We start from the raw sequence: 72,089 nt of genomic DNA on the forward strand, positions 1-72,089 counted from the left end.
GGTAATGTTTCCTTACATGCAGAGATGTGAACACATTGCTGAAATGTAAGATTCTGCTTATCAATGCGAGAAAAAGAGATGAGCAACCAGAATCATGTAATGTATGATTCTGCAGACGCATGCAATTCACTGAGATACAACTTTGCATTAAATTAAATTAGTAATTAGTTAATTTGTCCATTCGTAAGTTTTGCACTTTGTCGTGTATTTATCCAAACAATATAATACAATTTTATCACCATTATAATAATTCAAAGTTGGCAAAAAAAAAAAAAAAAAGCCTTCAAAAAATATTGTCTGTGTTTCAGATGGTGCCAGACTGTCACGATTCCCACCTCCTCTCACTCAGACCGATGGTGGGAGCCATTCTTGGAAATGCATCAAATAAAAAGAGATGGGTAATAATATACACATCTCAGTAGGAATTCAGATTGTGAGGTGTTTTTCCTCGATGCATTATTGAAGAGGCAGTGGCTACCTGGCGGGGCAGGATGAGATCTAAAGCAGTAGCTCCTGTGTCACACATCACACGTTCTAATGGAAAATTCTAATGAGATGCAGGTATTTAGAATACATCAACCCCAGAATGCAGTGCAATTACTCATTAGAGTGGGCATGGTAATGGAAAAAAAAATTATATTTTTTTATACAGCTAACATTGAATCATGGGAATCAGCCCGCAGACAGCTTTTTAAATGCACCCCCTTTTCTTCATGAATATCAATTATTCACAGCTATCTGCATAACTGAGATTGAATAATTCTTTTTCGTCAAAATCTGATGTGCTTCGAAGCACCTCAATTACACTTTTTAAAGCATTTTGTTTTCCTGCAGTGGTTTGTTATCCACTTTCACTTCGGTGTTTCTCAGTAAAATCTCTCGACCTTGCCTGTCTCTGTTGGAGTGTTTGGGCATTGAGTGCCTTTTTATTTTTTTATTTCACTTTTTTAAATAATAACCACAGGTAGACACCTAAAGTATTTGCAAAACAAAAGTATTTTCAGTACAACAACAACAATAGCAAAAACAAAAAAAAAGGGGAGGAAGAAGATAAGAGAGAGAGTGAGAAAAGAAGATTGTGGTTTATTTTGAGATGTCGTATTGAGGTTTGGAAATTGAGGGGTCGTAAAGAGGAATCACCTCCAGATGAACTGCAAAAAGAAAGACCAGGTTTTATTGAATGGAACCACATTGCTCTTAAAGCTTGATGTGAATTGCTTTTCTAGATTTGCATGCTCATGGTTCATTAACAGCTGAGGATCTGACAGCTTTTCCATGACCCCTGACCCCGACTAACATGGTGAGCAAAGGCCGGAAGTGGAGAAGTGGCTGCTGATTGCAGTGCGCAGGTGTTGGCGTCTATAGATAGATAGATATATACTTTATTCATCCCCAGGAAATTTGTTTGAAGCAGCAGCAACCAAGGTTACAGAGTAAACATACATATATTAATATTAAGTATGAAAAAAAGCACAATATATACAATACAATAAAATAGCAGAGCAGGACATATTACATTTATGAAAATTAAATAATAAAGAAAATGCAAAAATGTAAAGTATATAACAATAATAATAATAATAATACTTCGAATTGCACTTTTCTAGACACTCAAAGACGCTTTACAAAAGGCATAGACATACAGAACACAATTAAAGGAGGAAGGACAAGGAGCAAACAAAACAAACAAAGAACATTTCTGGTAAAAAGGAAAAAGAAAAACTGGAGAAGCTATGTGGAATGAGTCATGTAGTGGAGGTAGGGTGCAGGGGTGAGTCATGTAGTGGAGGTAGGGTGCAGGGGTGAGTCATTTAGTGGAGGTAGGGTGCAGGGGTGAGTCATTTAGTGGAGGTAGGGTGCAGGGGTGAGTCATTTAGTGGAGGTAGGGTGCAGGGGTGAGTCATGTAGTGGAGGGTAGGGTGCAGAGGTTAGAAGGTGAAGAAGTTTGAAGAGGTGTGTTTTGAGGGCTGGCTTAAATGATGATAGGGTGGAAGCCTGACAGATGTGGATGGGGAGGGCGTTCCGGAGGGGGGGTGCAGCAGCTGAGAAGGTCCCGTCACCCCAGGTCCGGCGCTTGGGCCTGTGGTCTTCAGAGTGTTTGCACCGGTGGGCCTGAGGCAACGGGTTGGGGCTTGGAGATGGAGGAGGTCTGAAAGGTAGGGAGGGGCCAGGTTGTTTAGAGCTTTGTAGGTGGTGAGTAATATGTTGTGGTGTCAGAGGACAGGGAGGGCTGGAGCAATGTTCCTGAGGTAAAAGAAGGCTGTTTTGGTGATGTGGTTGGCGTGGGGTAGGAAAGAGAGGGTGGGGTCGAGAATGATACCGAGATTGCGCACCTGGGTGGAGGGGGTGACGATGGAGCCATCAATGTTGAGAGAGAAGGTCTGGGCTGAGCGGGTGAAGGAGTTAGGGCCGATGATGAGTATTTCAGATTTATTGCAGTTGAGTTTGAGAAAGTTCTGTTGCATCCATGATTTTATCAGTGAGACAGGTAGTGAGAGTGGAGTGGGTGATGGTCTTGGAGGAGAAGTAGAGTTGGGTGTCGTCAGCGTCGCAGTGGAAGTCGAGACCATGACTATGAATGATTTGTCCAAGGGTAAGGATGTAAATGATGACGAGGAGGGGACCAAGCACAGAACCTTGGGGGTCACCGTGGGTGACTGGGGAGTTGGAGGATATAAAGTATATACAGTGGAATCGGTGCAAGGGTTATTGATATTGATTCAATTAGAGGAGGATCTGGCCAGAGGTGATTTATTATAAAGTCTATGAAGCCTACACTGGGCATTTTTTTGGAGTGGTGAGATTTTCTATGTAAAGGACCTTGTGTTGGCTTAGTTAAATTTTAGAGTTGCATAACATGGAGAAGTGATCATGCATATAGTTTGCCAATTGATGTTGGTTAGATCAAAATAAAGTCTAATGTCCGTTTGTGTATTGGTATTAAAACAGTATTGCAATTGTAATAAAAGAGTGTTTAAATCTCAGTGGTCCTTTTTGAGGTTTGAGGCCAAGTGAAGCCAATGAGGAAGTGTCTTAAAACTGGTATTCTCTGACCAGCAGGGGGAGACTCCTCTGGTCTAAAAAAAAAAAGTCTGGTTGTATAGAAGTCTATGAGAAAAGGACTCTACTTCTCTCTTGATTCATTCCCTCAGTAAACATTGTAAACATGAGTTTATGGTCTCAATACAGCATGTTCATTTTGTAAATGTTGTGTCAGACATCCTGAAGCTCCTGGGAAAGAAAGTTCAATTCAATTCAATTCAGTTTATTTTGTATAGCCCAATATCACAAATTACAAATTTGCCTCAGAGGGCTTTACAATCTGTACACATACGACATCCCTGTCCCAGGACCTCACATCGAATCAGGAAAAACTCCCCAAAAATAACCTTTGACAGGGAAAAAAGGGAAGAAACCTTCAGGAGAGCAACAGAGGAGGATCCCTCTCTAAAGTAGTGCTATAAATGTGGTGTATTGAGCAAGCCATATTGTTTTTTTGTTTTTTTTAAGTATAGTGATCCTTTGTCTTTCCAATAAAATGTGTGACTGTGGAATTTAGAGAGGAGAACCCAGGGGTGGGTTAACAGGGGTCATGGCAAACAGATTATAGAGGCGTAAAGACTTATTTTATGATGGTATGAATTGGTTTTAATGCCTGAAATGCTGTCACTCTGTCTAATGGCTGAAATGAGTGGTTCAATGAAAATCGCAAAAGGTAATGGTCTTAATGGGTTTCCTGGCCTCGTACCTCTGTTTAGATTTAGAAATGTGTCCTTTCGTGATTAAAGATGCTGAGGGAGTGTTATGATATCGGGCCCAACGCCAAATGTTGTTAGGCCATGAAAAGAAAAGGCCACCCTCTCCTGTCTAACGCCCTTTCTGCCTCATCTGTCAATGGTAACAAGCTCACAACTAATAATAGTAGGATGATATCTCTTTGTATCCAGTTTGGTTTTATTTAAGTTAATTGTGATGGATAGTCTTTGCATGACTTCCCTCCAGTCGGATGCAGATGCTCAAGGGATGATAGCAGATTCCAGTTTTATTGCAGATGCTTCGCTTATTGTTTTTACATCAATAAAGGTGACAATAAGGGCTCGAAATGTTGATCAAATTAAACTGGGCATTCATCTAATCCTGGGGACTTATTGTTGGGCATGAGTTGTTGTGCTTTCCTCAGTTCATCTGTGGTGAGTGGTTTATCCAGATGCTCTACTACTAATGTGGAGTTTTGGGAGAAAGTCATTCCTCAGGAAAGCGTTGGCCTCAGTAGATGTGGTATCATGGTCAGGGGCGTATGGTTTGGAGTTGTACTGTCTGAATGTTTCATTTATTGCAGTGTGGCCTTGAGCGGCGTTTCTGGGGATGTCTTCTATTCATGTCATGTTCGATCTTTCAGTTTGTTGTTCCAGTTTTACCCGTTTCGAGATTCTGAGAAGAGTGTATTCTATTTGTTTGTTCAGAAGACCATTAGGTTCATGTTTGGTTTTGAGTAATTCTTTGCTGGTCGTGTCTGTGGGTGTTTGAGAGACCAAGGTATCCGGTCATGATTCCTCCTGCTGTCTTTTGTCTTTTTAATATGCTATCATTTTACCTCTTGGAACTACTTTTTCTGTTTCCCAGATAGTGCTTCTGCTTGATACAGGCGTGCTGTTGGAAGGCTGCCTATTCGTTATCAAAATACTTAGTTAGGTATTAAATTGCCATTGAGAAGTGTGTGGTTGAATTCCTATTATTAATTCTATATTTAACATTCTGTGAATGTTGGATCTATGCAAAAAAGAGTTGTTGATGAGAAAATAATCAATGCGTGAGTAGGCTCTTCATCTCAAATATGCGTCGGTTCTCATTCTGACATAAATTGACTGTTGATGCGGAGCGGAGAGACTAATGGGAGGTTGAAATGAAGGAGCGATCCAGATCTTGGTTTAATCAAGAGTTAAAATCACCTCCTGGGATGATATGGGAATTTGGGAAGTTGGCTAATTCTGAAAGGAGGGAGTGCAAGAAAATGTGGAGTTAGTTAAAAGTCTGTTTTGGGGCCATAAATACGAGCTATTCTTTTTCTTTGTGCCTTTCCGAAATTGGTTACAGTTGATTTTTGAGATGGTGTGGATTTACTGAGCAGTATGGAAGCACTCCTTTAAAAAAGTTAAATGGTAGGTATTGCCAATCCATCTAGCCTCGAGTTTCCAAGACCCTTCTGTGAGATGTGCATCTGGTAATTGGCAAATATCTGATTTTAGTTTGTGTAGATGCAGGGGAGCTGATCCCTCTTGTAGTACAATCATATTCAGTGTCAATGTCATGTTGATGTCGATAATGGTAACACGGATGTGTCACAGTGTTGGTTGTTGAGGCAGTGAGCAAGAAAGACACAATGAAGTGGAGGGAAGTGAAGCGACAAAAAAGGTATTTAAAAACATGACAACAAGCAGCATAAAGGGAAAAAAAGATATAACAGTCACAGTTTGGACAACTGGGTGTACGTTAGTTAGGCGTTCTATTTTAATACTGAAGTGCCTTCTCTTGGCGATATTGTTTTCACTGAAAATGAATAAATAGAACAAGGAAAAAGAGACCCCACGAGTGGTGAAGAAATGTGAACGTTTGCCTTTTTAAGTATTTAAGTATTTTGTAGACCTACATATACATGTAGATACCCGTCTTTATACAGTTTGTCTCCCGTCAGTGCGACTCTACCCCGCTTCTCCTGGTAGTGTTTCATGATCGGAATTGAGTTTCTTTCTTCCATCCCTGAGTTTCTCCTGGGTACTGGTTGTTCATACGGTAACGGTTAACCAGCCGGATTCTGCCACGATCTCCCTCAGCCAATCAACATCGTCGCTGACAGAATTTACAAGTGTTGGTGCAGTCTCCATCATAAGCAGTGCCAAGTCCTGGTCCTCATCCCATCATCGGATCGTTCAGTAACTCTCTTCACCACCACCACCACAACCAGCTTCTCGACTCCCCGGGGGAATATTCGACAATGCCATGATGGAGTCTAAATCATCTTTACACGCACGCAATTGAAATGATCGTTTCCCTACAAATTAAGTCTCTACTGATTGAACTCCTTTTGTTTGGGCTCTGGTCTGCTGGTATTATTTTTTTGCGCCGATGTGGTGGAAGTTGTTTTAAGGTTTATTGTTTTAATTTCAGGGCTGGGAGCGTGAATTCTTTCATTGAGCTCACTTTGTTCCGACATTCCCATGACTATTAGAGTGGAGTGTATCGACTCTTAAGTGTGAGCTCCTTGCTTTCTATCTGCACTCAATGGTCGCCTTGAGGTCTTGTAAGTAATTCCAGAATTGACAGTTCTTTTGTTAACAGACTCCAGTATGGCGGCCTCAATAATGACGGTTCTGAAGTTTGCTTCAGTGGACCGGTCTCACCTCGGTGGTTGTTTGACACAGTCAAAACTTTTTGAAGTATTACTCAATCATTTGACATATCCAAATTGCAGCTTAACTGGATCTGCGCTTAAAAAACTGCTCTCAAAGTGGGTTTTTCATCATTTTCATTCAATGTATGACTAACCGAGGCTGTTGTTCAGAGCACATATCACACTGTGAGAAATAATTCAGCTTACTCTTCGCCGATCATAGCCCCCCCCCCCAACTCCATCAAAATTCCATCAAATATCCCGCTGACAGATGTTCTTGTCAATCTGAAGCCATAATCCATCACTGCACGGTCTAGGGTGTTATTTTTCCCCAAGAGAATTTGCTTCCTTCTTTCTGTTTGGGAAATCTCAGCACTGGCACTCAGAGAGGGAACAAAATAATTTGCATATGAGTTGTTAACTTTCATATTCTCTACAGTCTTTGTTTTTTTTTTGTTGAAAAATAAAGGCAACATTTTGCTTTATTTCTCTTGCGAGGGTTTCGGATGGCCCTGTTATCACACACACACACACACACACAAACACACACACACACACACACAAACACACACACACACACACACACACACTTTATTAAATCCCTTTATTAAATCTAGAGATGAGATAATAATTAAATATGTAGCTGACAACTGTAGCCTTCTTACACGCCTTGCTACTTAATCAAAGGATCTGCGAGATAAACAAAACAAAAATACATTGGAACCCATGAAAGAACATTTTTGTATCTTATAACTTCAGATAACTGAAGAGATGAATAAATGAGCATTCCAAATGAACATTATAGCACGCTGCAGGAACGAGGCTCCCTCGTCTCGAAGGCAGGGTCTTTGGCGAGAAGCCTGAATCGAGTCGCGCTGACTAGTCCACCTTCACGGCCTTGTTGTGCATTTCCATTTGTGGGGTGAATTTATGGAATTGCTCAGATGAAAGATTAAGCAAAGTACGAACATAAACACGTTCTCCTATACATTTTTTCCGAAATGGATTAGAGAGGAACAGTGGAAGAGGTACTGTGTGTCTGTGATCAGGACTATTATTTCGGTCTATAAGAGCTTCACCTCTCAGTTTTTGCTTCCCGGCCAGTTTGGGCTCTCCACCCTCCCCCGGATGTCTGTTTGTTTGCTACAGAGAAACTCAGTCTGTGTGTCTGTGTGTGTGTGTGTGTGTGTGTGTTTGTCAGGGAAACATTGAACGAGGCACAGAAAGGCACATAAATTGCATTTTCTAATTAAAGCTTAGTGTTGTTGACTTTGGGGGAGTCTCTGCTTTCACGGGTGATTACATGCCTAAATGCCTCCACCTGATTTATACATTCATTTGTAGAACAGAGATGTAGATTTGACTTTCCCCCATTTCCTTTACAGTTTGTAGATAAATACCAGCACTACTGTCAATGCTTAATGAGCTTACAAACGTGTATTACTGCCCCCCTCCTCCCCGATGGTGGGGAGTACACACACTTCACATGGTCTCTTCACTCACACAGAGAATATTCCTTTTATGTAAACTTGCTGAGTTAAGTCTAGGAGGGGAGCTCAGGAACAGCAGGGAAAAGGGCATGATGGCAAGAAAAATGCAATTAGAACCTTTTATAATTGTTTTAATGGGCCACTGTTGCCGTATTTCAGGAGGAAAATTGTGGGGGCTGGCAGAAAATCAAGATGTGCTTTGGCTTTTAGGTAGTTATTCATATTCTACACCAAAGAGAGATCTGTTAGTTTAAAAAAAAAACAAGATGTCAAATCCAGCATACTGTCTTCTCATTCTAATATTTAAATAGACCAAATAGTCACAATCAAATGAGCAGGACATTATATATTCTTGTGCAATCCCACCACATTCTTGCACTCGTAATGGCAGACCGTGTGATTATGCAAAAATAAAAATAAAAGAAACATGGCAGGTGTCCTGTATATATTTACAAGCCAATGAATTGGGGGTCTCAAGGAGACAGGCGCTAAAACAGACAGAGGGGTGAATACAGGTGTATTCATGGGAAAAGTAAAGTGTCTTTTGGACATTAAAGCACGTTAACATGTTCTAGTGGAAACCCAAAATACAGGTACGAACCTACAAATGAACGTGATATGTCAATTCAATTCAATTCAATTCAGTTTATTTTATATAGCCCAATATCACAAATTACAAATTTGCCTCAGAGGGCTTTACAATCTGTACACATACGACATCCCTGTCCCAGGACCTCACATCGGATCAGGAACAACTCCCCAAAAATAACCTTTGACAGGGAAAAAAGGGAAGAAACCTTCAGGAGAGCAACAGAGGAGGATCCCTCTCCCCGGATGGACAGAAGCAATAGATGTCATGTGTACAGAATGAACAGCATTTACAAAGTTACATAAACACATTACATGAATATGACAATGTATGAATGTAAGAATGTCTCCTTTTATTATACAAAATCCAGTGTCATAAATATTTCTGCGATCTGAAAGTCACTTAATTCTCCAAGTAGCAGGGCCCTCGGACCCCCCGCCAAGGCCAAGAATGAGTCCTTCCCTGGCCCATACCTCAAAGGCCAGTTTTCTTTTCCGTAATCTTGTTGACAGACAAACAAACACCAACAACATAACCTCTTTGACGAAAGTAATTAACATGAGCATATCCAACCAGAAAGTCGTACAGCTACCTGCTGTAATCCTGGTAAATGGAGATACAGTGGCAGTTAAAACAAGAGCTGTGCACTTCTTAGTGGCCGGCATTGACCCCTGTGGTTCTTCTTCTAAACTACTCTGCCATTTTCTCTGTGTATATTTGTTTTAGTTTAACCAGGATGTGCTTCGTGAGCTCCCAGTGCTCCCCGAGTCAACATTGGCGATTGTTGAGGGGTTTAAAAAACCCTCCAAGCAATTTGTTGCCTGGGATGAATTAATCTAATGACTGGAGTCAATTAGATCGAACGCTGGAATTCTATGTCTTTCTCATTTGGTGCGGCGCACTAAGTGCACACCTTGTCAGCCCGACACCATTAAATCCCCATCGTCGTGGGAGAAGTGGGGAATAAATAAAACATCGGGGCGCCACTTCACCTCTGCATGCCGGTTTGACGATGGCGCTGACACAAATACAAACCATTTAAGAAAAAATGGTTAGTTGATCCAAAACTAAAGGAAAAGACTCATCCAGGTTTCATGTAAATCTACGATCTCCGCTCATTGAATGGGTTGAGCGCCCCATGTGATTGTCTGCATTTTTTGTTGTGTGTGTGTGTGTGTGTGTGTGTGTGTGTGTGACATGACACATGCAGGGGGTTGGACAGGAGATCCAAGCGGAGGAGGATCTGTGCAACGTTTTTTGTTACAGCAGTGAACTGGAAAGATATTGGCACCGCAGGCTGTGGGCAGCTACAGACTGTGAGTGCCAGCCAGGTTCTCCATCCGTGGAGTGAGTTTGTGACATTGGTGAGGCCGCACTTGCGTCCCTATCAAGGAGAACCAATCTGTCAACCCAGGGGACCGCCAATCCCTCCCCATTTTGAAACGAGGGGTCAGTGTTGATTCATTTGTCAGGTGGTCTGCGTACCAATGCAATTTCCGTCGTTATTTTGACCAAAAACCACAATTTTTTTTTAAAAAGACCGTGTGCAGAAACTGCCTAGCCTTAATGGACTAGGCACACATTGTAATGAACCCAATGAACTGAAAAGAGTCAAACAATAATGAAGAGATAAGGGATTTATTATCAGGAATAATTGATGTAAAACACAACACTACATTAGAGAATCTGCTGGGAAAGTTTCTGTGGAAAGTTTTAAATTGTCTAAATAATTATTTAAGAGTAGAAGGTTTAAGTGATGTTTTTTTCTTACTTCCCCACACTCCACCCCTGTAGGTGGCGGCTGAGAGGCTTGGGGGGGATGTTACAAAAGAGTGGTGGTTTATGAGTGGTATGATGAATAGGCCGGACAACAAAGATCAGAATGAGAAGAAGGGTATTTACATATTACTGTGTGTGTGTGTGTGTGTGGGAGGTGTTTGTTACAGATGGAGGCAAAGAGTGACTCTGGACTGAGGCTTATCAGAGGAGCAGAAGCAGGCAGGCATAGTGAATTTTTCTACACTGGAAGAATCAACCTGAGCTCAGTCGTTTATATGCTAATGTCAATTTTCACGACAAATGTTTGTAATGGCCCTGAAACACTTGGACAGAAATGAATTGAGGGGTGGGTGTGTTATGGATTTCTTTTTCCAGGGTGGTCTAAAATTCTTGGGAGAGCATTGGAGGATCTTCTCATCCCACAGGTGTACAGTCAAGGGACAGGAAACAAAGGTCCCCGCTGAGAATGTAACCGTGTGATTATGTGGTATGCACCTTCACCTGAACAAACAGATTTTAGCGGGTTTAATGTTTAGCATTATTGTTATGTGGACAAGTACCGATTTTGACCTGCTGATGGCACTTGCTAAAAAGTTATGGGGTCACTGCAGTTATTACAATTTATTTGAAGGAGGATATGAATGTACCAGATTATATGCAATTTTTTCTGAAATTGTATGATAACTTTGACTAATAACTAAAACTGATAACTTTCTAATGGCTTTTCAATCAAAAGTCAGGACACCACCAACCGCATTAGGATTTGGGAACAAGGAATGTCTGAAGAACTTCATTGCAATCCATCCAACAGATGTTTAAATGTCTCCCTCTACCCCCAGGGTTGGTCCCATTGACTGTATATAAGAAGAGGACGTAGCATTTGTGACGTCACCATTGGTTTGTGGACTGCGGTTTTAAAGCTTTGAGTTTGGCAACCAGTGTACAAAAGTGACCATATTTGGACTGTGGAAAAGTGACGTAGAGTATACGGCTCTGGTCGCGGTAATATACCCTACCTTACAGCAAGCAGACCCTGCTTTATGGTCTATTTTACTCAAACTGTGACATTCATTTAATAAACGTAAATCATGCTGTATTGAAGAATACTTGAAACTAGAGATTGAGACCATAACCTCATGTTCACAATGTTTACTGGGGGAATAAATCAAGAGAGAAGTAGAGTTATTTTCTCATAGACTTCTATACAACCAGACTTCTTTTTGCATCCAGAGGAGTTGCCCGCTGATGGAAATAATTCAGGTTTAAGGCACTACTTTTCAGAACCAGAGGTTGCCTCCTGGTTGGTACTACTGCAAGCGAGCTAACGGTTGACAACTGTACATGGACATGGGCTACATGGAAAAGTCTAGTGGTAGAATGTAAGGAGAAAACTTTACACCCTGCTTAAAAATATTTAGTACAGTGTGGGGTTCAATAAAAAAAAATGTATGCAGGGTTTAGTTTGCTTTAAAAAACCCAATACAAATCCAATTACCCAATAACTTTAGTTCAGCCTCTAAAAACTTTACAATGTCTCCTCCATGCTATTGTTCCGTATGAAACATGGGTCGTTGACAAAAGCATCTAATTTTGCTGCGATACAAGAGCCAGAAAGAGTGGTGATAATGTCAAGCTTTATATTAGTTTTCTTTTTTTAAATACTCGACTGAAAACAAATAACTTGAATATAGCCTGCACTGTGAAGACGTAATGCAACATATCAATGTACTTGCAGAGAGAGAGGATGATTCTCTTGGGCCCGACTCCCTTAGGGCGTGTGTGTGTGTGTGTGTGTCTTCTCCCTGAAGTGAGTAATAATGATGGTGATTACCATAAAGGGGACTAAATCCAACTCTGACTGATATGGCAATACCAACACAGGAAGGCCAGCCGCCATGTTAGTCATTCACCAGAATGATAAAGTCTACAAATATGAATGTTTTTCTATATTATTTTCTTTCTATCACATTCAGCCTCAGCCACAGATTGCCTGCAGGCAAGTTTATATTTCGATAAGGCTGCTGGGAAACTCAATTGTGTGTGTCTGTGTGTGTGTGTGTGTACTAGTGCACGTGTGTGTCTATATAATGGAAGTAGAGAGCAGTTATTGTCAGTGCTGTATGGCATGCGATCAATATTCAGTATGGCGAGTTCAAGGGTCAAGTTACACAATTACACAACTTTGATATGGACCTTTGGAGCTCAAGCCAGCAACTGGATTTGCCAGAACAATCAATGCAGCTAAGGCATTTTCTTAATGTCACATAAAGTACAGACAAATAACCTTTGCTGCTTCAATTTCTTCATGCTTTCTTTTCATTTTTCATCTTTCCATTTTTTTTCAACCCATCTCGTAAAAGCTAAAATCTCGTACAGCTAATTTGTATCAGATGTTTTGTAAGAAATCCTAGGCGGTTTGGATATCATTTCTGTGGTTTACAAGACCCACTTCAAGTTACGGCCCCTTCTCAAAGGTGTATGACCCTCTGAGGGCTTCCTTCATTCGTTTCTTATTCTGTCGTTCAACCTGTGGTTAAAGAAACCATTTTTGAAAATCATAGTTTTATAGCAACAGAAATTGATAGTTTATAATATCGTTTTACTCTATTTACATGCAATGGTGGTACTTCATCAAATCATTATTTTTCTAATATATTCTTTAACTCCATATGCAATCGAATCATTTCATAATGTTATATTTAATAGGCAAGTGCCTTAATGGACTAGGCACACATTGTAATGAACCCAATGAACTGAAAACAGTCAAACAATAATGAAGAAATAAGGGATTTATTATCAGGACTAATTGATGGAAAACACAACACTACATTAGAGAATCTGCTGGGAAAGTTTCTGTGGAAAGTTTTAAATTGTCTCAATAATTATTTAAGAGTAGAAGGTTTAAGTGATGTTTTTTTCTTACTTCCCCACACTCCACCCCTGTAGGTGGCGGTAATGCACGTACACAATGGTGAAGATGCCTTCAAAACTCCATAGGGGAACATGGTCGAACTGGCGAGCTAGCTAGTAAATGAGAAGGAATTTAACAACTTAATGTTTCATCCATCATCATGGTGGAATCTGCTAGCTAGCTAGCTACCTAACTAGCCAGCCGCGGCTGCAGCTTCAAGCTCCACAGATGGACCCCGCTACATTTTTAGCTGAAGACGAAAAATGTACAACTTGCGCGAACCATGCAACACACCCGAGGGAAGTTATATGTACCTGGATTAAACAAAAAACTTATATGTTTCCTCAAAAACATATCTGGCAAATCAAATTACACGACTTATGTATTGTTTTCTCCATTGCCACCATTGGATTTGAAATAGACTGCAAAGCCAACATCCTGGGTGGTGCATAGAAAAATATGGCCTTCATTTTGGGAAACAAAATGGCACATGTAGCTGACTGATATGAGTGAGTTGACCATCAGTATGACATGGGAAGTTGGTCCTGAGAAAGAGCCCTGATCCTCTGCGGCTCATGAGTGCATCGAGAGTTTCACTGGTGTTGTGGGGTCACGACCTCTGTCTGTGCTGCGGTAAAGTCATTCACAGAGCAGGATCTAAAGGATCATGTCTTCCTCCATTTTGAACACAAGGGAAACATGCTGCTTTTGATTCCACTGATGTACTGACTAGAAAGCATTGGGTTGAGTTGAAACACCTTGAAGCGTTCGGCCTGGCCCGATCCAATCTTTTAACCCCAGTTGATGTTGAGCCAATGGGCTTTATCGGCAGTGATAACATGCTTGGCTCTCGTGGTTCTTTGTTAAGATTTTAGACTCTCTTCGCCTTGCTCTCTCTTCCACTGTATGATCTAAAATTGATGCGAAAGCCCCAGTGGCCTCTCCAGTGGATGCCAAGAGACTTTGAAGCGGAAGAAGTTTGACAAAACGGCCTGAGGCGAGTATTTCATGGTGCTATGGGGAGGCAGCTTCTCCCCGAGTTACACCAACACGGAGGGCGTAACGCAGCTTTCACACGGGAAGGGCATCGGCGAAGGTTTCTGGAGGACATAAATGCTAGAAAGCTATTCGCACTTCAAGCTTTGTATGTGTGTTCCTTTCACGTTTATTAAAGTGGCTGCCATTTTAAGAGGAAAAAACTACAGATGTTCCACCTTCCTTTTTGTTGTTGTTGATAAAACTACTACAACTTCCTTTTGGCCACCCCTTCTGAAAAGTGCACATGTTGTCCCCTCCCGAACAAAAGAAAATAGTCCAGAATCTGGGTACTGTGCTGGTTCTAGGAACACAAAGAACACGTCAGCTTTTGTCAGAGAAGTACAAACATTAAGAAATTCAAACCAAAAATGTACAACACCAAAGATTTGTTTATAAAATCAAATCCATTTTACTACTTTAATACTTTATTTGGTGAATGTTAGAATGTTTTTCTGCAATAGCGTTTAATTGATGTACTTGCTGCATTGCATCACGTATCACATGATAATATGGATGAACAGCATCTTGAGAAAAATGATTTCCATTTGAAGTATGAGACCTTGGGCACAGTATGGCCCCGTGTCTAAATAAAGGTTTAATCAATGTAATTCAAATGACTTCCCACATAATGTAAAATTATTAAAACGGGGGTGTGGGGGGGGAGGGAAAGTCGAGATGAAACGAAAAATGCCTCTTTAACCCTTTTAGATCACATCTCGGGTCACATTGTGCACCTATTACCACAGGTCCTTTCTCCCCGCTGCTGTCAGGCTACACAACAAGCTGAGCTCCCAGTAGGCCACAAACACTTGAACACTTTGGACTTCGCACTGAACAGCACTTACTTTAGCCCAGTTGTGCAATACTAATACGTTTAAGTACTTTTTAATTTTTAAATTTATTTTATCCACTTTATTCTATTTCTACTCCGTCTGTATATATAATATTCTTCTTGTTTTTTACTCTTTTATCTTAATTCTGTTATTATACTACTTGTTTTACTTATTACTGTGAGCAATGCTGCTGTAATCCTGTAATTTCCCCACTGAGGGACTAATAAAGGATTATCTTATTTTATCTTATCTTATCTTAAACAATGTATGCACATTCTTTGTGAAACACAGTTTTCTGTGAAACAAAATGCAACCTAGCATGACATTTCCTTGTGTCACGCACCGCGCTACATTCTAAGCCCATCCTTTTTTGTTTGTTTAAATGCCGTGCAGTTCCCATGTCCGCCACTCTGCACTGCTCTCATACGGCGGTTAGTGTTATGCCCCCGAATGACGGCGCTGTCGTGGAAGCATTAGCTAAACACCGACAGCTCTGTCATAACGTTTGCCGTCGTTTTTTCTGTTCACGCTTTTAGCACCACCGCCATGTTGAGAGCCGCGTGGAGGCAATCGATATGTCTCTGTTTCTCTGGGACTATATGGATTTTGAACGATCACCAAAACAGACTCTTAGCTGATGACCTGATGTTTCTCTGCATTCCACCTGGGTGTTAAAATACAGCCACATTATCAATTTCCTTTTTCTTTTCAAAGAAAAACAAAGTTTCCAATGTCCAAATTAATAATTGCTACCTGCAGATTGCTACGGCTGCTTCTGTGGAGGTGGGTCATTTGGAAATAATTGCTTGTTTGTACATTTAGTCTGTCTAGAAGCCCCTTGAGGCTGTGACCCGCTGCGATCATGTCTTCGGCAAATTGTATTCTTCGTCACAAGGTTGAGCAGCGGCAAAAAAGCAAACAACTACAACTCACTCTGCAGGCTCGGCTGGTGAAGCCATGTTGAAAAGGAGCAGGATATTGTTCTATTAATTACGCATTGTAGAGCTTGTTGCTCGGAATTACATTTCTTTGCCTGCGGCTTTACAACAAAGTATCCTCCCCATTCTTTTTCGCAAGGTTCCTTTCAGCTCATATATGTATATTATTAGTTGTGTTTGTCTTTCTTTCTACGGAGCTATTTGAACCCTGCACTGAGAACACAATGAGCCCGTCGGTTTAATAACGGCGGCGATGGCAAAACAACTGCTGTGCGACAGGAGTGCTCCTCAATTTGCCATCACCGGCTCAGTCAAACAATCAGCCTGGCTGGGAACCAAAGAAGCAAACTGCTCAGCAGTGGCCTCATGCGTGCTCTCAAGCAAGTAGTCGGTGTTATGACAAAAGTTTAAAGGGAACTTTATGATTTATTCAACAGTAAACACTTTCAAAAAAGGGCCTTTAAAAAGCAATGGCCATGTCGATTTTAGCATTCAGTGTACACAGAGACAATGCTTTGTGACAATGGGATATTCACATGCACTTTAATATCCCCAGATCCACAGAAATGTTACGACAAGCTTTTTGTTGGTTGTTAGTTTCCCCAAGTCGTGAACACAGTCGCCATTTTTATGGTTCACTTAGAGGTGGTAAAAGCCTCTTAACTAATTCATCACATCATTACACTGAGAGAAATTAATTTATTAATTGAACATCGCTTTATATAAAATGCAAATACCTGCTCCTCTCATGGGCTTTCTCCGGTCCATAGACGGTGGACTGGTGTGTGAAGAGCCCCGTCGCCGCACACCGGGTCATTAATCTTGCATTACATTACATTGCTTCGCATGATGACATTTTGACTGTGGTGTAATCTTCAGTGAATATTAATCACACTGATGATGGAACTAAAGTATATACCTTTCTGAGACACATTTCCTGTTTTGTCCTTCATGTAACTCATTACTGTTCCTCTGTGTATGTTCAACAGATGCTAACAAGTAACTTAAAGAGTAACTAAACCAGTGCCTCTAGAATGTTCTTAAAGTATCTCGGGCCAGGGCTGAGACTTCGCCGGTCACGTCTACGTCTACTCAAGTTGCAAAACCAGAGGAAGCATTACAATCACAGAGCGCTCTCTTTTCTCGGAACTTGAAATTAAGCAATCAGTGCTCTAAAACATCTGTTGAATCAGTGTTGAGTGTGTGGATGAAGCATTGAGTTGTTCAATTTGACTTATTGAGCGACTGGCTGGTTAGCCAGCGAGCGTGCAAATTCCACCATGATTTCATGCTACATTTACAGACCATTGACAGAAAGCACCACGTGAACTGCTTGGCCTGGTCTGCTTTACTTTAACATGTAACATGAGAGTTGTTCACAAGAGAAGTTCAAGTCACAAAATGAAGTCCCCATCTCTGGTACTGTATGTATTAGTTGGCGACTTTGACCAGGTGTCAACCTTCTGGTCTGAAACGTGAAGCCGATTGCTTTAAATGGACTTTCTCTCTACTGCCCATCAGGGGGCGACTTCTTTGGTTACAAAAAGTCTGATTGTATAGAAGTCTCTGAGAAGTCTATGAGAAAATGACTCTGCTTCTCTCTTGATTTATTCCCTCAGTAAATATTGTGAACATGAGTTTATGGTCTCAATCTCTAGTTTCAAGTCTTCTTCAATATGGCATGATGTTCATTTAGTAAATTATGGTCCATTTAGAGTCAAAAAGCAGGGTATGCTTAAGGGCGGGGCTACCTTGGGATTGACAGGTCGCTACCACAGTGTTATCCGGTCTAGGAGTTGTCTGCGTTTTCAACTAACTAACATTTTCGTCGCCTAAAAATGTCTTTCATTCAGCGTTCCGTTGTTCAGAGCTCCACCCTCCACTCGCTTCATGATGACAGTCCACACACCAATGGGTGACGTCACTGGATCACAACATCTACTTGTTTCTTATAGTCTGTCATATATATGTTGTATAATATGGTAGATATTTGATCAATTCTTTAAAGTTTTATTTCCCTAGCGATCCACTGGGTTAATATGTATCCATCGCACACCATTTGTTGCTTGATGGATGAGGTCGCCTTTGGGTCAGGATGCAAAAAAGAGTTGACATGCAGTACGTTGGAGGTTACAGAGCCGAGGGGAGGGGATGAGGACATGTCGGTTCTGCACGGCTGGGTTCTGTGGCAGCTCCCTCTCCTTTGGGTGCAGGCACCTCTTCACCCCCGCCTGCACCCAGCATCCTCTGCCTCGCCACAGTCGTGTTGTGGCGCAGCCGTCTGAGCTCTGCAGGGCACCGTCAGGCATCGCTCTCTGCTGCAGAGTAACTCATACCTAAGGCTCCGTTCACACGAAACAAACGGAGGTCAGACTAATCTGGTTGAGATGAGTGATTGACACTCACCCAGGACTCTGCAGCAGATTATTATTCAGTCCAACACCTCTGCTGATTCAACTACTGGTGTTACAACTGATTAACTTGACATATTATTGACATTTAAAGCGCTTCATCATCTCTCCCCTGACTATGTCATGGACCTCCTTCAGACTCCCGCCACCTCCCCGCTCTTCATCGGCAGATCTTCAGGCACTACCTGCCATCGACCTCGGCACAGTGGTTGCCATGGCATTTTTCCTATACTGCACCCACACTTTGGAACTCCCCCCCCACATCAGATCCTGGTTGCCATTACAAAATGAACAACTGCTCTTAAAACCCATCTTTTAAACCTTAAATACAACAACTGCATCTTACTTTAATTATTAAGCTATCCTCCGTGGCCTTTGAGGTGTGACATTGTTGACTATATCGAGGTTGTATTAGCGGAGCTTGTTGTTTCTTGTATGTTGTAATAGTGATTTTATGTGATGTAATGTGACCTTAAGCGCTAGGTGCCATACAAACTAAAATGTATTATTATTGTTATTATTCTTTGTCAGTTCAGTGATGTTGTTAATGTTAATGTAGTCTAACAGAATAGATTGTTGTTTTTTCTTTACTGCAAGTATGACAATGCATCCTAATTAATCTAACAATGATTTATAGTTCAATTTATACTCAAATTACCCAGGATAGATATATACACACATATGTGTGTATATATCACACTCAATATTAAACCTATGACTTTAACATTAGATAATATAATAGAACAATGGCAAGAAGGAATAAAACGGGTGCATTCACTGCTATGAATGCAGCGAGCGACGCACACAGCAAGTGAAGCAGTATACGTGGTATAATAACATAATAACGAGTGTAACAAGCAAGAATGTCCCATAAGGTCGGGCGAGAGGATTGTTGGATGGTTCAAACAAACACAGGACTTTCAAAGGTTACGTTTTCAAGTTCACTGGTCAAATGAAAAAAGAATAGCATGCGAATGGTTTGAGAAACAAACCTCGGCCCTCTCTCTGCGTTCACCTTGGGACACAATCGTGATGACAGCAGAAGGTAATTGATAGAGAGCGAGGATGGAGGAGATTGGAGTGGGAAGACAGTGGTGTAGCCAAGTGGATCAGCCATTTCTCACATGGTTAAAGATGTGAGGACGCAGCCACATTTACCTGCTTCTCTCCTCCAGTTCCTTCTTTTCCCTCTCCCCCTGTCATTTTCTTTATGCTGAATAATAATAATAATAATAATAATAATACTTCGAATTTATAGAGCGCTTTTCTAGACACTCAAAGACGCTTGAATGAGTGTGTGTGTACTGTATATGCTTACTCTTACATATTTGATGTTTCCACGTACACGTGTTCCTTCATCATTCTCTGTGTCTGAGTGTATGTGGACGACTGTTTTATTCCTGCACCTCTTCCATTCCTCTTGTATCTCGCATCTCTTATGTATACGCTGCTGTATGTTATTCTGCTTTCAAGCCAGGGGCCATTTTTATGCATGTTGAAGAGCGACATTAGCAAACCTGAACACTTCAGACCTCTGCTCGATTTTTGTTTTCCACAATGACTAACTGCCATGAGTTCATTTTTTGTGTCCTCAGGCTGTCAGTGGCATTGAAAGCAAGGCTGCTGCACACAGACATACATTATGAGCAGCATTCTAAACAGCCTAAATGCCTCTTTACCGGCAAACAAAGTCTTACAGTAAATATCCCTCCAGCCTGACTCAGTTCGGCATACAGTAAACAAGTGCACAAACCAGTCAAACAATAATATTTCATGCATTCACGCTCGTGCTCACTCCTTACATATTTGCTGCTTACTGTTGCATCAGCAGCAGCCTGACGTAAAAATAAAAATAAAATAGAAAATAGAACATGCTGCTCCTTTCATTTCTCTCACCGGTAGCCCGCAAACCCAAATCACATATGTAGAGTGTTGGTGTGTGTGTGTGTGTGGGCAACGCAATACTTTTTGTATATTTACTCATGGCAATATCATCACTTTTACTTTGTCAAGAAATGCGCTAATGAGTTTGTTGTTTTTATATTTTCATTCGTCGACATCTTGCCACTTTCGCTAGAAATAAAACATATTGGTAAAACAAGCGGGCGTTTTCAATATGGAGTAGTGAATGCTGTAGAAGAGTGTGTGACCGGGCCTCTAAACGGACTCCGTCGCACCCTCTAAGCCACAGGTGTCAAACACAAGGATCCGCCACGTCGTTTTATGTGGCCCGAGACAGCTTGAAAGACATATTTGATATTTGCCTGGGCAAAAAGAAAAATGTTAAGAAAAAAAATCCTGTGCTTTTATTTTGAAGGTAATTTTTTATGCAGCGGAGTGCCATCTATTCACTCTCCTTCATGCTGCGTTCACACCAAAAGCGAAGCGAACTTTCACGTTGCTTTACTTGCGTGACATTATTAACCGCACTATTTGTGATTATTCGCGCAAGAAGTACCCGAGAGGAGGCGTGGCTTATCGCCATGAAAACAGTTCATTCCCGTCGTCCACCATGGAAGAAATAACCACAATTTCTGCTTCGTACATGTTGAGGAAGTCCCACGAATATCGGAACATCAAGCCCTCGTGTCTGGGTTCATAATACTAATATTATATATTATATTATCCGTAGTCACACAGCTTCTCCAGGAACTGCGTCTGCAACTTATCCTCCATAGTTTCTGATTCAACAACAACATGACGTCAGTGATGTCAGGCGGAGCATCTCAACGCTGATTGGCTGTAACGACACAGCGCTACAACAATGTTTCGCCCGAGTTAAAACACAGTTTTTGCGTCGCGTCATGTCGCCCGGCAGAAATGACGCGTTAAATGCATCCATACGCATCTGTGCATTGACTTTGTATTAAAAAACATCTCCAGCTCTCCCATTATCAACTCCTCCAGACTCAGGTTATGTCTGAGAAATGAAAATTAATAATGACCTCCTAATTCCATAAAGGACTCATCTCTGTACTTGTTTTGTTAGACCTTAGTGCTGCGTTCAACACCATTGATCATGACATCCTATTACAGAGACTGGATCAGTCGATTGGCATTTCAGGTGCATACATGTATGTGTATATATATATATATATATACACATATATGTATATATACATATATATACACATATATATATATACACATACTGTATATATATATATATGTATATACATACACACATTATATATGTATATATACTCATACTATATATAAATGTATATATATATACATATATATGTATATATACATACATATATATGTATATATACACATATATACACACACATATATATATGTATATATACTCATACTATATATAAATGTATATATATACATATATGTATATATATATATATATATATGTATATATATACACACATACTGTATATATACATATATATATATATATATATATATATACATATACGTGTGTGTGTGTCTATAAAGCTGTTATTTCACTCAAGGAATACATGATACCATGACGCTTGTAATTAATAAATCATCCAATTTAGCTGCACTATTTTGACTCCATTGTAATCAGAGACATTACAAATGATGGTGGAAAATTAGGAAGAATCATCTCGCAATGAAGGCCAATTTCCCACAACGACCATAGAGTCGGATGAAAATTGGGTTTGTAACTACAAGCCAGGCATAGTAATGTGATCTATTGTTAATAAAATAGAAAAAGATTAGTGCAATATTGCCAGATAACGTGAATATGTTTCACAGAGGCCACCGTAGCCACAACTGGCAATTAAATGATAATGACACGTAGCATTTCATTTTCCAGGGTTCTCTAGAGTAAGCTGCTTCAAAGACATTCTCATTAGATGACTCGACTGATCGGGACCACAAGCAGGAAACAACAAGGCATGCCGGTGAGCTGCGGAGTGGTAACTTCTTGTTTTTGTGCTCGAGGGTGGCACAATGTGGTCAGTTAAATACTAATACTAATAAGTTGTGGAGTTTGAGTCTCCTTGTTCCTGCGTGGGGTTTTGTTCCCGGATGCTTCCCCCCCCCATCCTTAAAATAGTGGTTGTCTGTTTCAATGTACCGCCGACCTGTCCAAGGTGTTACCCCTCTCGACTAATGTCTGGATTGGTTCAAACCCCTGCAGGATAATTCAGTACAGAACAAGAGAGCAGTCATAAAGTCAATAATCTGTCTCAGTCAGTCACTGTAACTAAAAGTTTGCTAATATTAGCCACATTAAGCGATATGTCAAACCACAAACTAATTATACCATCGCTACGATATATTTAAGTAAGTGAAATATCACTCATGTCCAAAACCCACAGTCATAAGAAAAGACTGACGAAGACCTGTATCCCGTCTGGGCCCCGGCCGACTCCTGAACCAACGTCTTCCATCGGCGGAACTTAATTATGTGACCGTCACAATTACGTCACTGATGAAAAGCGCTGTTCACATGTCTAGGGATCTTACAAAGAAGGCACTTTTAAACGCTTCAGAAACAGGAGGTCTTAGAAATCTACATTTGAGTAAAATATTTTGTGTTTACGCGATATTCAACCTTTGTTTCTTCATAATGCATGCAATACGTGACTTTTTTCTTTACAGGGCGTGTACAAAGACAATAAAGGAGTCTATGAATATGTGATATGAGTTTACAGATAATTACAATCAATGTGGAGGTTGGTTTTTGGCTTTGTGCCGGTTATTCCCATGTAAATAAGGTTCACAAATGTCTGATGCAAACAAGTATTTCAAGTTTTAAATAAATGAAATCGACGCATGTATAATTTTCATCAAGAGCACGCAATGTTTTTCCCTGTAGCCAATCAGATGTCGCCATCCGTTTCAGCCAATCGCATTACTGCAGATGTGAGGGGATGATTTGATGGGATCACCTGGCGCTACATCTGCTCAGTCTGCAGTTGCGAACGAGAGGACGGACGTCAGACTGACTACATCCAGCTCTGCCCTGAGGTCAGAGGTCAACCTCAACATGGCGTCTGGTAGTGCTCCGACTGTAAGTGGTAGCGGTTTTGGGCCTGCATGATTAAATGTATTGGAGTTGTGAAAGCTTGCCATATCATTTAACAATAGTGTTAGATGACGAGTTCATATGTAATGCTAATAGAAGACGACCATCTTCCCCATCCTACCGGCCTGCCGTTAGTTGTTTTCTATTACATAAGAAAAAGTGTCCATCATAAATACATCTGTAAACCATAGTGTTTTAATGTCTTTTTAAAAGAAAAATTCTGTGCAATGAAATGTGTATTTTTTTGGGGAGAGAGTCATATAAATCCACAAATACATTTGTGAAGCCCTTTGTGTGCATTTATTCATCTTGATACTGATCTGCCTTTGTACAGTCTGTTATCAGGCTGTCAGGCAGATTATGATAAAATAGATATTATTTTGGCCAGAGTCCTTGCAGTCGGTAGCTGTGCAAATTCGGTATAGTTATTTCCACGTATTGATGAATACGTGGGAATAACTATTCCCACACCATGTATTACATCTCTGTTCATGTACAAAAGGCAGTGTATGAAACATGTTTTTTCCACTGGTCTAGCCTCAGGCTCCACATTTCTCCCATCGGCTCATGCAACACCCATAAAATAACTTGAATTTCAGTTTAGACTTTAAAAACCAAGGACATAAAGTTAGAGAAAATTCAGGTTATTCCGACACAATATCCATCGCAATGCATCTTAGAATTTGAGTTTTCTCTACGGGCGACTGGCTTTTCACCTGTACCGCCCTGGTTCCTCATCAGTGTGCTACTTTAACGTAAAAGTGTGTTCCAATCGGAGAAGTTTGACATTTGTTGGGAATGCCTTTCTCAATGTGTCTACTGGTGACCAGGGTGTGACTGTGCCAAGCCAAGCAATGGTCAATGGATCTGTACTTCTATGGATCTCTTTGACCACTCAAAGCGCTTCAACACTACACGGCAGCATTCACCCATTCACCCACTGATGGTAGTGGCTTCCATGCACCCGCCCATCAGGACTAACTAATATTCATACACTGTAGACACAGCTACGGGAGCAATTTAGGGTTAAGTGTCTTGCCCAAGGACACATCGACATGGGCTAGCGGAGCCGAGGATCGAACTGCCGATCCTCTGATTGAAGGAGGACCCTGCTCACCACTGAACCGCAGTCGCCTTCCAAATACTAGCGACCTAACAGTAAAACCACGATGTGTCGTTCTAAGTACAGATTAAACAAAAGGGATATGACATGTTAATTATTGAGTTCTAGAGGTGCAGGTAGTTTTTAACCTTTTGGGCAGAGGCAGGCGAGAAGTTTGGCCACGTTTACGGTCTTTGTGCTATACTAAGCTAACATGCTCCTGCAACTAAGTGAATAGTTATATTTCCCAAAATGCCGTTTGTATCTCTGCTTTCACGGTTCGAAGATATTTTTCACTTAATTAGATTGCTTGGAGAGAGACAGGTAAGGCGCAAGAGAGAGAGAGAGAGAGAGAGAGAAAGAGAGAATGTTGACCCCTTGAGGTTCTTGGATTCATTCATTGATTTAAAAAGAAAAGAAAAGAAGAAAACTCTGCAAATGGAACAATATGGTCGTAAGAATGAAGAGCGGCGATTCACATCTATTATGATTTAATTGGTCAGCAGTTCACTTTGATCTCGGGAGGCTTCTGTATGTGTACTTCCTGTTCTCGCAAGGAGCTTATCTCTGTGTGTGTGTGTGATTCATTAGTGTGCTTCCCTTTGCTCTTTCACTCCAAGTCTGCAGCAGTACGAATGCGTAGCCCGGGCCACTAACACAAGTGTAAATCTCTTCCTAACCTCCCAACCCCTTCCCTCCAGTGACAGCTCACAATTCCCTCAGCAAGACCGAGAAATTGCATTTACCTAACCTTTAGCACCGTGTGCGCCTGCTGTGCATTGGTTTTAGAAAAAGCTAGCACATACTCCAACCCCACGGCCCTGGACTGTTGTACAGGAACACGCAGGGTTAGAATGTCAATTGCAAAAGGGGAGGTTTAAAAAAAAAAAAAAAGATGTAACAAATAACAATAATCAAGCCAGTGTTTCGGTTTTTCCTTCCGATGGGCTGCTGCACACCTGCAGACACTGCTGTAACTAATAACAACAATAAAAAGGCTGCATTCCATTTAATTCTGTCAGTTCCAGTGCTGTGTTTTTTTTTTTAATAGTCAAAATGGCTTTTACATGCAGGCTTTTGCAGTCTTTCAGCAATTTTTATTGAATACAATGGGCTTTTTTAAAGTCCAGTATCCATGTACTCTTTGCGGGAGTCAACTATAATGTGACAGTGTTTGCAAATGCAAGCAGCTGCTGCGACACAAGTCATTTTTTATTAAAGTAGCATAAAAAATTAATCATTCATTTTGTTAAACGCCTTGCATCGACTCCTCATGGGCGGGACTTAAGACCTGAGGGAAGTAGGCGAGGAGAGGATTCAAGGAGACACGTTAACATATTGACAAGCACCCCCCCCCATTATCCATCTATCTCCCTGCAATATTTCATAACTCTTTGAATTTAAAATATTCTGCATTTCTTCTTTGTTTTTAAAGAAAGCACACATTGATAAAACACAGGTGGGTGGGGTGCACTTGAATGGAACTGAGCCACTGTGCATGTAACCCTGGGGTAGAGAAACTATATGCCGGGGAGAGAGCTGGAGCCGATATACTGTATGTGGGAGGCTGATGAGAAGCAGGTGCGCTTCACGAGCTGATTGCAGACATGCAAGTGTGATAAGAGGAGCCAGGAGAAAAGCCACGCCCCTCCTGGATCGGTCTGCGTTGATTGGTCTCTGCCGGCGTCTGACTGGAACAGCATTTGTAAAAAAGTTCAAAGTGCCACTTGAGCTGCACAGCACAGGGGTTCATCCCAAGTCTCTTAATTGCATCCCTGTTTCCCCTCACTTGCGTCTAAGGCCCTACCTCCAGGGATACGTGGAGAGAGGCGCATAGAAACCAGGCTCTCCATGGATACGTGGAGAGGCGCAAAAAAACCAGGCCCTACCTCCATGGATACGTGGAGAGGCGAAAAAAGAAACCAAGCCCTACCTCCATGAATACATGGAGAGGCGCAAAGAAACCAGGCCCTACCTCCAGGGATACGTGGAGAGGCGAAAAAAGAAACCAGGCCCTACCTCCATGAATACATGGAGAGGCGCAAAGAAACCAGGCCCTACCTCCAGGGATACGTGGAGAGGCGCAAAGAAACCAGGCCCTACCTCCATGGATACGTGGAGAGGCGCAAAGAAACCAGGCCCTACCTCCATGGATACGTATAGAGAGGCGCATAGAAACCAGGCACTACCTCCATGGATACGTGGAGAGGCGCAAAGAAACCAGGCCCTACCTCCATGAATACATGGAGAGGCGCAAAGAAACCAGGCCCTACCTCCATGAATACATGGAGAGGCGCAAAGAAACCATGAGAGAGGAAACGAGGTAATATGCCTGTAAGACAAATGAAACGTCCTTTCTCTGAGATGTGTCACGTGAAAGAACGTCTGCCATTGATGACAGCGACACTGCTCCATAAGTTTTTTTTTACTCAAACATATCTTCCTCAACCTAACTAAGTTGGTTCTTTGCCTTAACCTACGGAGATTTCAGACAGAAAACCCAGAGGAGTTTTAAGTGAGCAATAAAAACATAATTCCAGTAATGTTCGAGGCGCAAAGCATCTGATACACATCTAATGCTTTATGACATCCAACTACATCAATCAAATATGAGATTACTTGTAATGAAAGTTTCAAAAAGCTAGGTGGGAGAATTGTGGGTTTGACACAGAGCCAGTAAATGTGCAGCTCGATGCCCATGTGCCGGTCCTCGCTGTGTTCTTTGCCGTTCAGAAGGACCTCATGGCTGACTCCACGGAGGCTCTTTTGAGGATTCTGCCATCAAACGACACACAAGGCTGGTCGTCTAATGGTTGGCACATGGCGTATCTCACAGTGGGATATCCCGGGCCTTTAATGTTCCCAAGTCTGGGGACTTGGTGCACACTGGAGTGGGGAAAACTGTGGCCCTGCCACTAACTGCCCATCGTTGGATCACTGGAAGAGCATTGTTGGCCAAGCATTGCCCAGCTGGCCAACAGCCAAGGTGTGTGGGTGCCATGTCCGCATAAAGACCCCCTGACCCAATAGACAGGACTACCAGGGAAGGGCCTCTTCAGTAATACCATTGTTGGGTATCCTTGCATGAGTCCTGAAGAACAGCAGTACCCACAAAGAGGATGCGTATCCTCCCCCAGGTAAGTTTGCCATACACCACTCAAAGAAATACAACTTAGTTTCACTCTCTCTACAGTATACTTTATTTTGGATGATGGTCAATACCTGTGGCCTCCATCGCCCCGTGTAGAGAACAATGCCAGTGGAGGATTCAGAGCCGCAAAGGCCAGTTCCATTTTAGAGCTGCCCGTTGGCATGGTGGAAACTCGGTGGACCACATCTTTGTACACTGATTCAAGATATCTTCCACGTTTATTTTGAAATGTGCTGACTAAACAAAATTGTTTCCTGAACAAAAAACTGTCAAGGGTGACAATATAGATGAATACGGCTTCACTCAACTTTATGAAGTTACTAAATTATTTTAGTATGTACATTTTTTAAGTGTATGAGGTTTACGTCTGGACAGCCCCAATAGTCCAACATTTTTTTAATTGGACCGAAAGCCCAGTTGTTCCGAAGGCTCATTACTCATTCTCTTACACTCCCCTGCCACAAACAAACTCACTTGGCTAATTAATATGCAGAATTATGCCATCGGATTCTCACAATTTTAATTTTAATTATACATACATTTAATCGTGCGTAGGGCACGACCCTCATTTAAACAGGAGAAAAATGGAGAGAGGTCTTCTGGAATTTGTTTCAATTGTCTTATTATGACTACTGTTGGCCATGTTGTTCCTGATTTTTGGAGAAACAGCTGATCGGTCACATTAAATTGTCGCTACGTTAGAGCTAATTTGGCAAAGGCGCTCCCATGTAGTGCATCAACTCTCGACGAAGTCAAAAACCACCTCAAGTGATTGTGAATATATATTTGTTTGCGTCAATGGGTACGTTTTATCAAATGTTGTCGTTTCCAAACAGCTTTTCTAATGCAATACTACAAAATATCGTTGTCGCAGCTGGTAATTAGGCTATTTTAATGTCTCGACAACGGGCCTGTAAGAATAAGGGAGTCAGGGTTTTCCTGTTCTCATTCTGTGGAGTTGATTCACATCTAAAGCCTCAGGGTCACAGCTGAAACCTATTTGAATATAGCTTGTAAGTCTTGCCCTCTCATCATTTATCTTGTAGTGGGTAATATTCAGTATATCACTTATTCCCATGAAAGACATTTTACACTTGGTATGCTCCAGTTGCTTAATAAAGGCCTTGGTGGTGTTGAGGGAATTGATCTAAAAAGATTCAACCATGCCCTCCAAATCTCCTGTAATGTGTTTTAGATTGTCTGCCTGAGGGTTCACAAAGACACCACACAAGTTGACTGATGATGTCAAACAAATTACCATTCCTGGTTATTCTTTTCCGCGTTGATATGAATACAGCCGATGCGTTCTCCATCACACCTTTCATGCGTCACTTCCCCAAAAGCAACAATTTGCGGCCATTTAATTGGCTCCGCATTATCAAGCGGGGCGCCGGATGAAGGCAAATTGCCATCGCAAAGCGTGGCTCATTTCAAACACAAAAGAATGTGGGTGGACTACAAGTGAGCTGATAATCCCAGTCTATTTATTCATTACGCGGCACAAGGGGAACAGTGGGAGACGATAGGGAAGAACCTGTGTCAGCCCTGATAATAATAATTCGTTACAACACACAGGTCTGAAGATGATATAAAAATGGCAGATACGACATTGTTCCTAAAGTGCAGTTTATTGGAATGCAATTATAATGCACTGACGGAGTGGCTGCCATGATGAATATTACATTTTTCTTGTCTGAGTCTTGAGATTCAGAGCAGTTTCTCTGTTGGTGATTATTGCTGTAAAAGAAAGATTCCTCAGTCTATAGAGCACGGAGCCCAGGTCACTGCCGCTACTGCACTGGAATAATAGTTACACCATAGGAGGCAGACATTGGACTTTTCATAAAAACTGCATATCGGCCCCCCCCCCCCTCCCCCCCCCCCCCCCCCCGAGAAAAGTGCTGGAAAGGAAAAGTTAGGAAACATCCCTTGAATACACATTTTTTACAAAATACTGTGTGCATTTAAAAGGGAAAATAGACAAGACAAAGAGTTTCACGTTTATCTTCAACTCAACACCTAATAAATAAGTTCTAAAGTTATTTTTCCAGGTTTTTATTTCTGAAGGTGGTTCCAATGATGAGCCTGATAGTCACACCAAATTGCTATTTGATTTCACTCAATCAGTAGCTATTGATGTATCCATGCTGGGGCTGATGGAGGAAGCACAAGCAGGGAGGAGCCAAATGCAGACTCAGACGGGCTGAGACGATACATGAGTAAGTCGAGACAGGTCGACAGTCATTTACCAATGTAGGATTGGGGATGGTGCTTCACCTGCAGCAAACCACTTCAGCTAAGCTAACGTAGCGTGTGTGTCAACAGTCGGCTGGTATAAACAAGTGCTGAGGACCTGCTGCAGAGTGTCATTTAGAAGGGGCCACTCGCCCGTATTGACTTTCGACTCTGAAGGTTTTATGTTCCTGCTGAATTCAGCACAGTCTCTGAAGTGACCCCCCCCCCACCCCTCCGCCTCACCCCTTTGTTTTCAGTACAAATGAAATATTGATGAGGCCCTGGCCCCCTTTTTTTTCCCATTTATTCTTTCACCCATTTCCACTCCGGCTCACTCTCTTTCTCTGCCTCACTGTTTTGCCTTTATTCTCTCGGCGCCTCTTCATCACTTCAGCAGAAGGTGGAGGTGTGTGTGTGTGTGTGTGTGTGTGTGTGTGTGTGCGCGAGTTGAAACGTCGAGCAGCCAAAGGCGGGCTTTCCAAAAATCTTTACATTTCACATTCCAGGCGCGGGGTGGTGATTCGAACGTCGTCACAATCAATATTGCTCACGTGCCCCGACATCAGCTGGCATTAAACGACATATTTACCTCCAGAGAGGTGAACTAAGCCGGCACAGCTGCTAAAAAATACAGTTCACACATTCAGCGTGATGAAGACGTGACGATTTGCTTTCGCCCATAAATTATGGCTAAATATTTGGCTGATTCGCTTCGTGTAATTACCACTAACGGGGAGGTGGGAAGTGTTTTTCTTTCAATAACAGAAGCGCAGCAGGATGAATACTATTTGATGGATTAATACATGGATTAGGACACCCTGCAGTTAATCCAGGCAGTGGGTGATGTAAATAGAGTAAAATGCAAACTAGGGTGAATTGTACGTTTGTTGTCCTCTTTATGAGCTTTAGCGGTTTAATGGCCTGCTCTGGGAGATCTACATGTAGGTGGAAGCTGCACTGAGCAGCATTCACATGTAACAATAGAATCCAGGCTGCACTCTCTCAGACCTTATGGATTCCCTTTACCTGCCTGAATAAAACTTCTTCGTGTCACGATTTCTAAATAAACTTCAAAAGGCGTTTTACTCATACTAACTTCACGACATTTGGTATGTAACTGGCGTTAGTAAAGTACTGATGTCACGGAACAAAACTTGAGTAAATGAGCTCACAATTCACCGGGGACATGAACAGTGGTCTCCTGCGTTGCTTTAACCTGCCCAACCTCCCCTACAGACATTAACGAGTGCCTTTGGAGCGGCAGGATCCAACGAGTTGGGAGTGAGAACGGGTTCTTGTCTCCACCCGTCGAGCTTTGCCACCTTCCTTCGCCGGGCTTAGCGATTAAAATCAAGGTTGCACTGCAACTCCTTGTTAGAAAGCAAACAAGCGAATACAAGAGCACTCACCTTAAATCACTACTTCTATTGTCTTTGATTGGCTTGAATTAGACAGCAATTAGCTATTCGGATATATAACCATGCAAATATTGTGCTTATAAACTTTTCTATTTGTTTTCTTCACTCTCTTTTTAAAACTGCATTTGTAAACTTCTCCATTATGAAGACAGGCACAACGGCAGCATTATCAGTGTTTGCTACTTGTTTATAATCTAGCAGGTGTCTCGGTTGGTAATGAATTCTTCTCCACCAGCGCCCCATGTACACCATTACTCTTATCCCCTAGACTTGGCATGCTAATTAACATTTATAGAATACAATTTGCTTCCAGAGAGCGTGAGAGAAGAGAAAGTGAGAGGAAGGAGGATGGAAGGAGGAGGAGGAGGAGGAGGAGGAGGGAGGCTTTTTTTGATTCAATGAAACACGTTGACAGGAACAAAGGAGCAGGAATAGCAAAGGAGTGCGGTCCGAAATTAAAAAAGGCAACACATCGCTGACTATAAACAGAGGCAATTAACCAGAATACACAAATAAGATGAAGGGAGAGGCCAAAAATGCCAACAGCCATGAAAACGAGCCGGCAGGCGCTTCGGAGAGGGGAGGGGCCGGAGCCCTGAAAAGACACTTCCAACAGCATATTGAAATATTATATTATTAGTATGTAAGGTAACGAGCAAATGAGCAACATCGTTGTCATGTACTTTAAATCTGATGGATATGACGCAGGCGCTGATTCAATACATATCCAATCATTTTCATTCTCCAGTCGTTATTCAGTGTTTTGATGTCCCGAGATTGTCTGAATATGTTTTCTGGAGGATTTAAAACACTGACAGGATTTTCTACAGTGGACTTAGTGGTGAAGAACAAACACTTGTCAATATTAATGAAAATAGGACATTACATGGTCAGAAATGTAGTAAAGTGCCAGCAAATGCCTTATATTCATACACTGTAGAACAGCTACAGGGAACAATTCAGGGTTTAGTGTCTTGCTCAAGGACACATTGACTAGAGCGGGGATTGAACCGCCAACCCCCTGATTGAAAGACGGACCTGCTAACCACTGAGCCACAGCCGACCGCTTTGATGATTATAACAATGGGACACATGTTTCTGAAGAAGACACACAGGACACTATCTTCATTTCATAATCTTGAAAATATAAATAAAATCTCTTGGCTCTTGTGTCTCGAGCCAAACATCTCTGTAGTCGTAATCATCTTAATATAGACCTACCTAATTTCAAATGGATCCCCAGAGAGCATCGAGTAAATCATAATAAAACCTTTTGCTAACAACATGACAAGATGTTGCTCTCAATTATGGAGCCATGTGCGATTTCCATCCAAAACTTGGGAACAAGTCCTAGAATGAAAAATAAATGAATTAGTTTCCACTTTAAATAAATTAAAGCGGAAACCAACCGGAGAGATCAAAACAATATGGGACTCCCAATATTTCTTATTCTTAAAAGAAACCAATAGCAGATTATATAAATATGTGTCAAATCTGCCTCGCATCAACAAGCAGACCCCTCCCTCCTTTTGTCCTTTCTCGCTCTTTACTCCGGAGTCCGGAGTTTGTGTCCCATCAGGGATCTTTACTATGGTTCATGTAGTCATTCAATAATAAGGCAAAGAAATGTGTGTTTGAGACCCGTCCAGCAACAGCTGTTACCTTAATTTACTGTGATTCCAAAATATGACGTAAAGAAGCTCCGGTGTCAAATGTATCAGGATATAATTTGCATCTAAAGTCACGACTGCGTGGCTGTCTTTTGGTTCACGTTGCCTAGTTTTCTTTGTGGATTCATTGTTTTTCGGAGCTTGGTTCTGACGGTTAATAGATGTTCTTCTGCTGCTCTTTTGTTGGTCCGATAAACTCTCAGTCTGCCGGGAACTCTGGGAAGAGACTGCATCCATGCCTAGAAGTGGAAATTTAAATAACGTTCTCACTGATTTATGAAACCTCACTGCTGATAAAGAGATAACCTTCTGGAAAATATGTCCAAACATCCACAGCAGTCTGAGTGGCATTCATTGTCATGTGATTGTGGCTCTTAACTAAATGCTATAAAGTAGACAAACCAGAAAGCTTTTACTGGTCATTTGTTTGATGCCTGGGCATTCAGAGATTTATTTTTTTCTTCTTCTTTTAACAGGATAGCAAACACGCCAAACCTTTTGCTTCTTGTTCAGTAACAAACACACTGCAAACAACAATGCCATGGAATGATGTATTCCTTATAAAATGAATGCCTTTAAATAAATTCTCGGCCGAGAACAGAGGAACGTCGTGGAGACGAGGCAAGCCGGAGCGTTCGTCTGCGTTGCTAATGTCGGAGCGTAAAAGATGGCGATCAACCAAGTTGACGGCTCCTGTTCCCTCTCTATGGGGATAAGATAATATAATATAATATATTATCGGTAGTCGCACACACCTTCTCCAGGAACTGCGTCTGGATGACGGCCGCTTCCAGACGATCAACTTATCCTCCATAGTTTCTGATTCAACAACAGCATGACGTCATTTATGTCATGCGGAGCATCTCAACGCTGATTGGCTGTAACGACACAAGCCTCACACACATGTTTCAACCGAGTTATCAAATTCAGCTTCCGTGAATGAGGCGCATTTTTCGCGTCTCGTGAAATGATGCGTTAATCGCATCCATACGCGTCTGCGCATCGACTTTGTATGCAAACAGATCCCCAGTTCTCCCATTATGAATTCCTCCAGACTCAGGTTGTGTCGGTGTTACACCTCATGTTGAAGTGACTGCTGCTTCATTTTCTTCAAAGCACAATGTTTTCAGTATTTACCTATTGATAAGGTAATCAGAAGAAAAGATAGTGTTGTATACTTAATTTATTTAGAGTTTGTGGATAAAAGCTGCTCCTCCACACACTGACTTGTTTCCATAGTGCAGAGTTGGTTGTCATAGATTCAGTGAGTGAGCCATAAGTTACATCTTTTGAGGTGTTTTAAAACTACTTCTCACAAGACTTTTTTATTTCATATTTGTGCATGAAAGCACTGTTGAGTATTTTAAAAAAGTCTGAAGTTATGTATTTTGTATTACATTGTGTCCTTAAGATGCATTTTGGGAAATATTTCTAACTAGTTTTTTTGTGCATACCGTGATATTCTTTACTATCTCAGGCTCAGCATTTTTTTCATTAAATCAATTAGAGAAGTTGAAAATGTTTATGATGGTGGGTCCAGACCAGTGGAGAACCACTGCCCCAGACCACATCTGTTGAACAAAGTTGATGTAATAACGTGTGTTTGATCTTTAGAGTCATGTGGGTTTCTAAATTAAATGGATTTATGTTATAATAATAGAGATGTGCTTACATATATGTGTACATTTATATAAATGCATGTACAGTATTTAATGCTTGAATAAACAATAATCAAATGCAAAGACAGTTATTTAACAATATGTAGTTATAATTATACAGTGTTACAGTAACAACCGGCCCTTTGAGGGCAGCCATGATGCTGAAGTGGCCCACGGTGAAAATGAGTGTAAGGGCTTGCAGACCTGTTCATAGTCTGGACACGTTATAGAATCCTCAGTGTGTGATTGTTTTAGCAGGAATCTTAAAAAACATTTAAAAAATGTCTGTAGTGGTTGGGGTATCGAGACAACCCTAGCTAAGACGCTGCCTACATTCTGCAGTTCATCTGTCACAAATGTATTGAGAAACATATTCCATTCCATTATCCAAACCGCTTATCCTGTTTAGGGTCACGGGGGCGCTGGAGCCCATTCCAGCTGACATTGGGCGAAGGCAGAGTTCCCCCTGGACAGATCGCAGACAACCGTTCACCCTCACATTCACAACTACGGGCAATTTAGAGCTGCATGTCTTTGGACTGTGAGAGGAAGCCGAGAGGAGAGAACCCGGAGGGACCTCACGCTGCCACTCCACGCAGAAACAAGGATTTCTGGGGAATCGAACCCGGGCCCCTCTTGCTGTGAGGAGACAGGGATAGCCACGACACCACCGTGCAGACCCTTGACACAGATATATGACAGGAAATGGTTATTAGTTCGCAATTTTGACCATACTGACATACAGTACATAACATACTGGTTAGAGTCGGATGATGAAACACGGACTGCTGCCACTCTGGGAGGATCTTCTGCAGGCGCCATTGTGCATGATGACACGTCGTTTTATTAGTTACTATGAAGATGTAGGTAGATGTTTCGTCCACAGAGGTCAGCTTGGCAGAAAAAAATACACCGGCATTGAATGTAATAAAACAAATTCACAGAGACCCCCAACCTACAGGATTTGAAAAACTGTTGGCCTGCTCAGCAGTTAATAAAATCCTTATCCTGAAGCCAAGAGGACAACTAAAGTGTATATGGTGGATTACTCGGGGTCTTGCGGAAATGGTTTGCCATCATTCACTGTGCTGTACGCCAGCAGTTAAAGTTAAACTCAGCAGCTTGAAGTGTGTCTACCCTCAATGCATGTTACTACACCCAGTATTAGTTTATCCTAATAACTTTATTCATACAGCACTTCTCAAAAACAATTCAAAAAGTGCTTACACTAGCAAGAACTACGATATGTAGGTGGAGGGAAATAATGAATGGGGTATGAAATTATTATGAAAGTTAAGATACCAGAACAATAGAATAATTCTGCAAAGGTTGTATTGACTCAACAAGAAAGGTCGTGAATTACAGTAATCTAACCGGATGTCATTAAAAACACAGAGGACATTTTCCATGTTTGTTGTATGATGAGAGTGATGCGTCCATCACTGCTTAACTTTTTCTCTTTTCTTCTGCTGGTTAGCTGTTTCAGTGTGGTTGCAGAGCTTTACCGAAATGGCCATAATCACACAAAGATCAGACACTTTAGATCAGGGGTCTAAAACTCAACTGGGGGCCGCTGGAGGTAGAGTCTGGGTGAGGCTGGGCCGCATCAAGTATTCCACAAAAAAAGGTTTCAAGTAATCCAATCTTCTCAATCTTTATTAATAACAATTCAGAACATAAACGGTTCTTCAGAACATGAACGGGGTTCTTCAGAACATAAACAGGTTCTTCAGAACATGAACGGTTCTTCAGAACATGAATGGTTGAACAGGTTCTTCAGAACATAGGCTTCTCTTGTCTACTCCTTGCTGCCACAGACCTGTCTGCTTGTCCACTCACCTCCCTGAACTTGGCTCTGAGTTCAGAGTTCCACTGCAGGTCAATGAGTTCCGTTTGAAGCACAGGAGGGCATCTTGCACATCGAAGGAGAAAGTCTGCAAACCTGTGATCAAATTCCTCTTGAAGCTTTACAATGGCATCAGCATACTTCTCACCACTGAATGGTGTGCCCGCATCCATGAGTATCTTGCATGATGGGAAATGGCAGAGGTTTGTCTGAGAGAGCCATAACACAAGTTGTGGTGAGAATGCTCTGATGTTGTCATAGGCAGCACTGACAAGCTGCCCCTGGCCTTGTGACTTCTTGTTAAGTACATTCAGCTCCTGTGTGATGTCAACAAGAAAAGCTAAGTCCATGAGCCATTTGGGAGCACAGGAACGGCCATCCCATCCTTCTCCATGAAGGCTTTCACTTCTGCTCTCAATTTAAAAAACCTCTTCAAGACGTTTCCCCTGCTGAGCCAACGTACCTGGGTGAAGTAGAGCACATCCTCATATGCTGACTCTATTTCCTCCAAAAAGGCGCGGAACTGCCGGTGCTTTAAGCCCCTGGATCTGATATGGTTGATGCATTTCACAACGACAGACATCACATTGTCAAACTTCAGGCATTTGCTGCAATGTACCTGCTGATGGATCATGCAGTGCAGAGCAATGGCCTCCTCCACACCTTCCTCTTCCAGTTTTCTTTGAACAAGTGCGACCAGTCCATTTCTCCTCCCTGTCATTGATGGTGGTTGTTCTTCCAGCAAACCTCTTCCATGGTAAACCGGCATCCACAATGGCATTACACAGCTGGCGGAATATCTCCAGTGGTGGTCTGGCCATGCATTGGAATCACAAGCAACTCCTCCATCACTTCAAAGTTGTCGCCAACACCACGGACAGACATTGCGAGCTGCGCAGTGTTAGTGATGTCTGTGCTCTCATCAAGAGCGACTGAATATGCACGGAAATGTTTGGTTTTCTCAAGCAGTTGATTGTATATGTTACCTGACAGGTCAGGCATGCGCTCTGCCACTGTGTTGGCTGAAAGGCTGATGTTGCTAAACTGACCCTTCTTTTCCGGACAGACTGTACTTGCAGCCTGTAACATTGATGAACTCGCCTTCTTTGAATGGCTTTCCTGCCTTAGCTATCATCTCACTCACCACGTAGCTAGCTTCGACTGTCGCATCACTTTCTTTGCTTGCTTTCTTGAAAACATTTTGTTGCCTCAGTAGACATGTTTTAAGAATGGCGACCCAGCCCTCTCTCTCATCTCCCTGGTATTGTGCATACTCCTCAGCATGTCTAGTTGAGTAATGACGTCTGATGTTGTATTCCTTGTGCACCGCAATTTTCTCTGTGCATATAAGACAGGAGTTCCCCTGTGCGCAACAAAAAAATATTCAGTCTCATCGCCAACTTTCTCTTCATGGCAGGTTTAGAGAAAGACGTTTCAACCAAGTGACTAATGTTGTGTTTGTTAAAAATGCGCGGGCCGCACTAACACTAAACTTTGATGACAATTAGGGGGCCACACAATATCATCCCGCGGGCCGCGAGTTTGGACCCATGCTTTAGATACAGCTGGTTTCGAGTGGTACTAGAGTCTGAGTTCTGTGGTAAATTAGAGTTTCTGGCAGCATATTTATTGCACCAATACAAGTGGAGCAGAACCTGGAGCGCCTTGGTAGAAGTCGAGTGGTTAAAGCGCACGCCATGTACATAGATGTGTAAAGATAAATGGACTCAGAGGCAGGACCCCGTGCATTCTGATAAAAGCTTCCTCCGGCCACCTCCCGTATATGAGAAGATGACTCTACATAATTTATTCCCTCAGGCCATTTAACCGCACCGTCTTGGGTTTAATTCTAGCCTTGGAACGTTTGTTGCATGTCACGCCCCTCTCTCTCTCCCTCCCCCATTTCCAGAACTGAAGTTGGAAACTGCCGGTATGTGTGTACTGCTTTCGAAATCGTTCTACATTAAATCACGAACCTAGGTATAATATAATAATCACAACTGTGTAATTAAGGGAAATGAAATTGTAATGAATTCCGCTCCGCAGATATTTTTCCTTACTGTGTTGCTAATTGTCGACCTTGCGTGCACGATTCCATATAGTTAAGCCATCTTTTTATTTCCCGCCACAGAACTGGCGCGAGCGGCTCAGGCTTCCACATAAATCACCCCGATAGCGTGGTGACCTTGCTGCGGTTCGGCTTATCTACCAGACAACAAAAAGAAACCACGCTTTTAAATTTGTACAAGCTAATAAGGTCTCGTAGTGCACATTAAGCCGATGTTTCGACACTTCCTGGCGCTGTATTCTCCTTCTGGCGAGACTCCACTGCAGAACAAATAATCCAAGCCATAAGAAGTGGCTGAGATCAAGCAAACACGGCAGGGGCCTTGTCACTGAGTAATGGGGAGGAACAAGTGTGATTGTAATTTGCACCCGGGTGGAAAATCAGTCATCAGATGACAAAGAGCTTTTACAGCCACTTACTTGTGAGCACTCGCTCACTCAGGAGTAATTAGTGCTTCATGAAGCACACTTGATCTGGAAACTTATTGATTTCATGAAACTTGGTATCTCTTGACAGAAACCACAAGCGCTATGTATGTGTGTGTGTGTGTTAAATTGTATGTTTATGTGCATATCAACATATATATGGATCATCTGGTGCATCTCACACCGATAAGAGAATAGAAATATCACTTTGTTTTGTTTCTTATGCCACTTTAACCAGCAGAGATATTGTTTTTATTTGGCAGAAACGTCCACTTGGACTCAAGGATGAACTGATTTAAATTTGGTGGTCAAAGGTCACCGTTTCGGCCTTAACTCCCAAATTTATAGACGTCTAGCGGGATGAAATGGTGAAGTGATGACATTTTTGACAGACTTGGATGCAAACTGCAACTTTGGTCGGCACAGTCATTTTCTAGTGCCATGCCTGTTCACAGATCGAAACCCAAATCGGTGCTCCCTGACAGTATTTGGCAACTAGCGCTTCGGCTGAAGACCCCACAAATGTTACTTTTTTATATTTTCTGTTCATGTAGAAGGTTAAATATCTAACCAATTCTAGATGTATATCACACATTTATTGTCATTGTACAACAGGGTTGCTTCAATACAAAATACCACCAAAAAAAACTATCAATGGTGAATCAAGGAGCCTCACAGCCTGAGGAAAGAAGCTCTTTTGTTCCTAGCCAAATACACGTTAACATACTTTAACACTTTAAATACACTCCAATAGTAATCGTCCAAATGTAGACATAATGCTGCTTGGCGAACTATTGTTTCTTCAAAAAGTTTGCTTTTCAAGAACTCAAGAAAAAACACCCGCTTCTCTTTCTCTCCAGCAACATGACATTCTGCGAGTCAACGGGGGATAAGATTTGCGCTCGTGTGATCGACATGAATCCGATATCTTCGACCGGTCACAACTCTGAAATATTGTGAAAGCTCGTGTAGAGCCGACAGACGCTTGTCACAGGTTAACATAATTTCACCCACGGTTATTCACGCCCTCGTCCACTGCCAGGTTTTTATAGCCGGACACACTTGGGCCATCTCCCCTCCACTGGCTGCCTGCAGAGTTATGAGTCGGCCATCAGAGGACACTCTTTATACAAGCCTGCAGGCCACCGGTTCCTGCATTATTACTGCATAATCAATGGTGACGGTGCCGCTGTTACGGCTCTGTGTCCTGTAGCTTACGTTTACGAGGTCGATGCTTGCAGGTGACGGATGGGTGATGGATTACGCCGCCATGGTTCTGAACCAGCTGTTTCTTAAGGTGCTCACTGAGTTTAAATCATACATTATAATACTGTACTGAAGTTTGTATGACTGCTTAAACACACACGATTTTAGATATGAGATTATTTTACCTTTTTTTTAACTTTTGTTATTGATCTTCAGTAAACAGTATACCTCTTAATCAACAGGTAACAAATAAGTTTATGTTTCAATTGAACTTGTTATCTTCCCTGCTCTCTTTTTGCTGATACCTTTCCATCTCTCAATTTACTGGCTTTTCTTTCTCCAGAGCTCTACGAGCTCATTGTCTCTCGCCATCGATGACATGCACAACTCGGTAGCTGCTTTAATTCCAAGCATGGCACCTTTCAGACTTCTCCTCCATGTTGGCATTACCTCTCCTGTCTATCATTCTAGACGTGTTAAATGTTTTGAACGTGAAATCGTACGTCTTGCTTGTACGACGTGTTGGCAACGAAATGGGACAAAGTGGTGAGGAAAAGTATTTGTAATACAATTAAACTGCAACAGTGATCAACATAGAAGAACACACTTATAAACATGTATTTATTTCAAGAGTTGCTGAAAAAAATGTAAACGCTTACTCAATGCACAATCTGCTTGAACACCATTTATATTAGAGTTCCATCTGTGGTGAGCTTCAGGAGCTGTTAATGATGCAGTTCTGTTCTCCTTAGATGTTATTCATCTGCTGTTTGTGTGTACCATATTGAGCTAAAAAAATGTTATGGACTGCCTCAAATTGCTTTTCATAATCCACATTTCATATTGAGAGTGTAAAGGAAGCCAAACATCACCTCCAAAATGTGATGCAAAATCCATCAAAATACTACATTAAGAGTAAGGCTCAAGAACACTGAATTATAATGCCATCCTTCACATCATTTGACAGCACAGTAACTGTGAAAACAAGTGTGAGCTGTCGGAAAATTACCTTCAATAAGAAGATGTAAATAACTGAAAATTCCTCATTTCCTGTATCGGTACCAAATGGGGGTGTAACAGTACCTGTAGTTCTGAAAAGGTAAGCCAATGTGGAAGTGTTTTAAACGATCATTCTCTCTACTGACCATCAGGGGTCAACTTCTCCGGTTGCAAAAAGAAGTCTAATTGTATAAAAGTCTGAGAAAATGACCCTACTTCTTTCAAGTCTTCTTCAATACAGCATGTGTATTTATTAAATTATGGTCCATTTAGAGTCAAATAGTCCATAAAGCAGCACATGCTTTCGGGCGGGGCTACCTTGTGATTGACAGGTTGCTACAAGTTGAACTTGAGGCTTCAAAACCGCATTCCGCATACCAAGTGCTGACGTTACGGTGACTTCATCCACTTCTGATATACAGTTTATGATTTGAACTGAACTCCTCGGTTCGGTATGCCTCGTGATCCGAACAATGACTTAAGTGTGAAAACCACCACTCGTTGTCTATCAGCCATATGCAAGCAAGGTTAGCCTTAACATTTGTATTGTTGTACCATGTACTACTCCCACTACGCATTTTATTCGGTCTCCTCACATAGAACCTGCAACCTCTCTGCTTCCGCTGTGAGCGGTCAACATGCATCTCAGAAGCCCTCTGTTTGTTTCTGTCCTACAATCAATGCTGTGGGCTGTCCTTGCCTTATCCGAAGCCAGGGTCAAAAGTCAGATGGTGTCCCCTTGAGGCAGTATGACCCGACAAGAGGTCTATTGGACCTGGAGGTGTCTGATGCCTGATGAGCCGGCCTCCCGCGTTGGCCCTGCTGATGCCCCGCCCCCTCCTCTCTACCTCCTTCTGTTTCATGGATTGGAGTTCCATTCATACATTGTCATATTCATGTAATGTGTTTATGTAACTTTGTAAATGCTGTTCATTCTGTACACATGACATCTATTGCATCTGTCCATCCGGGGAGAGGGATCCTCCTCTGTTGCTCTCCTGAAGGTTTCTTCCCTTTTTTCCCTGTGAAAGGTTATTTTTGGGGAGTTGTTCCTGATCCGATGTGAGGTCCTGGGACAGGGATGTCGTATGTGTACAGATTGTAAAGCCCTCTGAGGAAAATTTGTAATTTGTGATATTGGGCTATACAAAATAAACTGAATTTAATTGAATTGAAAGAGCTTTGCAAGGAGTATGCAAACATGCTTAGAATTGGGCAACGCTGCTCTCTCCTCTGGGCTTGCACCCTGGCTCATACAGCAACAAGGCTTTCCACCCTCGAACAACCTCCAGACCCCGGATCTCTGCCATGGCGAGAGATCATTTTGCCCCCACACCACCTGCTCACCCTCAGTGTGAGTGGGGTTGAATAAATAGTCCCATACAGACCCTTATGTTGGTCCTCCAGTGTTAATATATCGCTGCACCATTTTTAACATCTGGCACACTGTGAGTGGGCGCAGAGGGAGAGACGTGAGTGTAAGGTCAAAGGGTCAGGAACATCCAGGTGTTCTGAATACAGCAAGTTGGTTGCGGTTGTAGTTTGGTCATTAGTTGAAGCTACACTTGTCTTTACCTCTTTTCTGAGACATTAACAATATCCGACTTTTTGAAACCCCTTCTGTTGATGTCATCTGACATGTAATTCTGGGACGAGTATGAAAGTAGAATTGCAGACTTGGATCTCATAATTATTGTTCAATAATTCTCCTAAAATACCTCCCAGCTGTGAGATAGAGGCTTCCAGATGTCATCCTGACTGTTTTCATCCGTGCCAATCCATGTTAACTGGCGTGTGCCCCGTGGAGTTGTCTTTATTGCTCTCTGTTTCTCACCAAAACATTTTTTGTTTATGCTTGAAGCCTGACAAACATATTGAATCCATTCCCCGTTTCATCCTTTTCCCCTGCCGTTGTTGGCACACTTCTCTGTCCACGGCACTACTAACGCTTGCAGATCAGTGGAACAGTGTGAACACGTTTGCATGAACGTGCAACTCGTCATCCACTTGCACAGGTGCAGATCAGACAAGATGAGACAAAAGTGCTCTGTAGTGCAAAAAACAGGCCCAATAGGAACGTTCTGAAACCTATGCCGGTCTATTTTTGTTTTGCTTCGCCATCTACCGGATTTCAGTATTTGTTTACCCTGTAAAGGCTCCACTTTGTTTGAGCACTAGGCAACATAGAACTGGAGTTATAATCGGGTAACTTTTTCCCGGTGGTCGATTATGAGTTTGGCACAAAACTTGAGAAACGAGTGGGGTGTTTGGATATATTGTAGCCAAACTAAGGATGTTTGGAACATCACATTTGGAAAATATAGGCTATTGATTGTCAGAGTAGGTGATTATGCTGTAGGAGCGTATTGAGTGTCAATGAATATTTGCTTAGTCTGTGCTGTGAATTCATACTACATCACTAGTTCCGAGCGATATTCACGTGCATGTGTTTAAATCCCGCGTCCACGTTGACGTTAACGCGTCGTTTTAAAACCTTACGTGCCGCCACCTAAACGCGTCGTGAAGACGTTGTGGGCATACGCCTCTTCCCTTGAGATCGGGTTGTGTGAAGCCCGGCTGCTACACCCTTTTATAGAGCCACCTCCCAGCCTCCAGTGTGTTAGTGTGTGGTAGTCCTTAAACTCCCCTGCATCTGCTTCCTCTCATCACGCCAACTCTGTCAGCAAAGCCAACATCCCACTTCCATCTCTTTTCACCTTAAGTACAACTCTTCCTATTTTCAGCACTGCTACCCCCTTCCCCCCCACACACACATGCACCACCCCACATCTCTCTTGTGAAGGAATGTGCCCTCATTCTTATTTCCCTTCTTCCTTCTCCCTCACTCCATTCTTCACTTACTTTATCTGGGTGTCACTGTGTCAGAATGTATTTGGAGCTAAATTATTCATTAGAGAACTGGAGGGCAATCAAAGAGACTGGTACCCAGGCAGGACCAATGTGTGTGTGTATATGTGTGCACATGCTCGGCGTAATGTGTAGCTGAATGCATACTTGGTTAGGTGTGTGTGTGTGTGTGTGTTTGTGTGTGAAAGTACAGAAGGGAGTATAGCAGGCTGGAAGAAAGAGATTACATAGAAACCCGAGGGAGATGTAGACAGAGCCCTGCAGCTCTCCTTACAGCCCAGTGAATGCTAATTTAGTGTTTGCATGCCTGTGTGTATGTGTGTGTGTGTGTGTGTGTGTATGTGTGTGTGTGGGGGGAGGGGGATCGGCGGGTCTTAGATAATGATTTTCCCCTAATAATCAATAATGCCAAAAACATGAATTGTCAGCTGTTACCTTCAATCACCTTTCTGCCAAAAGTATTGTGAGTTCATGCATGTGAGAAAATATCTTCCGCACAAAGTGGCGCCAATCATATTTGTGTGTGTGTGTGTGTTACACCACCAACCCCTAGTCCAATTAACACGTTGGTTGTGCAAAGCCAACAGGACAGAGAGCACCAGCAGTCACGAAGAGTTAAAAACTTTGAAACACACGCTGATCTTTATTGAATCAGTAAGGTGCCAAATTAAATTCATAAACTGATAATTACCCCCAAGTTTGCGATTTTAACAACAGACGATTATCTTTCTATCCTTTTGAGGACCCTCATTGGCAATATATTACCTCAGCCCTGACGTAATGCTAACCTAAAAACCAAGTCGTAACCTTTAAATAGTCCTTTTGAACTTGTGAAGAATGTCCAAAATGTCCTCACAACGCTGGTTTAAAATGCGGTCCTCACAAAGATAGCAATACCAGCACACATATACGACATCTATTCAGACTTCACTATATAAAAGTACAGTATGTTTAATATCTATTTCTTACTATTTTGTAATTTTTTAAAAGATAACAAACACAGTATTACGTCTGGTCGTGCTAATTAATTAACACACATACACACATTATGAATAGAATTGCTGGCTTTTTAGCAGTACGAGAGTCAACAGTATATCCCTGACCAACATTCCCTTAATTTCATCCAGTCTTTTCCTTTGGACCGCTGGGGAGTTCCTTTGAAGGATGATTTCACCTCACATGGGGGGGGGGGCGGTTAAGTTCAGTAGGAGAAGACCATGGTACCTTGTGGGCAGACAGGAAGGGTGTTAACGCTCTCCATGGGAGCTTTCATCTGCACTCTGCACAGAGAGGGAACGGCAGCCCACACTGTATGCTGTGAATACTGATTTTAATGACGCTACTGTAGATTCATGTTATTCTATATGCATATGACGCAGGCAGATACTTATTGTGTGAATAAATGAGCTGCAGGACACAAGGGCTCTTTGATGCCAAGGGAAATGAAATTGATAGATGCTATGGCCTTGTCAGTCATTAGATCTCAACACCATTGAAGAGCTGTGAACTCATGAACTGAAAACGCACTGTGAAAGGGTTAAAGCGCTAAGATGAAAAAACTGACGTCACCCAAATCGAACAACGCCATGGTATCGACCTGTCAATCACAAGGTAGCCCCGCCTATAAAACATCCTAGCATTATGGTCTATTTTACTCTAAATGGGACCATAATTTACAAAATTAGGTTTTTAAGAAGACTTTGAATTTGCGATTGAGACCAAAACCATTTTTTACTGAGAAAACAAATCTGAAATGTGACGCAAACTTTAAAAGCTGACTCAGCGGTTCAGTATAGAAGAAGACATGAATCTGACACTTCAGTGTGCAATGTGACATCCTTTTTAACGACATTCTTGTGGGTCTCGGGTGATTGACAGGAAGCCAAGAGTAACATAATGCTGAACCGACGTGGAAACACCCGACACCCGACAATGGGATGAGTGATCCATCTGGAGTCGAGTGTGTGTGTGTGGAACAAATCGTCCTGATAGTGTAGGCAGGCAAAGTTCTTTTGTGCACTTCATCTTTTACATCTGACAATGACAGGATGTGGCGTGCATTTATCGTTAGGTTCTGGAGAGTTGTATTTATTTTGTCTGTTTGCTGTCGGCGATGTTGTCTCGGAAGCCTCAGTGTCTGTGAAGAGGACCGTTTCCTCGTGCTGTTGTTTCAAGAGAGGGGAATGGGCTTTAATCTTTAGAAATTTCCCCCTGGGGATGAATAAAGTACATCTCTTATCTTTAGCTTTTAAGAGGGGAAGAGCAGGGAGGAAATAAAATGAAGGCATAACCATAGACTGTATATAAGAAGTTGGCTTAGTCATAGTGACATCACCCGTTGGTTTGTGGACTGCGTTACGAACCCTTGAGTTTGGCGATTTCAACATCGCCATGTTATGTTTGTCGCAACCATTGAATGGAATTTATCATATTTGTTTACTGCTCTGGTAGCGGCAGGGACCTGTCAATCACAGTAAGCCCGCCCACAAGCATACTCTGTTCTATGGTCTATTTTGGGACCATAATTAACTAAATGAATATCATGCTGCGATTGAGACAATAAACTCATGTTTACAACATTTACTAGTAATAGTATTTTTCTATCAGACTTCTCATAGCCGCTCCCTGCTGGTCAGTTGAGCGAATGCAGGTTTTAAGACACTTCCACATTGGCTTCAATCAGCAGAAGCGGAGGTTGCCGCCAACAACTCCACTATATGGATCAAATGAATGTGTAATATGAAAGTGGTCAGTCGTATTGACAGACCAACAGGGAGTGGTCACCAATTCTGCAGTTTCCCTGGGCTCAACGGAGAGTTTGAGTATCTTTCAGTTCATTGATTTCACAGCCCACAGCTTTTCAGTTGGGACTCAGACTGATCATTTTCATCAACCAGGTTTCCAGTACAAAAAAAAGCAAGACTCTGATAAACCAGTCTATCTGCACAACATCACACAGCAGAACATAGCGGATCACTGAGCAAAATACCCGGTATTATTTCTCTGCCGGGGGTCAAGACAACGCCAACCGCAGAGTGAATATTGGACAGGTTAATAGAAACTGGATGCTAACGTTGCTCTGTTTCTGCTGCGTGTGTAAATAGGCAACTGTTCACTAATATTTTTAGCCATAACAACTCTAGTTTGCCATAATAAGATAAACACACATGGCAAAAAGAGAAAAAACACAAATTATTGTCCCATGATATCATGCTCATATGTGTGTTAAGTGCGGTGCTAGAGCCAGTAGGAACAGATTGTGGTTTAGGATTTAGTATATAAAGGAATAAATAATTCACAGAAATTTGAATTAGGTGTTTAACCGCCTGCCGGTACATCGCCTCCACTGGTTTCCAAGCACTGCACCAATAAATACTTACAAGACGCAACGCCCAGATTACAACAAATTGTTAAACTTAGAAACCATAACTGCGATTACAAACAAGTTGCAACGTATAAATAAGTTATCTTTCCCCAAATGTTGAAGTGTTCTTTCATGGGATGCTTTCGCTCCCAACTCAAATACCACCGCTTGGTCAGTGCCCACAACCGAGGGCAAGAAAAACACAGCGTTGGGCAAGTGGGAGGGGACACACAGGACTATCACCCAGGAGACCAAGTCAAAGTACTAGGGGGGAACCTAGAGTGTTAGACTTCTAAGGGCCGAGGGCTAAGCAGACGTCGTCAACGGGCTGGGAGTGAGAATGTGTAGTTTTACAAGTACCAGTACCCACCTTGATGAGAAAAAGAGGCTGCCAAAGTGTTTAACAGACACAATGACGGGTACAGGCCGTCAGCCTGTCTCTCTGTAGGCCGGGTGTGAGTATCTAATACAATAAACTCCTGCTCTGGTGCAAACACAGAAAGAGAGAGAGAGAGAGAGAGAGTGAAACACACACACACACACACACACACACATCACATTCCATTTCACAGTCTGCTGGAGTCTGACAATCTCTCCAATCTGCGAAGGCTCATACCCTGACTCCAAGTGACCCCCCAAACAATTTTAGAGTGATGTCTCTGAATGCATTACACAGCAGCCCTGGGAAAGGGTGGGGCTCCAGCTTATCATCCAGGCTCGCTGCTTGCTGTCGGGCTGCACGTAGTGTCCCGGCAATCCACTGCAAAACTAATTTAATTCATCCATTAATTCATCCTTTAAAAAAAAAAGAAAAAAGGATCCAGCTTCATAGAACCCATGCAGATCTTGTGTTTTGCATTTTGCACCATCGTTTTCCTATCAGTAAGAGCTGAGATGGGGGAACTTGGTGAAATTGCAAAAAGAAGTCCAATTGGGCAAGAAACACAAGCAGTCAGACAATCAGACAGCTTGTAAACAAACCCCCAGGTTAGACAGATTTAATTATGAGAGGAAGTGAAGTCAACCGGTAAATTATTCTCAGTTCACAGACCGACTCATATGGATAACTTTTACACAGGCCTGAGGGATTAACAGAATACATGGATCGGTGTAACCTAATTGAAAAAAAGGTAACTGTTATCCGTTAAAGACATTTTTTTAGTAAAAATGGGGATTACTGGCATGATTTAAATCTTACAATACATTTTTTTTAAATATAAACACAGCATTCCACGACATGAGTCTCAACAGACAGTAAAAAAACAACTGCTGAGAAAATATCTGCCTCTGTAGCCTCAAAATACTCATTTATGTCCACATAGTAGTTTCTGACTGTCTGTCTAACTGATGCGTAGCAAGAAGTCAAGTCAGTTTTCTTTTTAAAAAAATAAAAAAGGGCCAGTCCATACACTCATTCTCAACTCTTCGAACACTGATGCTTTTTCAGCTTTTGACATGCATATTGTTTTTTTTTTGTATGTTAAGCCTATGCAGAAGTGTCTTATAACCTGCATTCTCTCTCCTGACCAGCAGGGGGCGACTCCCCCAGTTCTAAAAAGAAGTCAGATTCTTTAGAAGTCTATGAGAAAGTGACTCTCCTTCTCTCTTGATTTATTCCCTCAGTAAACATTGTAAACATGAGTTTATAGTCTAAATCTCTAGTTTCAAGTCTTCTTCAATACAGCATGATGTTCAAATAGACCATAAAGTTGACTATGCTTTAGGGCGGGCTTACTGTGATTGACAGGTTGCTGCTGCTACCAGAGACGCATACGGCATCGCTACGTCACTCCTGTGCGTTCCAAATATGGTCACTTCTGTTCATTGGTTTAAAAAAATCAAAGATAGCAACGGTCAAATTGCTGAACTAGAGGCTTCAAAACAGCAGACCACAATCTCTGAGTGATGTCATGATGACTACGCCCACTTCTTATTTACAGCCTACGGTTGTGTGTCAGTGCCTAGGAGTGTTTGTATCGGATGCCGAAGGGTAATTTTTGTTTCATTTATAATCCAAGTGACATTACATTGGAAACCCCACTGCATCCGTATCAGACTTTCTCACTGAAGAATACAATATTAACATTGCATAAGAGCCTGAAGGTCTTGTGAAGAAGGAGGATTTTTCTCCTTGGTGCCTCTTCAGCGAGTTAACACAGTTTGTCTCCCTCCTGTTGAGCTGTGGGCTGTTTTGAGCCATTTAGAAAGGAGCTGAGCCAGTCCTATTTCCAAAAGGGACCGTCAATAAGATTGACTAAAATGTCTGTGAGGAGATAATCCGAGTTATGAAATGGAGTATACTTGCAAATTGTTTTGGGAGGAAGTATTGACTGTCCTTTTAAACACATTTTTCTTTTTAGCTCAAACATGACCACTTCTGGCTAACAATGACGAAACTAAAAGAGCCAAATAAACACTTATGCAACAATGAGTTTGAGCGTCAATTTGAATAATTCCCCCACCGTGCTGCGCTCGTCAATTACCTTAAAGTACCAACGCCAGTGAATTAATTACCCTTAAGTGCAGAGAGTTACCCTTTAATTATGTTGCCGTTTTCCTGCTGTCCATTTGTGAATACATTTGCAAGATCAAAGTTTAGACACATGCGTTTATTTGCCCTCCCTCTACCTCCTTTTGACAATTAACTTGTTTTCCTTTATTATCACATTATGCAAACAAGGTTTGTTAATAGAACAGCAGGTACACTTTTCTCTGCCCGGCTGCACCCCGCACCTCATGATCACGGTGTAATATCACAGTGTCTCACAGAGGCCCTGGCAGCAACTCCCTCTCTGCAGGTGTCGAGTTTGTTTGGATTACAGCCGCCCCGTTGAGCAGAGAACACCGATAGCTAAATCACACATTAGCGTCATGCCGCATTCACGCTGCATGGTACAGTTCGGCGTTGACTGCTCTTTACTATTAGCATGTTGTGGACCTGGTCCTTTTTGTTGGTGCAAACTCCGTCGAGGTTCCAGGTGTGCAGAGTTAAAACACTGCAGATCACTGATTGGTCAGATAGAATTGTCACTCATCACTAGCAAGACCCGTCTTGCACTCACCCGCCAAGCTATGATCAATACCATCGGCAACTATTTCACTGTAGACCCAGATTTCAGAAAATGACGGAACCACACCATGACCATTTGACAAAGTCTTTCTTTGTTGGGTTGTCGATGAAACGATGTTTGTGTCAAGTTGAAAACGATGTCTCCGCAGTTTAATGTGGCTGCGCTATCGGCTAACAACCCCGCCAACGTTGAGTCCTCAAAACAGTGCAAACGTATCTGGTGCTAAAGGTGAATCGAGCCGTGCCATGCAGTGGAAGCATATGATTCCCAATGTGCTTTTCAGTTTGAGGAATACGGTCATATGTTTGGATAATGTGCCTATTCATTTTTCTTTCAAGAGAAACCAGACATCTGTCATATCTGTGTCTTAAATATGGAAATAGCCTACTTTGGCATAAATACTTAGCATAAGGAATTGAAGCAGTACACAAACTTTATACAAATGTAAACAAACCCAGTTTGTTTATTGATGGGGAGTGCTAAAAATAGTGACTTTCCAGAGCCTTGATGTCACAGTGATGTTGCCAAGCAACCAATGGTGACATTGCACGGTATGGTACTGGGCGAAACGGCACAGACGTCTCCCTTTAAACTTACAACAGTCTGTCTTACATTACTTTTACTGTACGGATTAACTAATGACAGATGAGGTTTGGACAATGATGGAAGATGCATTTTGTAATGCATATTTATTTTGGATTTGTCCTCCTCTTATTGCCTTGTGGCCAGAAATCAAGAGACGGCTAGCTTTGTATTCTTTTACTTTGAGTTTGTTTCCCACAAACCATAACACTTGATAATTGAGCAAGTGGAAGCCCTCTTGTCTTATGGTGCAATGTGTAATATTTGGTCAGCAAAAAAAAAAAAAAAAACAGGGTCGGCTGTAGCTCAGTGGGGAGAAGAGTGGTCGTCCTGTGACCACAAGGTACCCGATTCCCCATCGTTGCATGTCGAAGTGCCCTTGAGCAAGACACTGAACCCACAGTTGCTCCCCGGGCGCTTCACTGCAGCCCACTGCTCCTTAATAACTAAGGAGGGGTCAAATACGGAGAAGAATTTCCCCACGGGGATAAATAAAAGTGTACATTTATTTTTATTTAATTAATTTTACCAGCAAGATTTTCTCTTAAAATGGCTTTGGTAACTATGGAGTTTGGTGTTTTGTTTTTAATTGCTAGTCGCTGATTTGCGCCTCTGACTCCCTCATTTCTGTAGAAAAGGCAGCTAAAATCCATGAATATCATGTCATTTAGAGCCATTTGCCATACTGGGAAACATACGATTTCTCAGGAAGAAAGCTGTAACAATAAAAAAAGGAACCTAAACAGCTTAGAGGGAATTAACGTTATTTTTACATTCGAAACAATGGAAAGAATCTTATATGACAGAACTCAATGGATGGATGGACTTTCTTGTATAAACAGGAGAGCTGACATGACATGGTCGAGGTGAGGCTAGGTAATGATGGCACAGTTTCATATTGCCTCTTTTTCCAATGAATAGAATGCTTGTACGAGTGTGTGGGAGAGGAAGAATAATGAAGGAGAAAAGAGGGAGAGATACACAGAGCCTCTCGCACACAGTCGTCTCTCTCATTCTGGCCTTGAACCTTACATGCTGCTGGAGAGAGCAAATAAAAAGAAGCAAAATCTATGACAATCAATGGTTATTTAACATCTAATTCCTTACTCCTGCTGCAGTGAAATGATCCGATGATTTGTCTTTTATCTTTTTTGGGACAAATTTCTAACCATGACACCCTCAGACACTTATTGGGTTACATTGTATTGTCTTGGTTTGTAATGCACTTTAATGATTCATGTCTTCAAAAAAGGAAATGTCAGTTCGACTTGAAAATAGCTACGTTTGGTTCCTCAGACGGTCGACATTCACAGCTTTTTATATATTTTTATGTTTGGATTTCCTGTGCCATGTGAAAACCCTCCAAATGTCAGTAGTTGGGTTAGTTGCATGCAGACACTACCTGCACTCATAACCTGTGTGGAGCAGTTATGCATGACTGATATGATTAACTTATGATATGGAAATCCATTAATTATATTACAGTTACCACAATGTGAACTCATTCCTAATCGCCATATTCTGCCGCTTGGGCAGAACCCCCCTGGCGCTCCATGGCATCACGGCAGAGAAAGTTTGCATACGGTAACATTGTGTCTTGGGGTTAACTTTTTGAAATGGTCATGGTCAACGTTGTAAGAAGTGGTTGACGTTGTGGAACATTTATGGTTAGGTTAAGGACACAAATTGGTGTTGGCAACAGAATGACTTGTCGTAGTTAACATAACGTGGTTGTTGATGTTAATGTTGTTACACATGGTTGATGTTGGAACACATGGTTATACCTTGTAACAGTTAACGTTGTAACACATAGTTAATGTTGTAACACATAGTTAACGTTGGATTACTTGGTTAATGATGTAACACATAGTTAATGTTGTAACCCATACTTAATATTGTAACACATCGTTAATGTTGTAACCCATACTTAATATTGTAACACATGGTTAATGTTGTAACACATAGTTAAGGTTGTAGTTAACTTTGTAACACATAGTTAACGTTGTAACGAATAGTTAACATTAGAACACATGGTTAATGTTGTAACAAATGGTTAATGTTGTAACAAATAGTTAACATTAGAACACATGGTTAATGTTGTAACACATGGTTGATGTTGGAACACATGGTTAACATTGTAACACATGGTTACACCTTGTAACAGTTAACGTTGTAACACATAGTTAATGTTGTAACACATAGTTAACGTTGGATTACTTGGTTAATGATATAACACATAGTTAATGTTGTAACCCATACTTAATATTGTAACACATGGTTAATGTTGTAACACATAGTTAAGGTTGTAACACATAGTTAATGTTGGAACACATAGTTAAGGTTGTAACACATTGTTAAGGTTGGAACACATAGTTAACGTTGTAACGAATAGTTAACATTAAAACATATGGTTAATGTTGTAACACATAGTTAATGTTGTAACACATAGTTAAGGTTGGAACACATAGTTAATGTTGGAACACATAGTTAATGTTGTAACACATAGTTAAGGTTGGAACACATAGTTAAGGTTGGAACACATAGTTAACGTTGGAACACTAACGTTCTAATACATAGTTAACGTTGTAACACATAGTTAACGTTGTAACGAATAGTTAACATTAGAACACATGGTTAATGTTGTAACAAATGGTTAATGTTGTAACAAATTGTTAACATTAGAACACATGGTTAATGTTGTAACAAATAGTTAACGTTGGATTACTTGGTTAATGATGTAACACATAGTTAATGTTGTAACACATACTTAACATTGTAACACATGGTTAAGGTTGTAACACATGGTTAATGTTGTAACAAATAGTTAACGTTGGATTACTTGGTTAATGATGTAACACATAGTTAATGTTGTAACACATACTTAACATTGTAACACATGGTTAATGTTGTAACACATAGTTAAGGTAACACATGGTTAATGTTGTAACACATGGTTAACGTTGTAACACATAGTTAACGTAGTAACACTAACGTTGGAACACATGGTTAATGTTGTAGCACAGTTAACGTTGGAACACATGGTTAATGTTGGAACACTAATGTTCTAATACATAGTTAACGTTGTAACACATAGTTAACGTTGGAACATATAGTTAAGCTTGGAACACATGGTTAACGTTGTAACACATAGTTACCGTTGGATTACTTGGTTAATGATGTAAGACATAGTTAATGTTGTAACATAGTTAATGTTGTAACACAAACTTAACATTGTAACACATGGTTAATGTTGTAACACAGAGTTAAGGTTGTAACACATGATTATTGTTGGAACACTAACGTTCTAATACATAGTTAACGTTGTAACACATAGTTAATATTGGAACACATGGTTAATGTTGTAAAACATGGTTAATGTTGTAACAAATAGTTAACGTTAGAACACATGGTTAATGTTGTAAAACATGGTTAATGTTGTAACAAATAGTTAACGTTAGAACACATGGTTAATGTTAGAACATATGGTTAATGTTGTAACACAGTTAGCATTAGAACACATGGTTAATGTTGTAACAAATAGTTAATGTTAGAACACATGGTTAATGTTGTAACACATAGTTAACGTAGTAACACTAACGTTGTAACACAGTTAATGTGGTAACACCTGTTTAATGTTGTAACACATGGTTAATGTTGTAACAAATAGTTAATGTTAGAACACATGGTTAATGTTGTAACACATAGTTAACGTAGTAACACTAACGTTGTAACACAGTTAATGTGGTAACACCTGGTTTAATGTTGTAACACATGGTTAATGTTGTAACACATGGTTGACGTTGTAACAAATAGTTAACGTTAGAACACATGGTTAACGTTAGAACATATGGTTAATGTTGTAACACATAGTTAACATTAGAACACATGGTTAATGTTGTGACATATGGTTTAATGTTGTAACACAGTTAATGTGGTAACACATGGTTTAATGTTGTAACACATGGTTGACGTTGTAACAAATAGTTAATGTTAGAACATATGGTTAATGTTGTAACACATAGTTAACATTAGAACACATGGTTAATGTTGTAACACAGTTAATGTGGTAACACATGGTTTAATGTTGTAACAAATGGTTTAATGTTGTGAAACGGTTGCTGGGAAGTTAAGGAAACCGAACTACTCTGTGATGTGAAATAGTGGCGGTTGACATGGGAATAGGTGGTCACAGTTGGCTTTAGTTGGGCAACAGAAATACTCAGCTCAGTGAAACGGTTGCTGTCTGTTTAGGCAACAGAATGATTTGCCTAACCTAACATGTGGCTCACGTTGTTGAGTTGAGGCAACAGAAATACTTACATTTTTGTGAAGCAGTCGCGGTTCACCTCGTGTAACACGTGGTATAATGTTGTGAAATGAGCTCAGTTTGGTTTAGAATTTAAGGGTTCAAATAAGTAATGTTATTTTTAAGCAATTCAGTGATTCAGGGTCATAATGTGATAATTGGTCAAAAATAACTCAACATTTGGTTTCTTGTGCCCCCATGGAGAAAGTTCTGTTTGTATGTAACCTGTCCTACAATGATCATAACACAGCGGTGCAGCATAGCACCACCTGCTACTGCTTCTGTGCTACACATCATTTTTGAAGGAAATTGTCTCAGTGAACTCTGCTGCCCCGTACTGCCTGGATGGCGATGCCGTCCTCATCTCCCGTCGTTAGCTTCAAACCAACATCTGAACAGCCTGAACTCCCCGAGTCTTCCATCAGTCCACAACACCAGGTGCACCTCCGAGGGTGCAATTATTCCTGCATCCACTGCACCTGCTATGACGTCTGAAATTAGCTCGGCGCAGCATGCCGCTCGGCATTTTTCTCCATCTAGTAAATATTCTTGGGGACTTAGGAGGCGTGGACAGGGGTGCAGTCACACCTTGTTTGCTGCTTTTCTCATTTTGGCTGCAGTCGTCCCCATATGGAAGTTGGCAGATCACCGTGTAGGCCGTTAGTCACACCACACTTTCTCCCTCTTGATAAATGCAGGTGTGAATGTTTGATACATGCATACGCATTCCGCTACAGCCGCACAGAGAGAGAAAGCTCGATCATCGAAGACGGGATGAAAAACACAGACACCGAGGCTGAATGTTGTCAGTTTGTAGATTTGTGCTTGCATTTTGTCTGAGACAGTTTAAAGGAAATGAACTGTATTTTGGAGCATGTAATAAAAAGAAATGCGGGGCCGCTGAGACCAATGAGATGCCAGGTAGCAGTGAAAAGGAAATAATAATAATGTGATGAAGGAGGTGCTTTTACAACCAACTGGCACACAGAGAGCGCATGAACAGCTGCCACTTGTGCAGCGATCACATGGTTTTATGCCTTGTTTGGGATAACTAATGCATACGAGCCTCCAGCACGCGCACTGGTCTGGACATGGATGGATGTTTTACATCCTATGGCCATGGGGCCGGGGGCCTGTAGGCCAGAAGTGATCAGACTTTTTACACGTCTGATTTTCTCTTTGGTTTCGATTATTTGTGCTTTAGACTTTTTATGAGAATCTTCAAACAAAATATATTTTTTGGTGCTATCTTTTTGGGTTTATTTTTTTCTTTGATATATTACAGCAGCACACCGTAGTGAAGCTATACTAACATCTCATGAAGTGCAGAAAATCAAAGATTTATATAACTTAAAGCAAAACCGTAGAATAGCTCTACTTAAAGAAAATATTACCTGCATTCTGTATGAATACTGTAAAAAACAAACAGACAAAATAATAACAGAGAAAAAATGACTACAAACAACGATTAAGGCAAAAATTATGCAAAAATACTACAAAGAGACAAAGTAACTACAGAGGTGCAAAACAACCAATAGATTAAAAACCACTACAAAGAGCACAACACAACTACAAAGTGATGTGAACCCTCTTCGTAAAGATGCACAAAAACAACTAAATTGAGTGCAAAAAGAAAAACAAACGAGTATAGAAAGTACATTTTTAAAGAGACAAATCAAATAAATAAATAATAATAAATGCAACCAGATTATAGATAACAAGATGCAAACGGACTATAACAAGATGTTTTATTTTGTTGCAAAAAAATAAAACCACTGCACCGAGATGCAAAATACAATGACTACAAAGAGATGCAGAACAAGGCCTATGTTGGGTGGGTGCCTGCTGGATGTGCATGTGCTTGAAGCAGGTCTCACTCGGGTGTATTATCTAATCAGCTTGTTTTCATAGGCTCAAGCAGAGAAGCAGAAAGCTACTTCAGGCTCTGATATCCTCTCCACCGCTGACTGTGATCTTCTGTGGCATGAAGTTTTCAAAGGAGACAATATCAGTGCGGGAGATGAATCAAGCAAATGAAGATGAGGGTTTTTAAGAGAGGGGTGAGGAATAGGAGGGATGTGAGGGAAAAGTAATAAGAGGAGGGCAATTGAGTGCCAGTAGGTGTCCTCATTTAACAGTGAGAGGATTTAGCCAGCAACAGCCTTTACAGGAACAGATCCGTGTTACAACACCCTTACGTACTAATCTTCTACCTGACCCATTGCCTATTAGAGTTGCAGTTAGAGCGATACGCGATTTACTCACAAATCACGCAGATCTTTAGCCGTATATGTGGCCGACCTCGCACCTGTGAATGTAATGAATTTACCTGATTGCACACACTAGTTGTTCTTCTTCATAAACTGGACAAGCTACACTGGTTCAGCTGAAAGTAGATTGTAGTTTGTTTTTCAATACCCTCCCGCAATATATCAAAGTAATAATATTGACCTTTTGCTAAGCACCGCCCCTCTGTGCTACTCCATCAAGCTTTCAGAGCTACCATAGAGCCCACACTGTCACTAACTCCAGTCAAGGAAGAAATATGATCTAATATTTGGAAAATCGGAAAAAAGGGGTTTTCTCCAGGATCTCGCACTAATTCCGCAGCGATAACGGGATAACAAAATAAAGATAGAAGCTAAAGCCTTCAGATCAGTTTAAGAGTGAACCACCACATCAACTGGAGATTAAGTAACAACACTGTTCCCATAAAACCAGGTAGATATTCACTATTACAATCATAAAAAGCTGAAGCAGCATTTGTATACATTCAGTGTACCTTCAGTAGCTAGTGTAGCACAAAAGTGCTATTGCTAATAATATGCTAACATACTTGCATAGGTTTTTAGGTAGAAACGTTCTTCCAACGTCTTCAGGTAACGAGCATCACTTAACCACATTAACCATGACCCGCTCCAGATCCACTAAACCAGCCTGAAAATTAAATTTAAATTAATCCATCTATGAAGCAGTCGGAGAGTTGTCGGAACCCGAGCTACATCTGTGATTGTCCAGTTGGCGTAAGGGGCGGGACTTAGTGAAGGTGCAGCATTAAGAACTCAAGAACTTAAAAGTATAGTCCAGTCTAGTGTCAGTAACTGCTCATAGGTATGGGTTGTGTGTTTTTAAGTTTAAGTCAGTTTATTACCTTTAGACAGGAGCACCAGCAGGCGAGCTAAGCAATGCACTGCTGTGTACATTTTAGACACCTGAAAGACACTGAAATAAATCAATATCAGTTTGCGTACGCTATATTTAGTCCATATTTGTCAATGGAGTTTGTGGCTTTGAAGAGAGCTTTGACATGTTTCAGATCAGTTCCCCGTCAGAAAGGGCTGTCCGATGGCAAGAATAAAGCCTCAGACGAACAATTCGTCAGCATCGATGCCTATTGTTGATTGGTCGACTATCACAACCACCAGTGTACAGGCAGCGACAGGGTTCTAAAGCACGCGCCCACAGAGAGCATCACTTTGACAGGTGAGTTTCAGTGCAGCCTACATTGCAGAAAATAGCAGCTGCACATGTTGTACAGTAATGTGTGCTCCCTCACCGGCTCCAGCTTCGCCTCCACCCGTCTTGCGTCGAGGCTGCTGCCCCGGGAAGACTATGGCCACGGAGAGACAGAGGTTAATTGTGCTCCTGGGAGACATGGGAGATAGAACTGGTTGTATATGTAGAAAACACTTCTAAAGTAGAGTATCCTTGGATTCCACATACACTCACATAGTATACACAGGGAGGCAGAGAGAGCTGGTAATACAATTCTGACACCACCCAGTGAGGCGGGTGAACAGCAGTGGGCAGATCGATACAGACACTGGGTAATGACTCCTGTGATCCCTGTGGACCCTTGGGGGGGGGGCGCCCTCGGTGCCTCCTCTCAAACCCACCGTGGACATCGCAGTTCCTCCATTCATTACCACGAGAAACGGAAGGTGATATCAGGGAGAGGTGGGAAAAGATCTCTCACACACACGCACACACACACACACACACACACACACAGTCACATACTGTCCACTATGCAAGGTGCATTTTGGGGGGCAAAGTAGGCCAATTTTTGTGAAGCTGCGTGACACCTGGTGGAGGTTTTACACCAACCAAGGGGCGCTTTTTCATGGGATTGCATCACATTGGACTTCATTGGTCTGTTCCTCACAATGTTTTAGTTACAAAGACAGAACTTGCCCTTCAGCCCTTGATGATCAGATGAGCGAAAGTCAGAGCATAACGCAGGCTCTTTCTTTGGTATTTTGTGGCTTTCGTGCATATCTGCATAAGAAATATATTGTGTAGCATGTACGCAGCAGCCAGAGATGTCCTGAATTCAAATTCATATCAGTCATTGTCAGGAATTACTTTAATTTTCTTCAGAAACCCAAAGAAGAGAAAGATTTTCTGGTATTTCATTTTTTGTGTGTAAAGGACACAGGATTCCTTTTTATTCTATACACTAAATATATTCTAATAAATATAACTTCCACTCATTTATCTTGAATATACCATTTGGTAACAACTTATTTTGAAAACCGGTCGTAGTCTCAATTATATCCTTCTGCTAACTTTGCCAAGTTCGTCACTATCTCTTCTATGTCAGTTCCATTTTGCTCCACTTGCCGTGCCCCGTTTGGGGGAAAAGACAATATATTTTATATATATATTTTAATGTGAAGCTATCCGGCTAACAGACAGAACTTTTGGAAAACCCTGCTCCTCTTGTCTGTGGTTCTAAGCTCATTGGCTGGGTCCTTAAATAATGCATATTCAACTTCACGTTAGAAAAGTCTAAATCCATCCGAATGCAGAATATCAATCCATCAAATGCAAATTTCTAAAGGATATGTGAGTAAGTAGTAGTGAAAAATGCTTCCCGCTGTGGTAGAAGGAAACACCCAGCAGAAAACCTATGGCGTTGTACTTTCTGTAAGGGATACAGTGGCCGAGCCCACTGAGGCATGTTCTATCCTCTGACAGGATGTGAGTTTGCTGAGCAAAGATGTGACGTGAGATTCACCCCAGCTGTAGCCCCGGGCGACAAGGCCCTCGCAACGATGATCCCAATCATCCCAAGGTCAGGGCGCTTTTTCACATCATTATCACTCCTCCGTTGTCCCTTTCTTTTTTTCCTCTCCTCCCGGAGGATGTCCCGGGCTGCTGCCAGTAGGTGACGGAGGTCTCGTACCATTATGCCGCTACTCTAGACTTTAGTGATGGCATGACAGGCTGAAACACACGGAGGTTACCTCAGCGATCTGTCATGCCCGAAACGAGGAAAACTGTGACCTCTTCGGGGAGGAGATGGTCAAAATGTGCTGGGACTGCCACGGTATAGGTTTACTTTAGCTGAAGAGAAAGTGGCAGTCATGGAAAACCCCGATGAAGGCTGTGTTGAAACGCGTCGTTTGAAGAGTTGGGGCTGCTATTCCATAAACACGGACTACTGAAGGATGGATGAATTAATTGGATGACTTGGGCCAGTATTTATATAATGTTGCATTTCTTTGCAAAATGTTTTGGTTATAGAGTCTGAGTGAGGTAGTGACTATAACCGACGGGCTAGTTACTGAACTGCTAGCGAGTTAGAGTGCAAAACCCCAATAGTCTGAACTTGGGCTGAAAGATTTCTCCAATGGCCCGTTACCCTGAGAACAGCCATTATTCCAAAGGGTCATTGCTCCAAAAACAAATACACCCTCTGCCTCCAACAAACAGAAACACATAGCGAAATTATTCTGCAGAATGACGTCATCGGACATTCTGACTTTTCTGCTTACTCTGATTGGCTTAACCAGATATTCTTACTTTAGCCTCTTTTTTAGCCTCAACCTAATTTTCCTCTGTACACTGATAATGCATTCCTAACTACAATTTCAACAATGGGTCAAGATTTTGGTATCAGATGCGTTCTGGTTCCTGTTCCTGTTCCGAGTAGTATTATATTATGTATTATGTATACCAATCCCGTTGGAGCAGGCTTTGGTGGAGCGCTTTGGCCGAATTGCAATCCACCGGCTATTGTCTGGCAATGAGTTTAGCTTTTCATTGGTTTAAAATGAGCTTTTGAAACTATTCAACTCAATTGGCCCGGATATCCGGTGGTGTGATCTTGCCCCTTACATGAGCTCAACGCTATGATCCATATTCATGTTGATTTAAAAAGAACTCATTGGATGAAATCACAGGGAGACCAACTTTAGATGGGTTTACTGTCAAGTGTTTCTGTACATGGTATATTCTTATTATATGTATGTTTTTTTTTCTTCTTTTATTAGGACGGTTTCTCCCAGTTGGTGCCTGTCCTATCTCAGAAACACTGTGCAGTGGCACGCATTATAGCTTCACAGTCCCTTTGAAATATTAATGAGAATGTCCACTGGACGTATTCACATTTCACAGTGAAGGCGCCCTTCGTTAGAGCATGTATTAAACAGGTTTTCTTTTATGTCACCGGGGAGCCGGCAGTGGGACGCTCTGTGCTGTGCCACTTAATAACCTCTGCAGGGATGCTAAAGCCTGGCCATTCCTCACCCTGACACAGCAGCCTAAATTGGGACCGCATGACGGGTGAACTGGTGATACTTTGTCCAGAGGAAGGCTCCCTTCATCGCATGAATTATATCATGATCAGGATGGAAGTAGGGCAGCACAACAGAAAGAAACTGTGTGGAGACAGTGCCCGTGACTGTTGTTCCAATGACTAAGCGTCATGATGTGGCTCTGGAGCTCTGTAGGTCACCACGAGGTGTTTGTCGGACATCAACTGGCATTGTCTGTTTTGTTGACCGAATGGACAGAAAACAAGTTGGATTAAGATCACATAGCAGGTTAATGAGTAAATCAGAGTGGCGTCAGAGCAAGAGGGGTTAAAGTCTTTGTGTGGTGTTTGCATGTACTGCTTGTGTCTGTTTCCTTATGAAGTTATTCTGTAGTTGTGGTCACGTTACATCGATTTCAGAGGGACTACGTGGACAATACTCCTAGGCTATAATGGCTTTACATAGTAAATGATATGTACATTCCTCATCACCTTTTCCTTTTAGTATGTGTCAGTTTACTTAGTTTTCTACACTTCACATGGTTATGGTTTAGGCAATAAAACAACTTGACGTTAACAGCGGCCTCCTGGGTGAAAGTCCTGTGTCTGTTCTATCCGTCCAGTCTCTCCTCCCATCCGCCCAAGCGTATTTTCTTGCTCTTTATGCTACGACATCACTCGCTCGGACAGTCTTGTGTGGGCACAGACGGGCTTACATTGGAGTTGCTGTTAGTTGGAAGTGCGTCTCATACAGACGCCAAAGTGTGAGGACGCCGATGGGCGCCGGCCAAGCGTCGGTGTTTGTCCAGTTGGACGGACAGAGAGCTGGATGCATTGCGTTCCCTTGCTCTCGTCTCCTCTAAACAGAGGCTGATCAGCAGCTCCGAGTTGTTGTCTGTGTCACTGTTGCGTCAGATACGGCTGCACCGCATTCCACTCTCCGGTTGTGTCTTATTACTGATTCAGAGGCTGAGGTTCAGGGCGTCTGCTGGCTGGATGGAGATATCGCACTCAGAGAGCCAGTTAAAACAGAATATCATATTACCTCTATCGCCTCCATCCTCCACACTCTGTTTACTGTTTATCTGCTTCTTTCGTTGTTATAATTTTTTGATTTTTAAAATACGTTTTAGTATTCTTGACGGACTCTCTCTGGTGTTTACTTGTCGAACCCTGTAAACTCTAAATCTATTATGATTGAATAAGTACACTGCAAGGATTGATGCATAAATGATGAAGAACCTTTGAAGTTTTGAAGTGATGAATCCGCTGTGACTCCTGTTGGCAATGCAGTATGTTTACATGCATTCAAGAAACCACGGTACTTCCCGATTACACAGGAAACCATAACCCAACTGTAATAACCTGGTTACTGTGGAAACTGGCTATTTCTATCAGTATCAGTTTAATTGTCCGAAATGAATGATGCTTTTTGGAATAAAAGGATGGATCACTTGGTTTTACCAATTAGAAACCTTGTTATGCATATAGGGATGAGCTCTTTAGTAAAATGACCTCCACTTATGTTGATTTCTTTTTGCTGGATGAAAATGAAAAACTCAAGTTGTGCTGAAGGAAATTAACCTTTTTTGTAGCAGATCATATTTGTCTGGCCTGGGACGGAAGGCAGTATATCTTTTTTTGGACCGAGCGGTGAAATATGTCATTTTTTAATTGAATTACATTTTGTATCACTGCAGCTGTATCGTTAGTGTCTGATGAACCTATAAGGGATGGGCATATCATGTCCATGACACGAAAATATAGAAATCAATCAATCAATCATACAAGGACAAGAGATTGTCAGAGAAATCCCACAGGGGAAATCATGTTTCTTGAATCCCCTCAGTCCCTCGAAGAGATAATTTGACTAAATCAAAGTAGGGGAGAGTTTTTATTTAATATAAATGTTTTCGTCATACCATGTTGAAACTCTCAAACTTATTTTTTGTAGAAGCAGGGTCCTTAAAGATCCTTTTAGTTTGGCTGCACATCACCGCAGAATCAAATATGGCCGCAGCTCGTTGAGCGCATGGAAGCTCGCCAGGTTGCTCTGGTTTGTTTCTGGCGTTATGTAGTCATATCTGAACATTTACATGTTGGTGGAAGTACATATTTTTAAGCATCATAATGCTATTTTCCCAAGACCTTCTAAAAATGGCATGATACGTGATATGCACAATATATATATATGTGTGTGTGTGTATATATGCACACACATATATATATATATATATATATATATATATATATATATATATATGTGTGTGTATATATATGTGTGTTTCGTGTAAACATCTCATTTTCAAATAACACTGCAACATTTGACAAGTGAAATAAAATGTTACATGAAGCCCATCACCTACACATACACTAACTGCAGAGTGCAGATCCATAAATAAGCACATGACGGGATGCTGCGTCATTAACGGACAATGTGTGTAGTCCATCAAATCAGTAAATCCGGCAACAAGTCCGTTTCTCCACCTCCTTCAGCCATTGAGGTAAAAAAAACTACACCAAAACACAAACATGTCATTTCTCTCACATATGTTTCAACGTGAACTCTTCTTACTACTACTGAGTTCTGCTAGCTAGCTTTCTGTTGAACAAAAGTCACGCTGGCCCACTGACCAATCACAGCGCACGTTAATGCTGACTTACTTACAGGCCTTCTAGGTACCTCTGGCACGTCAAAGAATATGCCGAGCATTTCAAACTATGCAAAGATCTGACTGGTTGAAGACTATGACTCTCTTCTTACATAGAGAAATACAGGTGTAATCTGATTGGATAAACACTCTCCTTAAAACAAGCTGCAGACTGGAAGCAGAGCAACAGAGGAAGACAGGAGCTGTGCAATGAGAAAATAAGCTAATCGGGAAAAATAGTTATAATACATGTTGTGTATTCGGGAAAATTATAAAATAGATATGACTTAGTGATTCTGTTTATGCCAGCAGAGAAGGCTTAGCTGGCCCTGACGGCCCACCACTGCTAAATCCACTGTCTTTTTTAATTAAGATCCAAGACCGGCAGCAGCTGTTCTGCGAGGTAGACTTACCGTGTCTGACCATGGAGTCTAGTGGCTCTGAAGGGATAGAACGGCTTCAGTTCCCCATCATCAAAGCTGTCTGAAGGTGTGGTAAAGCAGTAGAAATAATGTAAATACAACATACACTTGAACTGAAGCGAGTATACCGCTCTCTTCAAAAACAGTTGTTTTAGCAGAACTCAGGAGTATAGATGCAAATACATCCAACTATCCCGGTACTGAAATGTCATGTCCATGTACATATGGCCACGTAGTGTATTAAGAAGCTGTTATAAAAGAAGAAAACAAAACTCAACATCAATAAAACAGTAATTTGAGCTCATTGTTCATGAAAAGTAAGTAAACACTGCAGCTTTCAACTTCATCAATTGCTGTAATTACACCAGTCATAAGTAAAGCAAGCCTCACTGTGTTTGATACCTTACACCCCCCCTGTTGTGCTCAAGCTATCTTGTGCACTCTGGAGTAATATCACTGACACAATCTTTGGAGGGGAAATGTGTTTATTTTGTGTCATTTTTTTCTGCTGAGTGTCATCATCCCCGGAGCAGGCTGTCATCTCCGGCTGTGAGAGCAGAGACTTCCTTGCTGAATTGGCTCCTGTTTAGATTAGCATGCTAATGCCGGAGTCAAATTTCCACCGTGGAGAATAGAGGGATCTCTCAGGATTTGTCACCGAGACTGTGTGAGCCTCTAGCGGTCGTGTTGGGTGGTGAAACATGTCACTTCTGATGAAGGAAAAACTCCTTCCTTGAATTTCTTCAAGAACATATCGTAAAAACAATTCAATTCAGTTTATTTTGTATAGCCCAATATCACACATTACAAATTTGCCTCAGAGGGCTTTACAATCTGTACACATACGACATCCCTGACCTTTGACCTCACATCGGATCAGGAAAAACTCCCCAAAAATAACCTTTCACAGGGAAAAAAGGGAAGAAACCTTCAGGATGGACAGATGCAATAGATGTCATGTGTACAGAATGAACAGCATTCACAAAGTTACATAAACACATTACATGAATATGACAATGTATGAATGGAACTCCAATCCATGAAACAGAAGGAGGTAGAGAGGAGGGGGGGCGGGGCGGGGTACAATACACTTCACACATACATACATGCATTCACCTGCATCAATATGCGAGTTAGTTCATCAATATCTAACATCTAACCATCTGCTGTGTTGGACAGGCTGACGTTGACTAAACATGCTTGAATTTGGCATTACAACTTGTAATTTACATGCAGGACAGCGAATCAGAAGGAGGTATCGTCATTGTGTATGACACTCGGGGACTTGAACCGGCTTGTTTCCCGTTTTTCAACATGACTAAGGCCTTAGTTATGAAAAAGAAAAAAAACGATCTAAAGCTCTGGGCTGATATAATTTTCCCAGGAGACCGCTGTATGTGTCCCGTGTGAAACCAAGTCAGCGTACATAATGTTTTGTGATTTGCATACTTTACTATGTCAGTTAACTACAAAGCTATTTTGCAAAAGAAACATGCTTATCTGGGACAGGGATGTCGTATGTGTACAGATTGTAAAGCCCTCTGAGGCAAATTTGTAATTTGTGATTTTAGGCTATAAAAATAAACTGAATTCAATTATCTTTATTCCAAACCACGATCCTAAGTCTGGCCAAGTAGTTTTGTTGCCTAAGTAAACCTAGAAAACTAAGTGAACATTTCAAACCTTTTGTTGTGGAACTTACGTACTTAACTAACGTAGTTAGCACAGTTATTTTACTTAACAAACTTACTTCTTTAATCCTAACCACATTATTTTGATACCTAAACCTAAAAACGAAGTTTGGATTGGAGGTTTATTTTGAAAAGATACTGTATTTGTGTAACGAGCTGAAACTGTATGTTGCCTGTGAACATGTACCTTTATTTTGAAAAGACACTATAAGCACAAGCTGACACTTGAACTTGGAACATTGTTTCCACTTGACTTTTCAATGCAACCTTACTCATCAGTTTAATGTCAGTATTGACTGAAATCACATATATTGCTCGCATTATGATCTGATAAGCCAGACCACCTGCAGAGGTGGCCTGGCTTGCATTGAGTTCAGAGCTCAATGAGGTGCTCCTCTCTGGACAGCTTGTGGGCAAATCTGGACAATGTATGTAACTTGGGGTCTTGCAACATCTTCCCTCTGATCACAAAAAGTCGCATTGAAAAGACCAGTGGAACCACGGCCGTAGTTTGAGGCGCCGGCCTCTGACTAAGCGTTCTTTCATTGTCAATTCTCACAATTGGGGCCTTTCTGATTAATGAGCAATGCTCTGGATTGGCCATTAACAGAATAATGGATGATGAAACTTACTGAATTAGGATAATTAGTAAGCCTCCCAACCAGGTAATGCTAACTTTCTACTTGTCACCTCACAGATGCAACAGATGCAACAAATCAACATCACTTTTCCATTAATCATGACATCTCTGTCTGATGGACGCTAAACAGAATGTAGCCCTCTGTATTAGTTACAGGTGCCAGAAGATAAATCCATGGGGTGACTCATAAGACCCTGGCTTTTCCTCCAGGGCCATCAGGATTTTTTAAATGTGAAATCTGGGTTGCCATGAATTTCGTACAATTACCCAGGTTTCCCAGACAATAAAGACTTTTGACTTTTCATGAAAACAGTGGCCATTTTGGGCTTTTGACGAAATATTGAAAGGATATCTAAGGTGCCCGATGACGGAGAAAGGGACTTACATTTACTTAATAACCTGGCACAAAATGTGCCAATGACATCCATGGTACCCAGATCACTAATCCTCATGACCTTGACGATCCCCTGACTTTTCCACTAGCCTCCCCATAAGGTTTTATGAATTTGAGGGAAATGTCTGAACGGCAATTGAATTTATTGTCATGAAATGTGGTTCAGAAATCTGTGTTGCCGTCAGGATGACTCAATGTTGGTGATTCCCAACTGGCTCTAGATTTGCCCATGTGTGGTTAAGTCGTCCACCATAGTTGTCCTACGCGCTTGGCGAGATAAGTTTCCGTTGGTTTGGAATCTCACCAATAGATGGCGCCAAATCCTGCACGCTAGACCATAAACCTGCACAACCTGAGCATCCACTGGCACGCGACGGAATACACAAATTCAGATCTGCTCGTGCACTAGATGGGACAGTGGTATTATAGATAGATGATAGATAGATATATACTTTATTAATCCACAAGGGGAAATTTGTTGTCATAGTAGCGCCCAACACTTTACAGACACCAAATGGAATAGACTAAATAAACTAAACACACAAAATAAAATATAAGAACAGGGATGACAGATATATACAAAATATAAAATAAAATATATATACACAATAGTATATAATACAATAATATATATATATATATATATATATATATATATATATATATATATATATATATACACAATAGAATACAATAAGGAAATTCAATAAAATTAAATGTAAACAGAGTGTGCAAAATATGTAAAATATATATACACAATAGAATACGAATAACTGCAGTGTGTATTTAAGGACATTAAGTTTAAAAAAAATGATAAGCCTGTTCACGCAATTATTGTTTTTCCCCCTGCATGTGGTTGCTCCAAGTGTGTCGCTTTTAGCCCGTATTATATCATCATATTTGTCTCACAACAAAGTTAGCTCTTTGTTGAAACAGGCCGCTCTGCTGACAGTAGACACGTCCATGTCTGCGGTTGTCACGGGTTGGAAACAGAAAGAATCCTGTGTATGTTGGACTTGCTTCGCAGCGCAGGCCCCGGGGTCTATTCCACATCCAAATTGACACTGATCCTCCGTGATATTTCCCTCAAGTGCTCACATTAAGCTTAACAACCATGATAGGTTAATGGGAGAAGGACCAGAGAAAGGCTTTGTTCTGTTGGCGTGTGAGGGCGGAAAAAAGGCACTTAATAAAAGGATTATCTGAGCCGACACTTTAAGGGGCTCCGTGTGCCATTTTGTCGCTCACAAAACTATCTGCTCCTCCGCTGAGAAGCCATCACACTGGAGGATTGATCTGAGCCACCTTTAATGGAAGGAGGGGAAAGACACTGTGAGGCTGGAAGGCTCCAGCTAGAATCGTGATTTTTAAGGAACATTGATGCAAATGAAGTCATTTGGTTGAGATATAAAGAAAGAGTGAAGACACATATTCAGATATGTATTTATGTCTCATTTTGTTCTGAAGTCTGGCATATCGCCACCATACATTGTCATATTCATGTAACTTTGTAAATGCTGTTCATTCTGAACACATGACATCTATTGCTTCTGTCCATCCGGGGAGAGGGATCCTCCTCTGTTGCTCTCCTGAAGGTTTCTTCCCTTTTTTCCCTGTCAAAGGTTATTTTTGGGGAGTTTTTCCTGATCCGATGTGAGGTCAAAGGTCAGGGATGTCGTATGTGTACAGATTGTAAAGCCCTCTGAGGATAATTTGTAATATGTGATATTGGGCTACACAAAATAAACTGAATTGAATTGAATTGAATAGTCGACTCCCGGTGGACGTGCAGGTCCTACAGTACAAGTGAGACATGTCCACAGAAGGTGAACACACACAAACCAATGTGAAAAAGGAGAGATGCACTCTAAAACCTGAGGGACAGTAAAGGATCTACACACACACACACACACACACACACACACACTAGTGTTTGACATGTAATTGTAATACTGTATATAATTGTCTAACAAGAGTAATGTTATATTAATGTTGTGTTGGTGTTCATATTAATATTGGGTACTTTTTTATTCTGATGCTTTTGGCAGTATCGCCTTTTGAATCGAGTTGAATTGATCATTAATTAGTTGTAAGTGCCTAAATATTGTCAGGATCTGTAGTGTTGTGTCGTGTGTCGTGTTTCCTGTTTTATTTTGAAGTCCTTGTCTCTCGTGTCCTCTGTTTCCCTTCACTTCCTGTCCCTGTGATTGTCTGCCCTGTCCCTGATGGTTTCCTCCTTTGTCCAATCACCTGCACCAGCCCTCTGTATTTAAGTCCTGTTGGTGTCATTCCCCTTTGTCGGTTCGTCTTGTCTAGATCATTGAAGATCATGTGTGTGGGAGCCTGTTTTGTTTGTTTTGAATCCTGTGGAGCAATAAAGTTGCCTTTTCCAGTGTTGACGGCGTTTGGGTCCAGTGTCCTGCAGCTGCACACATAACAAATATAACCATTAAAAAAAACTAATCCAGCTTTTGTTGCTAAGCGGGGATGTTGTTGTAAGAGAAGATATTATCGGAAAACAAAATACATGTGTTGTCAAAAGTATTCAAATAGCCCTTGTTTTATTATGGGGATGCAATTCTTTGCAATTTTCGCTACAAAACGTCCCGAGTTAGAAAGGTTAAAGAATGATCCCAGATGCTCCCACACAGTGAGGATGACAGCTTATTAAGTGAACACTGGTATTTACAGCTTGAAGGTCATCCTTCCAGCTTGTTATTGATTGGAGGAATAACAAACATATAACCATATTCAAATAACTGCATTTCAGTGCTTACTGGTTACAGCAATGAATATTTCTTCATTTACATTCAAACCCCCAGATATTCAATTCAGTTTATTTTATATAGCCCACTATCTCTTTACAATCTGTACACATACGACATCCCTGACCTTTGACCTCACATCGGATCAGGAAAAACTCCCCAAAAAATATAAAAAACCCATTCATGAGGAAAAAAGGGAAGAAACCTTCAGGAGAGCAACAGAGGAGGATCCCTCTCCCCGGATGGACAGAAGCAATAGATGTCACCAGATGAACAGATATCTGTGTATCCCCTGAACTCCCGGGCTAATCGAGCGCTTGAGGAAGGAGAACCCGATCTACCGTCTGCAAAGCCCCTCGCTTCCTGACTGTGAACCGACTTGACAGGCGACGGTAACGTCTGCTGATGGGACGGTGAGTGCTCGGCAAACGACGGGCCAAAGTGACTCGGCGGGCCGCAGATCAATGGAGATCCCAATCTCCAGCTCGACACGCTGATGACAAGAGCGATAGGCGTCATCTTTAAAGCAAACCGGCCGTCTTCGTGGGCCCACAACATGAGAATTGATAAGGCCCCGCAGGCAGTTCCCCTTGAATAAACCCTGCAGTTGATAAAATAGACTCAGAGCTCTTAAAAGGATCTCTCTCGGTGCTTTCTGTCACAATGACACGTCTGAAGTGAAACGAACATCTTTCTCCTCCCCCCCCCCCCCCCCCGCCGCCTTTGCGCAGTTCGTAGAGTAATCGCTCTCTTGGAACAAAAAAAAACAAAGCGTACAGATCTATTTCCTGTGGCTGTCGCCGCCGTGATAGCCGTGTGCATCGTCGACAGCCAGATGATTAGACGGCTTCAGAGGAGCTCTCATTTTCAAAACGGGGCCCGCCGGCTTTCCTAAATATTCTTGAGCCCACAGGAGTTCTTTGTTGTTATGTCTTTGGAGATTGTTTCAGAATGTTGTTAATAAAGCGAGGGTGTGGTTTTGGATGTGGGCGGGATGGACTTCCAATATATATTCCAAGAGAGCAAACTTTTAATAGAACCGTTGCCTTATCTTGAGAATGCAAAGAGAATGCTTAAGAACCTCACTGCATTGTGTTCCATTATATTGTTATATTTTTAACTGTCACCTGAATTTATTATTTTCCTTGCCATGAATAAAAACGTTTACACCATAAAGGGATGCAGAACAATTCAATAGAATGCAGGACATTAAGTGGGTAACGGATAGGTGGCTCATTGTTTTTCTGTGTTTTATATTAACAATTCATTTTAATCATCAGGTCCTTTTGAACCTTATATGATTTTACTCCAAAATAATCCTGTGTAGCTGTGTTAATTGTTCATTTATCTCTAAATCTAAATCTATGTAAAAAAGAACACTATGTATTTGTACTTCTTTTCTCTTCAGTTTCAAATGTTTGATGCCTCATCCTGAACTCAGGGGGGTTAACCAAAAGGAATCCAATCAAATGAGACTTTGGGGACCTAGTCATATAATACCACACTTCAGTGTTCCTGGATCAGAGCTGACACGGCAGGATGAACCGATTGGACGAGACGTGTGTTTTAATATCTGAGACTGAGTTCGGATTCAGAAAATAACTAATGAAATACTCTCTGGT

This window comes from Cyclopterus lumpus, chromosome 19 (assembly GCF_009769545.1).
Source record: "Cyclopterus lumpus isolate fCycLum1 chromosome 19, fCycLum1.pri, whole genome shotgun sequence".
Classification (NCBI taxonomy): Eukaryota; Metazoa; Chordata; class Actinopteri; order Perciformes; family Cyclopteridae; genus Cyclopterus; species Cyclopterus lumpus.